This window comes from Lissotriton vulgaris, chromosome 3_1 (assembly GCF_964263255.1).
Source record: "Lissotriton vulgaris chromosome 3_1, aLisVul1.2, whole genome shotgun sequence".
NCBI lineage: Eukaryota > Metazoa > Chordata > Amphibia > Caudata > Salamandridae > Lissotriton > Lissotriton vulgaris.
The window spans coordinates 1,401,645,275-1,401,717,363 of NC_141689.1; the positions used below are offsets into that span (position 1 = coordinate 1,401,645,275).

Consider the following 72,089-nt stretch of genomic DNA (forward strand, 5'->3'; position numbering starts at 1 on the left):
CCCAAGCAGCCCCCTGCTGTTACCTACATGGAGTGCGGCTGTTGTAATCCTGGAAATAGCTTTCATCATTTAAGAATGCTTCTGTACAAGAATTATGTATCCATTGTCCCAGGGCTTTAAGTGGAAAAAAAACTGGAGGTGCTCTAAAAGAGGCCAGGCTAACCTCTTAAAGGGGTGTGGCCTATCCAAGTAAGGGTATGGTCTAAATCAAGATAACTAGCATTGTGTGCTTAAGAAAATCATAAAGTCGCATCCAGCAAAGGATAATAAAATAGGCAAAAATGTATATTTATTAAGTACTAGCTGTACCCGGTCACACGTTGCTGTGGCTCAGTCTGGTTAAATAGAGGAGAAAGAAAAGAGTAAGCGCACGTTTCTGATATTTTTAATTTCACAATGCTTGTGGGTGTACAGTATGTGTTTCTGACTATTGTCTGTATGCGTCCCTTGTAGTTGTAACGCAGTAGGCAAATCAATAGGGTCTGTTCGGCCTTTCGATTAAAAACACGAGTGTATTGTACACACTTGTATTCCAATCCAACGTTCTGTATATATATGCACGCGCTAATGTTGCAAAGTGAACCGACTCCTCCCCCTCCCTCCACACACTTCCCGGTCTGCCATCCTGACACCAACTGTCCATCCTAATATACGTAGACTATTGTCTCTATGCATCCTTTCTTAATGTTGCAAAGTGAACCAACTTCTCCCCCATCCCTCCACCCACTTCCTGGTCTGCCATCCTGACACCAACTGCCAATCCTAATATATGTAGACTAGTGTCTCCATGCGTCCCTTATATTTGTCACGCAGCAACCAAAACAATAGGGTCTGTTCAGCCTTTCGATTAAAAACACGCGCGTATTGGACACACGTGTATTGAATTTTTGAATTTTGATCTTTATTGTTTAGTTAATTAAAACCATAACAAACTTTCTTTACTATATCCTCACCAAGGATAAAATAACTTAAACAGAAAAATCAAAAGGACATTAATTAAAATAAAAGCAAATTCCAATAATAACTTTCCTAAAACCATTAAATAAAAACTTCCTTCAGGCTTAGTCCTCAGTCTTAAGAATTCTTAAATGTTACATAGTCAATGACGTGTTTGCTTTCAAACCTTTTTCAAAGGCCAACACAAACTTTACCATCGTACAGTTCATTTGATGAGCTGTTGAGTCCAGGCCTCCGATTACTGCTGTCCTGCATGTGCGTATTCTCTTAACCAGAAAGATTTTCTTCAAGAAAAGCGCACGCTCCCTACTCAGCTTTTTACAATGACATATTATATGAATTACATTTTCCTTAGTGTAACCGCAGAGGCGACAATCAGTAGATTCAAAGTGCTTCCATGTCGGACCATTAGCGAGAGTTGGAAATCTGCCGAAACGCAAAGCCATCAATCTATTTTTGATAAATATAGAATAAGTTGTATCCAAGTAGGCCGCTGGAGTAAGAGTTTTGTAACTAATGATCACAGTCCATGAATGGGATCGATGAGAACAAATTTCTTTGTCTGTGATCAACAAGTGAAATTTAGCGGCTTTATTTAATGCCTGTTTAAATGAGGTAAACGGTAAATATTTATCCCATAAGTTGATAGTGCAAGTTAGCTCCAATGAACGGGACAGAAATTTATTTGCATCTGAGTTTTTTTGTATTTCCAGCTCCTGCCATAGGAATTTATTGAGATTATTATTGTTGATGGCATTTTCCTTTATTCGGTACTAGACCTTGATGCAAGTGTACAGTCTACCCAGCGATTCATTCATTATTCCGAATTCTAGCAGCATTTGCGCTGGGGATGCAGACCTTGGAAGTTGGAAGACCTTTTTATAAATTTTAGTAATTAGATTGTTTAAAAATTCGGAATCCTTACCATGCATTGCAACACTTGCATAAGCTAAAGTGGGTAACGTTTTACTTGCAATCACAGTTAGGAGCAGTTTTAACGATGGGCCTTCCAATTTTTTTGACAATGTGCAAAATGCGAATAGTAAGGTCCCTGCTCTTTTCGTTAAATAATTTTTCCGCTTGTTTAAGGCAAGATTGTCATCAATGTAATAACCCAGGTATTTATTATAGGATACCCTTTCCAGATGTTTTCCTTCAAAGAGCATGTTATAATGTACTGATCGTCAGTTAGTGATTAACATTGTTTTGGTTTTGGATGAGTTAAGAGCCAGATTATTAGTAGTCAGGAAATGTGAGGTTACTGTTAGCAGCCTAGACAGTCCAATTTTTGTTAAACTCAGAAGCACAATATCATCTGCGTATGCCAGGTGAGTACATTGAAATTTGCCCAATTTCGGGGAGTTTGCATTACAATTATCTAACTTACCAGAAAGATCAGAAAATAAATAAATTGAATAAATGTGGAGCCAGGACGCAACCCTGTTTTAGTCCAATTGTGGTATACACTTTTCTAGATAAGCGGGATCCATCCCCTAGTTTTACTTGCTTCCATGTGTCTGAGTAAAATAACAATAGGCCCCTTAATATGCTCTCCGGAATCGGCCATGCTCTTAGCTTTGCCCACAACAGGTTCCGGTCCACACTGTGAAAGGCCGCTTGCAGATCAATAAAGCACAGGTGCAGGTCCTGTTTAGTGCGCTGGCATCTTTCTGCAACCATTGTGATTGATAAAATGTTTGAAATTTTTCTGATCCCCTCTCTGAACCCGGTTTGATTTATAGGAATCAGTTCTTTTTCACTTGACCAGTTTACCAGATCTTTTAGGACTAACGATGCGAAGTATTTCGCTTCCACATCCTGTAGTGCTATTAATCGGTAGTTGAGTGGATTAGATCTGTCTCCGCCTCTCGATATGGGCATAATTATGAATCCTTGCCAGCTATCCAGAACTTGGTTGTTAATCTGCACATCTGCAAATAGTTTCTCGAAGTGTAGGCTCCAATAGTCAGGTGCATGTTTGTAGGTAGCTTGCGGAATACCATTCGGTCCCGGTGCCCCATTACTTTTGCCCTTTTTGATTATTTTTTTAATCTCATCCACAGAATAAGTACCATATCTAACCTTAAGTAAAGATGTTTCGGTTGGAACTATTGTTAAGAGGAGACCACAGCCTTCTCTTCAGTTATAGATTTGTTAGGATTTTTCAAAGCGAGTTGTTTCCCTGGGAGTTATGATGAATTTTCTTTGAATTTTGACGAGAGAAAGGTAACCATTCTGATTCCTGCACGTTGGCAGTAATAATATTTTGGACTCTTGTTAATTAATTTATTATTTTCCAAAATGTGTTTGAATTTGGGACCTTGGTACTGTAAAGCAATTTAGACCAAAAACTCTTGTTTTTCCTTTTAGTAAATTCCCAGACTTCCTTTTTGTATCTTTTTTTTGTTGTAGAAATATATCCAATTGGCGTCCATCTTTGTCAAGCAACTGCAGCTTCTTATGGGTTTTACGCAAGTCCCTTCTTAAGTCTAGCAACTCCTTCGGCAATTTACTATTTGGGCCAAAGCTCTTTGCCTTTGTATCATTTTTGTCTTTAATTTCTCCAAAAAGAGGGACCATGCTTGTATCATATTCGTTGGAGCGTTCCCTAAATCATCCAGCATCTTCTCTCTTATCGAGAACCATTCATTTTTATTTGTATTTGTCCAGATTATACGTTTTTGATTAATTGTCCCTAGTTGGCCCCCTAGTATATACGATGGCTGGAATCTTTCCATGAAGAAGCTGAGTTTAATGTGTTACATCCCATGATCACTCAAGGGGGGGTATTCGATATAAAAACTCACTAGTAAGGGGATTAATGAAAGACTCACGATGGTAAAGTCCAATGTTGATTGGGCATGTTGGCCGTAGTAAGTTTTTTTTGGCGGACGATCTTCCTCGGTCCTACCATTCAGGACTCGCATGCCTAAATATTCAAGGTCTGAAACCAATTGTATGCCAATTCGGTCCTTGCGAATCCTCACCCCTCCTTGGAACTGTTGGGGAACACTCCAATACATGTTGTCTGCTGATAATATTTCGTCTTCCTCTAGGGAGAATATCAAATTTGAATTGAAATCGCCGGTTACTATTATGTTCCAGGATGGTTCTGTGCTGCGAAGGTCCAATATTACTTTACATAGTAAAGCATTTTTTTTTTTTAACTCGGAGTTTGGGTTGAGTATAATAATTGATTAAGATTGTCGTCTTATTATTGGGAACATTAAGTTCTGAAAATGTAATTAATTGGATACTTGAATCGGGTGACTTAAGCTGTTCCGAATTGATTTTTAAGGCTGCCGACACATAAACAGAAAGACCACCTTTGGCCCGGCTATAGTTTTTGCTTTTTTCTGCACCAACCGTGTAGTGAATGAAACCGGCTAACGGAATTTCTTCCTGCATCCATGTTTCTTGCAAGGCGATTATATCACAATTAGCCCACTCATCTAAGGCTAGTCCATCCTCTAACAACTTTTTGGCTCCTGCGATGTTCCATGATAGTACATGAATACCATCACTTGCTGCTTGATTTACCTTGTTTCTAATTGGTCAGATCTTTATCATTTAGCAGGCTAGGAAGCCATTTCTAATGATCCATTGTTAATTGTGACTCCCCAACTATTTCTACTTCCTCCTCCTGCACGCGTGTATTCGAATCCAATGTTGAGTATATATAACCACGCGCTAATGTTTCAAAACGAACCAACAATTTTGGAAAAGGTGATGGACAGAGTTTCTGAATGATGCAGAATACTCCTACCCAGTCAAGAGATCAGGGCTTGATCCATCACCGTTTTTTAGCTCACTGCACCATCCCAGCTCAGAACCTGGCTACATGCAAATTAGTCTGTTCCTGTCCCAGTGCATGATGGGAACAGGGCAAACCAAACTACCAAGCCAATTCTTATTCTGGGAAGGAGACAAGCTTCCGGGGACCGGTTTCTGGCATTTCAGCCGTCGTCGGCCCGGCTTGCTTGAATCCTGATGGTGCAATGAGCTAGGGACTCACGTCTGAGTATACCCTCCCACACTTAGTGTGGATAAAATCAATTTTGGAAAAGGTGATGGACAGAGTTTCTGAATGATGCAGAATACTCCTACCCAGTCAAGAGATCAGGGCTTGATCCATCACCGTTTTTTAGCTCACTGCACCATCCCAGCTCAGAACCTGGCTACATGCAAATTAGTCTGTTCCTGTCCCAGTGCATGATGGGAACAGGGCAAACCAAACTACCAAGCCAATTCTTATACTGGGAAGGAGACAAGCTTCCGGGGACCGGTTTCTGCCATTTCAGCCATCGTCGGCCCGGCTTGCTTGAATCCTGATGGTGCAATGAGCTAGGGACTCACGTCTGAGTATACCCTCCCACACTTAGTGTGGATAAAATCAATTTTGGAAAAGGTGATGGACAGAGTTTCTGAATGATGCAGAATACTCCTACCCAGTCAAGAGATCAGGGCTTGATCCATCACCGTTTTTTAGCTCACTGCACCATCCCAGCTCAGAACCTGGCTACATGCAAATTAGTCTGTTCCTGTCCCAGTGCATGATGGGAACAGGGCAAACCAAACTACCAAGCCAATTCTTATACTGGGAAGGAGACAAGCTTCCGGGGACCGGTTTCTGGCATTTCAGCCGTCGTCGGCCCGGCTTGCTTGAATCCTGAAAACGAACCAACTCCTCCTTCCACCCATTTCCCGGTCTGCCATCCTGACACCAACTGTCCATCCTAATATATGTAGACTATTGTTTGTATGCGTCCTTTCTTAATGTTGCAAAGTGAACCAACTCCCTCCCTCCCTCCACCCACTTCCTAGTCTGCCATCCAGACACCAACTGTCTATCCTAATATGTGTAGACTATTGTTTCTATGCGTCCCTTGTAGGTGTTGCACAGCTACCAAATCAATAGGGTCTGTTCGGCGTATGGACACGCACGGTTTTTAATCTAACGTTGTGTATATATAAACACGCGTTTAATCGAATCCAACGTTGTGTCAAAATTTCAAAGCAATCGGTGAAGAGCTTTCGGAGATTTCTGATTTAGAACGAACGAACATTGACATTTTTATGTGTCTGTTCGGGCTTTCGATTAGAAACACATGTGTATTCGACATGCGCGTATTCGAATCCAACGTTGTGTATATAAAAACACGTGCGTATTTGAATCCAACGTTGTGTCAAAATTTCAAAGCAATCGGTTAAGAACTTTCGGAGATTTACGATTTTGAACAAACGAACATTTACATTTTTATCTATTTGTTTTATATAGATAAGCCATAAAAATACCAAACACGATAAAAAAACATGTAAAAATGATTTACATTACTTAGAAATCTATTGCAGGATTTCCCAAAACCCTTGAAGATATTCACTGTGTCTAATTTGCTGGGGTTTCTCACAACAATTTTCTTCAGCAGACATTCTACCTTTTGCCAGCCAACTCTTTACATACAGCTTTGCGTCAAATGTTTCAAATGGAGGACCAATGAGTTTTACCCATAAGCATGAAGAAATGGTCTCTACAAGAAGATAGTCCCTTGTTGGACAAGCAATGAAGTTCATTGCGCTGAAACCTCTGTCGCAATCTGCATTACTTGCTGGCAGGGTTTCCATGCAAACTACTAACTTTTTTTATGCTTCAGGGGTTTCCATTAAAGTCTTTGAAAAGTCTAAAAGCTTGTATTGTATCTCTTGCTGGCAGCTGAAACTCTGAACACAGCTTCTGGAAGTCTGTTTCACCTTGAAGAATGCATTCATCAACAGCAGGCAAGTTGCCTGCATCTAGCACTCTGAAGCTGCCTATAAGTTCTTTCTCAGAATCAGGGGCACATCGTTTATTGATATTTACAGACAGATTTTGGTAAAACAGATTTTGATTAGGGCAACAGACCTACTTCTTCCATGGAAAAGAGGAATATTCTTGAATTTGCTCTCGTCAACTGCTCTCTTAACTGCAGAAGCAAACTACCCTGGTGAGTACTTCATTGCTCTAAATATGAGGACTTGACTGACCAAAAGTCTGTGGGCATTAACAATTGTAATGTCCCTCCTCTGTAAGGAGAGTGATAAGTCTTTGAGCTCTTGAAGTGCGTTACACATTACCCCCAAATCTCTGATAAAAGAATAGGATGTAAGCTTCTCAAAGAGACCTTAATACTTACTCCGGTCTCTTCTGGTTCTGGATGGGTCTTTAGAAGCATTCTCAAAATGTTTGCACAAGGCAGGGAAACAGTTCCAAAAAGCTTTCACAAATTTGTAACTGGATGCTACCCATCTAGTATCAAGCATCTTCTGAAGCTGTATACATAGCTCGCTGGTGGCCAGATTTTGCTCTCTCTGATTTTTGGGTGACATGCTGTATATGGCTTACAATGAGTCCATGAAAATCTTAAAGTGATTGAACCCTGCAACATCATCAACTGTATCTGCCACAGCACGTTCTAGTCTGTGAGCCAAACAGTGCCATGTCAGTAAAAGATTTGGAAATTCCGTTTTTAGCAATGCTGCTACTCCTCCTATTTTACCAAAAATTTCTGCTGCTCCATCTGAACAAACCGCAATCAAACTCTCATGTAGCAGACTTTTTGTGAGTCCAACTTTTTTGAAGTAGCTTAGGAGAGCTGTCTTTACCCCAAGGGTATTTGTTTCTGGCAGCTCCTGAAGGCCGAAATGGATGGTCACTGGCTTACTTTCATTTCCAAAAATGCCACAGAGGTAGATGATTAAGGTAGACAATGTATTGCTAATAGAAGTGCTCTCATAAATTAATACTGTGATCTTCTCAATTAATACTGTGATCTTTGGTTTGTGTTGTCTGATATAACAGGCCCATCTGTGTTGCATTTCTAGTGCAATGTGTTTGATTATTTCAATTGCAGTCACATTGCTGTGCAAAACACTGCCCATGGCACTGTCACTCTTTGTCTGAAGGAGAAATAGATCAGGGTGGTCCATGAAAGGGTGATCTTTTTTGCCAGGTAGTAGGCAATGTCAAATACCCTGCATGTGCTCTCCATATGTTTTGCATTACATTTGTGTACTGTCGCCACCAATGTATTTTTCTGCTGAGCTTTAAGAATGTCTTGAGCTGCCAAGTGAGTAGCGCTCGCCTTATGCTCCATAATCTTCTTCCTGAGCTGTTTCTGCCTGAAAGTTTTTCCATCACTGGAAGGACCAACCTTGCCATCTGCCTACCCTTTACTTATGCGTATGCCCTGGGTGTTATTGTGCACTGAAATACCTGTTAAGTTAGCCTGTTTATAGGAAGAACATCCAGTATTGCCTGACATAAGGTACAACCATTTATATTCCTCTTGAAAGTAATACCACTGTTTAGTGTTGCAGCAGTCAGGGAGTTTGACAGTTTCTTTCTCTGGCACACGTTGAAGTTTTTGTAAAGGTGGACTGTCCTTGGCAGACTTTTGCAGAGTTTTACAAGCCTCATCACTAGCTGGATGCACTGGACAAGACTCCCCTCTAACACACTGGTGCTTCAGTGATTGTAGGAAGTCAATTGTTGAAGACTGCAGAGACTTGCAGAGGAGAAACAGATAAGCCACTAGTAGCCATGTTATAATTTAGAGCTTCCTTCTAGAAGGCTGGACTGGTATATCTGAAAAAGAAAACAAAATCTTCCTCTGCGGATTTTGGTTTCCCCGTGATAAGCCTTGCGTCACACAACGAGAATATTTAGCCTCTTATCTGCAACAAAAATTGAATAGTTCACTCCAGTGATCAACACACTGCCCAGGGCACTGCCACTCTTTGCCTGAAGGAGAATTAGATCAGGGTGGTCCATGAAAGGGTGATCTTTTGTGCCAAGTAGTAGTCAATGTCAAATACCCTGCATGTGCTCTCCATATGTTTTGCATTACATTTGTGTACTGTCGCCACCAATGTATTTTTCTGCTGAGCTTTAAGAATGTCTTTAGCTGCCAAGTGAGTAGCGCTCGCCTTATGCTCCATAATCTTCTTCCTGAGCTATTTCTGCTTGAAAGTTTTTGATGTTTGGTGTGTGATGTTTATGTGAGTTAAACAGGGTTGGGATTACCAGCAACAATAACTTTAATTGTGTGGTCTCCTACCCTGATTAAAATAAAGACGAAAGGCACAATGTTAAGTTACTGTCTTAGGTGTGGCGCTCTTCCGTGTTCGCAATTCTACCAGTCTAGAGGTGATTCGTCAGGACCTAAAGTAAAAAAACTATTTACACTAAGGTGGACCGGAAAACAATAATGATTTAATGTTTGGGATTTAATCCACCATGACTTACTCTGTCTAATGGCTGGTAGTACTGTTTCTACCTATTATGGAGAGAAAACCACATATTAATGTATCATGTCAAACCAATATCACAAATATCAAACGCTACTGTCCTATTCCCTGTGTTTCTAAATCACAGCACACAGTGGTGAGGTATTACAGGCATATAAACACCAGGTGCCCAATATTGAAGTGGTCACATTATTGCTCTTGTGTGTAGTGACCACATCCGTGTATTAAAAACCAAAAACTGCAGAAAGAGCACAAGACTCACCCTAATTGGGATATACTACTGCTTCATCAATCCCTGGCAGGTCAAGATATGAGGAACTTCCCCATATACTACAGGGGTATGCAGATAAAAAGGAACAGTTAAAAGCTGCCAACTTACTATGTTAATAGTGTTTTAATTGAATAGACTAGAGGATTGGATATGTGGGCCTCCTTAGAACATATAGTGACATGCTCCTACATCACGCTATCTGGCACATAGAGAAGTGCACATCAATTAAGGGTAGCTCATTAACATTGCCCACATCATTAAAAAGTAATACCAGTTATGGTGGAACAACACAAGCTTCATATTTGTTACTGAAGTTTGGATAAAGAAACCAAAAAAGCGAGAGGAGGTAAGGAAAGTGCATCTGCCTAGTTGAATGTTTTAAACTGGCTGGGAAGCCCTTTAACAGGGGTTGGCAGTGCGGAACATCCACAGAACATAAAGGTCAACAAAGTACTCACGTTTGTGTAGTACAAAATGTGTCCAAGGACCTACCCACTTGCCGGGACCGTGAGGTATGTTGTAGTGAAAAAGCCTGGTTTAAATACCTCTGCTCCTCCTCGTTAACTCCTGATTGCTACCGGATGTTGCTGGACCGCTCACGTGAGGAAGGACAGTCATTGTGCTGTTCTCTATACTGCAGGCGCCATCTTGGAGTGGGTACCCTAATTTGAGCAGCTCATCAGTTTTTACATTTGGAGGCTATGGAAACTACCCTGATCCGGTACATGGTTTTGGAGGTTGTGGAATTAATAAAGCACTCAACCACCCGGGTATCCTTCTTATTTTAAATAAAAGGTATATAAATGGTGAGCGGACGTTAGGCTACTTAAGATATATATTGCTCTGCCCCACACTGTGTGAAATGCAGATAGGAGAATAACCTAATAAGTTCTGTGTCGAGTTTAAGTGCAATCTTGGTTGGCAACCATCGTGAGATTGGCGGGTTCTCCGTTCATGGTAAATAGAAGAAAAGGAGGAGGGGGCCATTTTGTAATCTTTGGAAAGATTGGGGGCCATTTTGGAGTGGAGTAAAGTTCACAATAAGGCTACATTATCATCTCCTGAAAAGTATCCCCAATATGTAATACCACATAAATGTGAATCTTAGTGTACTGGGTCTAATGAAGGGCAATAGGTGTCAGTGATGAAGTGATAAGATGTTATTCCAAGGGAGTTTTTGAGTGGGTAAATCGCTCCAAGGAATGTCCTCATTCAGTCCTTGTCTGCCAGAAGACAGACGATACACCCATCTTTGTTCTTTGTAAAACAAAGCTTCTTTGCTGATTTTAGTGAATGTTTCAAGAATCACTCAATGAAAAGAGTCTGGTGAATTTTGGGTGTTAAAGAAGTGTGTACACATTTTGGTATTCACTTTATGACACCGGAAATTACTGCAATATTTGGTGATTCTCACTTTGATGCAGCTCCGTGGTGCTTACTGGAGGTACCTGGTGATCTTCACTATTCTGAGTCCAGATCATCCTCAACCCAGTCCTGATTTCTTCCTTATTCCCTTTTTACTTTCTCATAAGACATGCTTCAGAACTACAAGAAGTGATGAAAGTAGAGAGAGGAATTATGGAAATGTCGAAGAAGAAAAACTAAAGCTATTGTTTGGGACAGAGATCCTTATTTTAAAGTATCAAGAGAATTGTAAGGGTGCCTATTTATAGGAAGTTGGCTCCAGAAAGTAAGGACTTGGAGAAGAACTTCCTGGACTTGAATTAATGAGATTTCTGCTGAGTAATCAACCAATAGTAATGATTTAATAGGCTCCTTAGTACAGTGATGTGTAATTGGAAGAACCCTGATTATCCTCAGTTTATTTATGACCAGAGGCAACCATACATGATCATCAGGTCCTTGTGGATCATTGTATTTTCTGGATATGACATGTCCTCTGAATATAACGTATCTCACTAGTTGATATTCCAAAAGAAACTACTATACTGATGAATTGCCAAAGGTTTCACATCCAAAATGAACATACATAGATTGGCTGTCCGCATCCTGAAATGTTTAAACCTCAAAAAAAGAGTGAGATTGAAGGGTTTTGGACAGAGATCCTATTTGAATCAATGGACATAAAAAATATCATGGAGATAAATGAACACTTTTAAGATGGGTGATCAGATTCAATCAGTGATATACACTTTACTTGTTTGAAGGTTGTGGACTTGCCATGGAAGGGAGAAGCCCTGGAAATAATAAAGAGTTGGAGGTATGCACTCTTAATTAGCACCACCACCTAACGTAAAGATGTACAATCTCACAATGTTAGTTATAACAACTGCCTTTGCTTTCCTATAAAATGCCCGAAATGCATTGCCAAAACCAGAAGTAATGCGAGATTTACCCGAAATATTTTCCATAAATAAAATCCACATGATCAAACATTTTTCAACATCTTTGCTTGTAGTAGTCACTGGCTTCTCTCAATTCACATTCAAACAAGTCACTTCAAATGACTGCAGAGCCCTTTCATAACAGCATTTAATTTCTACCTGAAACAGTGACATGAGCCTGTAATTTATGAAATTACTTAAATTGTTTCTTTGTTTTGCAGTAAATGTGTAAAGTCACTTACAAACCACCAGTGTGATGCACTCCTCACAATATAAGGGAATAGACAGCACAAAATTAGATGAAACCCATCCAAAAACTGCTTATATATATATATATTTGTGGGAAACATATTAAAACCTGTTGTTTTCTGCAATATCATATCTCCAACAACATCCTGAACTTTGAGCAGAGTTACTGGAGCATGACAGTGTTTCGTCTTCTAAGGTATGGGTAGAAATGGATAATTGCCTAGAAAAGTATTAAAGACATCCAATGGTGATGATTCAGCATTTTGTAGGCCCACTTTCCTCACTAAATATCTTCCTCCGACTGACCTTTCTCATGCGCACTGAGGGTTGGGAGACTCAGCATTTCACCAGTTCCTTGCTAGGTTTTAGGATTAGCTCGCCACACAATCAAGGAAACAGTTCAGTGTGGGAGAAATCAGCTGTTTTATTTATTTATTTTGATATTTTGATTGGAGCCTCCCTGTTGCTGGAGCCCGTCTAAAAGCAAAGAGTTATGGGCTAATGCTCACATTATCGCCCTTTTAAATGTTATTTCTAAATATGGTTTTATTGTTGTCTTTTATCTTCTGTCCTTTTATGGCTTAAGGCAGCAATAAAGTGATTGATTAATTGATTGATTGATTGATTGAAGGGCATGTCACCAGTCAGTATCAATTAAAAGTCTAACCTATTTGGCTACACAATAGGAAATAGGAATCAGTAACTATAGTTAAGAATGTTTATTGCAAATTGATAATCAAGTTCAGATACAAAACTCTTAACACCATGCTATAAAGGTACAGAATAACAATGGGTAAACCCAACCTCCGACAGAAATGAAGGCAGACAAATATTAGGCAGAAAACAGTTCAGTTAGAGCAGATATAAAAACGAGAAATACAGGGATGCGATGCCCAGAGAAAAGTCTAAAATTCTCTCATCTATACATTGAATAATCTAAATCTCTTAAATCAGAGTCCAAGCTAAGATGATGGTTCAGTACCCTAAAAAATCTCTTAAATCAGGGAAGTTCCATAAAGGAAATTAGATCAACGAAAGCAAAATTTCAGTAGGAAGGTGTCAGCATTTCAGAAGCTCATTAAAGAGTTTTCTATGGATCAGAGAACAAGTGTTAGTCTAATTCACAATCAGGGCTGGACTAGGAACGCAAACCAGCCCTGGCAATTGAGTCGCACTGGCGTGCACGTTGAAAACACTGCTGCTGCTTCTGTTACAGGGGGCCGATAAAACCGCCCCGGTAACAAAATCGGCCCCTGCTCCAAAGCCCGTACCCGCTACGGCCAGTCCAGCCCTGGCCGGCCACAATTAGGAAAAAGGTAAGCATAAGGGCCTGATCCTCGCAAAATCATTAGGAAGGGTAAAATCAGAGGAGATGTCTGCAAGAAGTCCACAAGAGAGAGTCTGCAAATGGTATCTGAAAGAAACCGGGAAAGGTTTTTAATTCAATGGTATGGACACTCAGGGGCCTATTAGGATGGCTGGCGGACTTTCATCCGCACGCCACCCTAGCGGTGCTGAGACTGGCCGCCAGTGGTGCGGCAGTCCTGCACCTGCAATTAGGATGCAACAATTGCAGTGGCATCACCCATGCATAACATTGTGGCGGGCGGTGCACACAGCACTGCGCAGTGCCTGCCACGTTGTGCATTCAAATGCAAGGGGGTTCCATGCAATCAGTGGCAATCCACCCGACATGCTAATAGACCTTTAAGTTATAACACACAAGGGTCCTCTGGGTAACAACCCTTTGAACGCATTATCAGGGGTCCATTGTTTTCATCCATTTCTCATGTTGCAAACTGCAACATCAGGGAAAAATCTCACACTGGCCATGGGGTTGACATCTTCTCATGCAAAGGTTAGATCATAACATTTCTGAATAGGCCTTTCAGTTGACACTCTGGCTCCGTGTGTTATTTTATAAAGGTCTTCTTCTCAGTCTCTCTCCTCTATAACTAGAACAGTGTTATATCTATTCTCAAACTAACAATGCATGTGAATATCTGCAAGAAATATCACATTAGCAGAAAATGGAAACAGTATTAATGTAGCATGGTGAAATACAGGCCTAGTCAGAGCAAGTTAAAGCATTAACTCAATGGTGCACATTTAATGTGGGTGCAAATGTTTGCACAAATACATCAAAAATTTACATTGCATGTAACATACAGTAAATCTTTAAAATGATCCTGTGTAAGTATGGTTAGGAACTACATTTAAATTAAATATACAAGTAACTTTAATGCGCACTTTACATAAGCTCTTCATCGTTTCAAGTGAAATCACATTCTGCATATATGAGGATGGTTTCTATTAAGTATGCTAATCAATAAATGTTATTTAAATTATTAAAACACATATTATGAAAGTCGAATTTCATCTTTATAGTAAGCACATTGTCTACTAAGTAGGGATAGTTTATTTCATCAAGACTTCAAATAATATATCTATCAGTTATGCTAAAAAGCATAAAATAAGAGTATCCTCTAATCCTACAATGAATGCTGTCTTTAATACTGACGTCAAGTGCGATGCCTAAATAATTGTTAAATCACACAAGAAGCATGGGCTAAGTCCACGTTCACGTCCTGGATCTATTAAATTTTTGTGACATATAAAGTGGGGACAATTTTGCTCTGCACCAGTGGTCCTTCCCTATCTTTTCACAGCTGCCACAATAATGTGCAAAAACATTGTAAATATTTTTATTTAGAATTAAAACTTTATTTCAAACGAAAACAACTTATTTGCTTAACATTTTACTTATTCATTGCTAATTGTCAAAAATATATGAAAGTCCTCCCTAATTTTGGCTAGGGAATTTCTAAGACTTATTATGATTGTTTTATGCCCTTGTGCTATTGTTTATTTATTGAGGTGCCTTCAGGCTCCGGTGTATCTAATTTTGTGTTATAATGTACATTTAATTAACCATCTAAGTGATTTTTAAAAGCGTTATTTTATGCATTGAAAAAACTTCTGGTTTTTGCTTTTTCCATGTGTGCTGCCTTGCGAACTCACTACCTTGTGATATTGCGCGGTGCAAAAATTAGGTAAGGCACAATTTGAGCCAGTTTACCAGTTGGGAATTCCTGAATGGGGACTAATACGGTTTATCATGTGTTATACTACTTCTGAGATGTGCAAACTCTCGGAAATGAAACCTGCTGCTACCACCATTGGCAGCAGGTTTCACCTCCCACAAACTATAGGAACATCTGCAGTTTGCTCTCAAATTGTATTCCTATTTCGTGTGCGAAGGGGGTCCAAATCTGGATTGTCACTCCCATCCTAATAATGGATCTAGAGTTTCTCCTAAGTCTTGTATGCGTCTTTTTCCAGACTGTTTGATTAAAAAGAGAGGCCATACAAGGTAGGAAGAAAGCAGACCGTCTTATTTGACGATACGTTTCATGAAGTGCTGCTTAGACTTAGAAATGGGCTGAGAATGTTTATTGGTTCGTTCAGCGTGCGTGAGTTATCTAGATGGTAAGGTCTATGTAAAGGATACTATTTTCCACCTCAGCATGCTGCTGGACTCGTTTCTTCCCTCTCTCAAGTTCCAACTTCCTACACAGAATTTCTTCATACTATAATTTTCTCGTCACTCCTACACAATCCATTCCACTTCCTTTTGGTCTCTGCATTTCTCTTTTTTGTAGACCTAAAATTAAAATAGGTATCCAAGGCGTGCAAAGCTCGCCAATCCCATCCATGGTCTCTCCTCCATTTCTCTATGCATTCTTTGGCAGGTCCTTAGTAATAAATTAGGGAGTCTTCACTGGTAACATCATTTTTAGGTTTGGGCAAGAGAGACTTGGTAAACTCATGTAATACAAAGCATTTATATATAAATCAATACGCATGGGTCGGCCCTCTTCATCAATTGATCTGTTCAACTGCCATGCACTTTTTGCTCCTGCCATCATGACACACAAGTGGGTTATTGGGTCAGCTGACCTCAGTTCTTTGCTCTCTGCCACTGTGAGAATTGCATTTTCTCCTGAGCATAAGTGCACAATTACCTAAAAAGAAGTGCACTTCAATGCAAGGCCAAGGCAGGTAGGCCATTACTTTAGGTTGCCCATACTTTTTTTCCCATCCTTTATCCCGTTTATTTTTTATTCATCCTTGTGTGTTTAAAATATAGTTTACATTTACTAAAGTTTGCGCGAGGGCTCATGTGGCACATTTTTTCCTTCCCCCAAAGGCAAAATGTAATGTTTTGGATCTTGTTCCACCATGCTGACACCTGCGCTCAGACTTGGGGCCAGGCTCAGAGTTTGGTAGATGGGTACTCTATCACAAGGGTGAAGGATATCCCATCCAGCTCATTTCAAGTGCATTATATGTTAATGCACTTGTAACAAGGCAGACAGGCTATCTTACTGTAATATTGATTACAATAAGTCTTAGAAAGTACCGGTTCACCAAACTTTAAATGAGTCCAATAGTAAATAACCCCTCTTGCCTTCAGGATACAGTAATGCAAGGTAATATTATCTTCCGTTCCATTAATAAGGATGATACTTACCTGTCATATGCATTCAACATAAAAAGGGTTTGTATACCTGCTATAAGTAAACCTGCTTGCTAAAATTAAAATCTGGACTGCAATTAAATGGCAGACCTTTTAGGTGGCACCTTGTTTTCAGTTTTTTTCTTTTTGTGTCATATTTTTGCAATAAAATAAGAAATAAAAATCGCACCAGCTTGTGAAAGCAAGACCTCGTGGTTTTGCCAGTGCATGCTATTGCATTTATTTCACCCACAGATGGTTCCGCATTGATGGGAGTTCATCCGCTCTTCATGATATAGTCATGCCATAACTTTTGTAACTTTCTGGTGATGTAAAAGAATTTAAAGGCAACTTAGCAAGATATAAGAGAAACATTCACTACTGAACTGCGGTCAAGGGATGAACAAAGTGAACGTCACAAGAATGAACATCTGCTATTCCTTCCAGTGAGTGGACCAGATTGGTGCATTGAGTAAAAGCTTCCATCTTCCAAAACGTGACTTTTATTAGGATACATAGCCCTTAAATTGCATTGAAATTATTTCTTGGGGAATATTTGAAAAAAAAACACACTCTATAGTTTTTATTCAGGGGCATCGTTTTCTTCTTTCACGTTTTACTATTATTTCTGAGAAACCCATATAGAACTCTATTAATTAAAACTCAGCCAGACACTTTGGCTCTGTAAGATTTAAGAATGAGCACGGCTTTATCTCATCGGTGCATTTATAGCAGCACTCGTCCTTTTAATTAAGCATTAAGCCTCTCCAAGGTGAGCTTTATCATCCCATAATGCATTTGGTCTTCTGCAAATCGTCCAAATGCACATTATATGATGACAAGCACTTTAGAGGGACCTTAATTGTGATTTTTGTGGTTTGATCCTTTTCTTTAATAGATACTTCATTTTTAAAATTTTAGCAAATTTTCGAAAGTTAATTCTTAATGGCATTGCTTTAAACGAAGTTAAATCAACCTTTGCTGGATTTGTAGCATGCCACACAATGAACAAAGTGCACTGCAATGATTTTGGCACTGTGTTTTACAATGGTTAATATTCAAGGTGACCTTTTACCCAAAGAACACGAAAGTCTTGTAAACCTGAATGTAACTAATGACACTGTTTTACAACTAGACCGGTGTACCAGCATAAAAATTGGATCAATTTAAATGAAAATGCCACTGCCGTGCAGCCTCAAGATGAGCTTCGGTACAATGCCTACCCTACATAGTACTGCACTAAAGAACGATGTCTCCTGTAATAAAAACAAATACAACAAAGCCAGCTCCAGAATGTGTCACTATACAATTGTAACATACAACATGTAGTATTCAGATTGTGCATTTAAACGTACAAATAGACTGTGATTATAAGTGGTTGTGTGAAACTATATTGCACTCAAAATATAGACCTACAAAAGTATTGCATTCACTGCATAACCTGCTCTACATAGCCATATCTATCTATCTATCTATCTATCTATCTATCTATCTATCTATCTATCTATCTATCTATCTATCTATCTATCTATCTATCTATCTATCTATCTATCTATCTATCTATCTATCTATCTATCTACCACCTTCTATATTTAGCTATGAATATAAATATATATCTATATATGGATATCTATTGATTGATCAATAGATAGACAGACAAATAGATAGATAGATAGATAGATAGATAGATAGATAGATAGATAGATAGATAGACAGATAGATAGATAGATAGATAGATAGCCACTCTGTAGTTATAGTTAGGGTTTCCATTAGATATGAGTTTCTCAGATTTTTGCTTGCTAATAACTTTGTCATCGCTTGATGAATTTCCAGAAACCTTTGCATACCTATTCTTTTTTCTACATTGGGTGATGATGCAAAGCTTTGTGGATTCAGTTAAGGGCAAGCAAAGAACAAAGGGGGCGTCCCAAAACACATTTTTCCATCAATGTATTTTTCATAGACCTTTTAAAGAGACGTACCATGGTACTTTCTCGAAAGTATCTAGAAAGTGCCATGGTAGTTATTGAAATCTAAAAAACAATGCCACCGAAAACCAAAATGAAGCAAGAAAATGAACTAGTGTGAAGCAATGACTTTTGATAGTATTAGAAAGGCATGAGAAACACCCATTTATAGTCACATGACATAGCAAATAGAATCCTGGCTTAGAAATCAAATTAGGAAGTAAAGCATTATGGGATCGGTTAATACTACAAGTGGGCTATAAACACAGCCCAATACTACTAAATACTGCTACAAAGCATAGTGACTCTGCTGACTGTTAGCAATAGAGCTCACATTCTATAAGGATCTATATGGCTGTTCCAGGAAATGGTACTTATGAGTTGAAGTTAGATAATTTAGGAGATATGTAATTAGGTGGCCTGGCATAAGTGATGTCATTTGTAAAAATATGCTATTCGCATTGTTGTGTCCCATGCATTGCTTTCCACATGTCAAATTATTTTGTTAGATATATTAACAGTTGGGCATGCACAACATCTATGGGCTTTTTAACAATCCAATTGATTTGGTTTTGGCTAGTGGTTCTTGATGTCTACTACCATAAGATATTCTTAAACTGTAAATGTTCTAAATGATGACATAGTAGTGTAACAGATAGGGGAGTCGTGTATGAAAAGACATGAAAAGGAAAATAATGATGGATTGACTTTGTGTTATGTTTAATAAATACAATCAGATTTCACTGTAATAGTCTATTATTAAATTACCATCTACGATGATGCCATCATAAGGGACAATACTGCCATATTGCTCTATTATATTGCAATTTTGTCTGAAAAATGTGAGGAGGTGCTGTGAAGGGACAGATGGACCAGGTGCAGCGGCATAGCTTGGGTGGGGCCGGAGGGCGGTCTGCCCCAGGCCGCACTATTTTGAGGGCGGCGGCCGCGCTGCACTGGCCTGTTGTGGCAGCCTTTATCATTTATGTGGGTACACTGACCCACAGTCAGTGTACCCAAATAAATTATAAAGGCTGCCACAACAGGCCAGTGCAGCGTGGCCACCGTTTGAAGTGGAAGCACTACTTCAAAGGGTCTCTGCAGTGATGCACTCAGTGCTTGCTGAGTGAGAAAGAAGTTGTGGAAGGTTCCAGGTTCCTGCGCCTAAGTAACACCTTGGCGCAGGAATCAGCGGAGGAGAGAAATAATTCCTGGAGCCTCAGGGATGCTGCGCCACACAAGAGTTCAAAAGGGCTGAGATAGGGGGCGGGTGGGTCATGTGACGTCCCCTGCCTCTGCCCTTTTGAACTCTTGTGTGGAGCAGCACCCCTGAGGCTCCGGGAATTATTTCTCACCTCCGCTGCCTACAGTGGCAGTGCACTGATTAATTTTTCTGCTGACTGACCTCGACCTTGCCCCGTGTCTGCTGCCAACTTGAAGACAGAAGGGCTGGGCAGCAGCAGCATGTTCCTGTGATGTGTGGTCCGAGGTCCCTCATGCGCGATGAGTGCCCATAAAGTGAGGTGAGGTCAGTGGTAGAAAGGGGCGGGATTGGCAGGGCACGGCGTGCCCCTACTTCTATAATTTAATGGATTCGTTTCCCCTACTTTTTGTTTTAAACTCGCATCTCAGGAAGGCAGAAAAGGCCAATAGATAAGGCTAGGTGTTCCTGGCCGTTCGGGAATGAAGGAAAAGGCTTGTCTCTTGCTTCTTGCTCAGAGAAGACAAGTGTGGTGTCCATTTCTACTGCTCTGCCGTGGGGTGCTGGCCTCCCCTCCCTCTTTCTTACTCTACCTCCCTCTGTTTTTATCTTGTTCCTCCTCACTTACTAAAAACCGTGACTTCAAGAATCGGTTATTGCACCCTCTTTCCTCTCTTTCCGTTTATTTGTTTCCCTCTGAAATGGATACAAAAAAGTAAAAAACACTTTTACTGGACATGTCGTCTTTTTCGGACATGTTTCTATTCGAAAGTGCAGCCTGGGGATGGAGAGAAATAAAAAGTTCAAAATGTGAAAAATAGCAATATAGAGCAAGATAGAGTGGTTGCAAAGTGGCCAGATTGATGTTATTCACACCCAAACACATTAGCTACTTTTGTTTTCTTGTCTTTCTTTGAACATTGTTTTCCCTGGGTGGGGAAGTGCACCATTGCTGGAGGTACTGTGCAACATATTCTTGATGGGTGGATTGCAAAACAAATTGTGTACCCCGGCTATGTGTTCAAGGATGTGGTCTTGTTAAACTATACCGCTTACGTTTTGTGAGGATATAAGCAATGGACATTGAAACAGGTTCCTTCCAGGCCCTGTAGATATGTCCTTAACCTTTTAAGGCAAAAACACATTAATTGCTGAATAATGAATGTGAAACCAATAAGGTAGTCATGTTTCTGCTTACATTTCACATGCTTTACTTAAACTTGACTTCCCTATGAGTGCTTGCTTTTTCCAGGATGCTATTGCTTTTTTTTTTCAGGCAGCATTTTACTTGTGTGCGCAATTTGAATTGTGTCCAAGTGTTTATAGCAGTGCGAGTTTCTCTTAGTGGGGCAGTTTAGTGTTCAGTGGGGGAAAGAATGTGGCACAATGGCCAGAGCTACCAAATTTGGAACTGGGGAGCCTGGTTCAGCCTTCATGACCAGACCCGCAGACCACTCTCCTAAGGGAGCACATTCCCAAGCGAGACCTTAGAAGGCCCCACAAGACCTTAGAAGCCCTGGTGTCATTGGAACCAGCTGGTGGATCCTAGCGGTGGCCAGGGTGGGTTAACCTTGAAAGGTTGACAACCGCAATTAATGCTGAAGTTCAGCTCCATTCTTGCCGACAGGCCAATGACGCATCACACCCTAGAGCAACAGTGTCTCTGTCACTGAGGTCACAGGACCCTTGAGTAGGGTGGCTCTAGAGTGGTGCGATTAGTGCGATCCGTTGCTGACTTCAGGTGGGGGCGTCATTTTTGCAAGTATATTATGTTTCTAAAAGCACTTTCTGCCTCCTTCCTGGCCTTCAGCAATTTTCAGCAAACATAAAAATGTCATGATAACTGGTGATTAATGTTCTTCCTAAAGGGAGATGGAGTTTTGTCAAGTGGAAGTTTTGACTTGTGGAAAGGTAGTGCAGAGAGTTTAATGTTCCTGCTGCAAAGAACATGTACCATGCAGATCACAAAGTGCACATAAAGTAAATTGGTCAGTAGGCCACTGATTTTATCAGTGAGATCCTTTTATTACTTGCAGCTTATAAGTCAAAAACTTAACATAGAACTAAGCATGGGCGAATTTTGCAAATCTCGCGTTCGCGAATTTTGCGGATTTGCGAACTCGCAATCCGCAAAATCCGCGAATTCTCGCAAATTTGCGGATTTTTTTTGTGTTCGCGCGGGTTTCTGCCAGTTCGCGAGGGTTTTGTACAATTTCGCAAACGCGAACTTACCTGTCGGGTCGCAAGTTTTGCGAACTTGTTGTTTCTACGTGTCCAGCCTGTTTGGGACACTCTTCTTCATCACTGCCACTCTCTGTCACCACTGCCACTCTCTGACTACTCATGCCACCCTCTGGCCCACCCATGCCACCCTCTGTTTCATCACCGCACCCTCTGGTTGTTCAGTGTACATTATTTTCGGCAAAGCAAAGCACACCTTCCCTGCCTCAAGTGACCTGAATTAATTTGGGGCTGATTAATGTGTCACAGAATATTTTTTTAGCTGGCACCTGCTTCCTTAGTGCTTCCTGATTAGTGATCTTTTGCACTTGCTAAGTGCTTTCATTGTTGCAAAATTAGTTACAACACCTGCCCTGCCCCAACTGACAATAATGAATTAGGGGCTGATTAATGTGTCACTGGATTTGAACTTCCAGCCTGGCTCCTGCTTGTCTGCCTTAGCTGTAATTCAGGACCTTTGTGTAACTATTCTGAGGGTCAGAGCAGGGTCACATAATAGTTGCAAGTAGGCAACTGAACTCTGGAGGGGCCCCTCAGGAAGCACTACAGGAAATGGCTACTAATGATGAGCTTGAACTTTTGAACCTGGTAAGTAGTTTCAGTTTTGCTAAGATCGTATTTCTGCAATTTAGCGCTTATTCGCGGGGCGCGAAGTTGAACTGGGAAGCCGCGAACTCACGCGAACAGTGCGAGCAAGCCATAAAATCTGCTGCTCGCGGATTTGCGGATTTTGCGGGAAATTCGCGAATCTCGCGGATTGCGAATTTACTGAAAATCCACAAAATCCGCGAGCGTAACGGATTTTCCGCCCATGCTTACATAGAACAGTGAGCTATTAACTGTCATCTAAAAGCTGCATGCAAACTGCAAGGTATAATTTAGAGCGTTGTGGTTTTCCCCAGTCTTTGATTATCCTAATATTCCAAAAAGGTTTCATTTGAATAGCAATCAATTCTGGTTATTAAAGAGAACCCCCAACCATGGTATTACATTCTAAATTCAGAGTTTGTGTTTCTCCAGACCAATCACTATTAAACTATACTGACTACTAGTATGGTTGTTATGTGGCTCCTACACCTTGTAGTCCTTTGTCTTATGTAACATTTCCTATACAGTGATTTACACACATACGATTGATTGTCTCTGTGTAAAGTGTGTTTTATTATAAATTGCTCCGACACCCTACACTGGTATCAGTGGTGCTGTAAATCAAATTAAATGCATCAGAGCCAGAGTTTGGTTACGGAGACTTGAGGGGCACTGTTAAAGCGTGGTAGTGAGGGAATATGTGGTGGAGGGAGCTGCTGGGGGCACAGGGATCCACCAGCGATAAAGCCGGCCTTGCCCTTGAGACCAGTCCACCTCACCCATTGGTTACTCCATTTGGCTTGTTTCAGCAGTAGTAGCTGCAACTTACCAGGGGTCTGCAATGCCGGATTTGCATGCACGCCAAACTAAGCAGATAGGGGACAGGGAACAAGGACCCTACACAATCGATGATGTTATGAGTGAGATGTCACAAACAGGGTAGGTAGAACTGATGTAAGTTTTGGGTTTCCTTCCGCTGCTTTTCCTTTAGCGGCGTAGCTAGGTGGGGTATGGTCTAGCCCTGGACCGTGTCATGTATGTGCATGTAACTTGCATGATCGAGGTAACTATTAACGGCGATACTACATATCTCTCAGGACCTCTTTCAGGTGCTCGCCGTCCTTTTTCTCCAGAACCTCCCCAGGGGGGTGGCAATCTGAATGATAGCCCTGGGCGCCACAAGCTCTAGCTACGCCTCTGACCAGGTGTCTGTGGAGATGCTAATGGAAAAGAATAATTAGAAGGTGTACTGGAGTGATAGATGCAGTGGGAGGTGGTGAAGAAGCTGGCAAACCAGAAAAAGCCAAAGGCATTGCATTTACCAAAGAAGTGTCCCCTGCCAATCTTGTTGCTTCAGCCTCTTCTATCTCCTTCTTACGCCTTCTTTCCACATGTGCAAACCTGGTGAAATACATTGTCTGCAGGTGTTTTCCCTTTCCTGTGGTCTTGAAGGAGTATTGTTTAATGTGCCCATGGGAAATAATTTTGTATGTAGTAAGTTTGGAATTAACTTTTTTACCTCCAGGTGGCAAAGAAAAACAACCCAACACAATAAAGTCCTTGAATTATTCCCTCGGGCCATCTCTTCTTAGAAACAAATTGAAAAATAAATACAAATTAAATGAAAAAAAACAAAGGTTTAAGGTAAGTTAGTGTCAGAAAAAACAAATGTATTGTTTCTATACAAAACCAATTTAAATTACACAAACAAACATGCAAAAGTTATGGTTATAACTTTATAGTTATAATTTGAAGTTATAATTTACACCCTGCCCAAAACTTACTATATATTGCTCAGCTCTGTACAGAAAGTTGTTAACTTGCTAACCAGATTAAATTAACTCCAACTCGGCCCTCTACCATGCACCCTCTTTTCATAAATGATATAATTTGAACTGTCATGAATTTTGTTATAACTACTCTGATTTAATGTGCTATAAGTGATCTAATATGAAAGGGTATAAGCAGTGTATGGGGAAGGCATGAGTTATAGTTAATTTAGTCTGGCAAGCGAGTTGATAACACTCTGTACAGAGGTGAGCAGGTTATATAGTAAGTGTTGGTCAGGGCATGAATTAGAACTATTAAACTCAGTTAGGGCGAAAGCACCCCTTCCACTTAGATTTTAGCCTCTGGTTTGGGGTACCTAGGGCCCTAAAAATGTCCAGGAGGGAAACTGGGTGGCTCCTTTCCTTTTTTTTTTTAGCCTTTTAAGGTTTGGGGACAGTGACCATGCAGCCCCCTGTCCTTTTTATTGAATTGATTCTGGGAAATGGGGTCTCTGGGGTCAATCAAGGCTCAGGAAGGGAGCTGCAAGCCAAGCCACCCTCCCCTTAATATATATGTTTTGGCCTCAGGGGATACGGTCTTTAGCTAAAGGCTGTTTGCAGCATGGGTTTGGCAGCCTGCCGGGGGTTTGGCCAAACAATCATTCAATCAGGGAATTGTGAAGCACACTACTCACCTGTGAAGGTCTCAAGGCGCTGGCCAATGGACAACCCCTCACTGCATACAGTGGAATAGCATACAAATAATTGGCCTTGAGTGTAGTTGCATACTGTGGAACAGCGTATAGTAGAGAGGCGTAGAATGGTGTGGGGTACAAGGGAGTGGAATAGAGTGGAATGGCAAAGAGTGGCGTGGCATAGCGTTGAATAGTATAGAGTGGAGTGTTGTAGAGAGGAGTGGCATACAGTAGAATAGTGTAAAGTGGAGTGGTGAAGAGTGGAGTGGCATAGAGTGTAGTGTGGTACAGTGTGATAGCGTTTGGTAGAGTAGCATAGACTACAGAGGCATAGAGTGAAGTGCCATAGAGTGGAGTGAGGTACAGTGTAGTGGCATACAGCAAAATAGCATAGAGTGGAGTATCTTTGAGTGGATTGGCACAGAGTGGAATGGCGTATAATGGAGTTTTGAACAGTGGAGAGTCGTAGAGTGTATTGGCATAGAGTGGAATAGCTTATTTGGAGTGGTGTATAGTACATTGGCTTAGAAAAGAGTTGCATAGAGTGGAATAGCTAGGAGTATGGTGGCGAGAGTGAAGTTAAATACAGTGGAATAGTGTGGAGAGGAGTAGCATAGAGTGGACTAGTGTAGAGTGCAGTGGTGTAGACTGAAGTGGCATAGAGTGGAGCAATATAGAGTGGAGTGGCATAGAGCAGAGTGAGGTATTTATAGTGGTGTAGAGTGGAGTGGCGATCACTGTGTCTTTTTCAACAGTGTAAAATACATATATACACACGTTCTACAGTATGTTTGACAATAGAAGCATACTATTTTAACGTTTAACCTTGCTTTTTGAACTTATTTTATCTGAAAACCAACATTTGCAGTGTATTTTCTGTGTTTGCAGTGACACCGGATGCTGTAATGACATTGGTAATAGCAATGAACGTGTTTTTTTAGACAGATTTAAAACACAGATATGCACACATTGTACAGTATTTTGAACAATCGAGGTTTACTAGTAAAATATTTAAACTTCTGTGTTTGTTCTTAGAGTCAATAACTTTTATTATGCGGGAAAGCATCTTGGTACACAGCCCAGCTGCCACATCAACTTGCCGGCAGGGCGTACTCTCACAGCAATGACACAGCGTCTGGGGCTGCACCCCGGAGGGCGACCCCGCGTAGATGAATAAGCTCTAAGAGTAGCCCCGTCTGAGCTATTACCACCGCTTTTGTAGGAAAACAAACAGGAAAAGCAAAGACCCCCCTCCCCCCTGACATCCCCCCTTCCCACTCCGCTCTGCATCAGCTTCTACCTACAACCTTCACTCTCAAGGATCCACCAGATCTACCAAGCAGCACTCAAACAGAAGACCTAACCCCCTTAGGCTCTAAAGGAAAGAGTTGCAGGATTTGTAGATACTTCGGGCATGTCACTTCTCGAAGGTCTTTAGAAAGGAGAAGTAAGAACGGAGCCCAGAGATTTGCATATTCAGAGCCCTTCCCATCCATGCCCAGCGAGAGCCGTTCCATGGCTAGAATTTGCTAAAGCCTTTGAATCCTATCTCGGGGGTCGGGTAAGGCCAGGGAGCCCCATTGCGCCAATAGAACCTGCCTCGCAGCCAGCAAAGCCAAGGCAACCTGTCTACCCCTCAGCCAGCGCATGGGAAAGAACTTAGGGTGGGGATGCCCCAACAGCACATGCTCCGGCATCCGGGGGAAAGTAATCTGAAATGCATCATCTAACTCATCCAATACCCTTTTCTAATACCGCCTCAACTTCGGGCAATGCCACAGCAAGTGCACCAGTGTCCCTGAAAGGCCACACCCCGCCAGCAGAGGCCTGACTTCGTAATATCCCATGCCTTGACGCGCACTGGGGTATAATACCAATAGGCCGCCACTTTGTAGGCCGACTCGGTACCGCCAGTGTTGGAAGCTGTGTGATGTGCGCGATAAAACGTGCTCCCACTCCTTTCTCGTCAAGGGACGCCACAGCTCCATTTACCAGCGGACTTGCGCTTTCATACGCTGCTTCTTAGGATGACGCAGAATCATCACATACAGCTTCAAATGCTGTCAAGGGCCAAGACACAGAGGCTACATTGGATGGTTGGGTCACCCAATGCGCCACCTGCGAATAGTGGAAACCGTCAGCCTACGGCAGCTGGAAGTATTCTGTACATAACCGGGCAAACGGAATCAGGCCATCCAGGTCAAAGAGGGAGCCCACCCTCTTATAGCCTTCCTCTCGCCATCGATGGAAGACTGGAGACGCGCATCCTGGTGGAAAGTCCAAGTTATCAACGATAGGTGTCATTGGGAGGGGAAAATATTCCACCCCTTGCGCTACGCCAATTGGTCCCATGTCTTTAGGGTCGGGGAAGTCACCGGGGAAGAATAAAGACCCCAAGCCCTACGCTTACGTGGCAACCACAACTTCCGCCATATGTTACAACCCGCCACCGTTTGGTCCATAAAGTTCCAATGCTTGCTAGACAGGGGCCTGTTCCATTCTACAATATAACGAAGACAGGACGCTTGAAAGTACACCGTCAACAAGGGAAATCCAGCCCACCTGCCACCTTCGGGGTAGTAGCTATAGACAATGCCAGCCGCAGCCGCCTATTGTTCCATAAAAACCTATTGAGGAGCCCCTGTAGCTTCCGCAGAATGCCCGGTGGGGGACTCAAAGGTAGCATTTGGAAGAGATACAGTATACGTGGAAGTACAGTCATTTTTACCACAGCCAGCCTCCCATACCAGGCCAAATTGAGACTGGACCAGTCTGAAAGGGCTTTGGCGACATGGTCATCAAACAAGCTATATTTAAGGGACACCGTTTTAGCAATAGATAGGGACAGTCAGATGCCCAGGTATGGAATATCGGAATGCACCCACTGAAAGGCAAAGTCTTGCCGAAGATCCTGTACTTCTGCGACAGGGACGGAGATGTTAAGAATTTGTGATTTTGAGAAGTTAACTTTAAAGCCCGCTACCTTCTGAAATTCGAGGAGTTCCACCGACAGACACCGCAGGGAGGAGTGAGGTAGGGTTAATGACAGGATGACGTCTTACGCATACAGGCTGATCTTATGAGCATCAGCACCAAACTTAATCCCGGAGAAACAGATGTTGGACCGAAAGCGCTGAGCGAAGGGCTCCATAGAGAGTGCAAAGAGCAAAGGGGAAAGGGGACATCCCTGTCGCGTGTTCCTAGAAATGGGGAAAAGGGCTGATTTACAGCCATTCACTCACACTGCTGCCTTAGGGGCCCCATAGAGGCACTGGGCCCACCGTAGGAAATTGTCCCCACCCCGAATGCCCTTAGAACAGCGAACAGATAGTCTCATTTTACACGGTCAAAGGCCTTCTCCGTATCGATAGAGAGCAAGAAGGCCTGAGTCCGAGAGCGATGAACCAAATCCATGAGGTGGAGCAACTGCTTGGTCTTATCCCCCCCTTGCCGAGTTGGGATAAATCCCGCTTGATCCGGCTCAATAACTCCATCCATTAAGGGGCTAAGTCTCACAGCCAGCACGTCCGTGAACAATTTGGCGTCAATATTGAGCAGCGAGATCGACCTATAAGACCACAATCTTTAGGGTCCTTCCCAGATTTAAGAATTACCGTGAGTGCCGCCTCAGCCATGGACGGAGTCACCGCACCCATATCAAGAAAGGAATTAAAAAGGCGGGTTAAAAGAGGAGCCAGCTCCATGCAGTAAGTTTTATAAAATATGGCAGAGAAGCCATCTGGTTATGGAGATTTAGCTACCTTCAACCGCGCGATTGCAGATATGATCGCCTCGATGAGGATCGCTGAGTCTAAAGCTTCCACCACCTGTGAGACAACTTTGCAATGTGCACGCACACTAAAAAGAATGGCCACCGCGTGCTTTTTAGTCAGACCTGAGGATCAAAGTTGTAGCGGAAAGCACTTGTCTGCCATGCGCCTAGCATCTTTAGAGAGGAGGTGAGTCTCCTGCAACAGGCACACGCCACCTTCCGCATTCTCCAGGAGGGAGAGGATAGCAGCGCGCCTAACTGGGCTATTTAGACCCCTAACATTAAGGCGCACTACCTTTAGGTCCCTACCCACCATATCAATAAGAGGGATAGATAGCCGATGCACGTCCCATCTCCAAAGCCCCTACTGTACCACATTGACTCAACTGCTCCCCGGATCCTCGCCCAGGTCCCCCAAAAGCGGATGCGGAGCCCCCAAAACAACCCCAAACCCTCAACCAAACCCCCCAGCCCAGCCCCAATCACATGAAAACCCCATTGGACAGCAGACTCAAAGTTCGCAAAAGAGAAGAAAAAACAACAGTCCGTTAAACAGGCCCCAATAGCAGGGAACATGACGTCTTCATCTCACACTCCCAGTTCCTGATACAGGACACACCACCGCCCAAGGACATAGGAGTGCCACCACACTTCATTGGAGAAAAGTCCGCCTCCGTCGCCAGCTGCAGACCCAGCTAGTGCCGAGCTGTTGGGCCTCAAGAAACACCAAATGTGTCGGTGACCAAGGCCACAGAGGGAACCACAGCCCCCCTCTCCAGTAGACTCGCGGATAAGTCTGATTTTGCAGTGGAAGAGGTCTTCCCAACATGTTGCCAGTCCGTGGAGCGCCTGCGCTGCCTAGTAGGCAACCTGCCTTTTCCAGGCGTGGAAGCGGCCTGTTCCAGTCCCAAAATGCCAAAGGCCGAGTCCAATGAGCGGACCTGGACCAGCTTGCCATTGAGCTTGAAGATTAGCCGAAACGGGTGCCCATACGAGTAAGGAATGCCCTGCTCCCTCAAGTGATTAGTGATTTTTTTTTTTTTTTGGCCAACGGTCCCATATTTTATTTAATTTCACAAGTAATAAGCCAATAGATCATACAATGTCATATAAACTTCAAGCATTACCCAGTCAGTAACATTTTCGACATGTCGGTCACATGTATGTGAAAATAAACAGTAGCCAGAGAATATGCATTAGTCCGCAATTATCAGTACCAGAAGAAATCATGGGTTGCGGTGCCTGCAGCGTTTATCACTGCAGAAGGACCAGGGTGGTCATGATAGCCAACAATGTTCATCCTAGACTGCGTTCTCTGGTCGGCACGGGTAAGTCAAATATAGGAATCACATCCCATTTCGCCATATAATGCACTGGGCTATAGTCTTGTGATCGTGGCAATATTCAATAAACATTGTAGGAAGAGCAAACGGGGCGGGGAAGAGTAACATCCTCGTGAGCACAGCAGAAACAAGCTAACCGCCCATCATGAGAAACAATAGGGAATTAAAGAAAATAGGAGAGAAAACACTTCAACAACGATCGGACTAGTGCTAGCATGTACAGTAGTGTATCAGTGACCCTAACGGCGTATGTGACGCCATATGTGGACTGTGCGGGGGGCGGGAGTGGTCGTGTATTGAGAGTTGTTGCGGCCAGAAGGCGGTGGGGGGAATGATAGCCAATGGAGTTTGCTGGGCGTTACCCCAATGGCTGGGGGGAGGGGGTCGGGGGGGAAGTGGCATGCTGGGGCGGAGGATGACTGGTCTATCACTGCTCCATGACAAGGCGGTCATGTAATGCCAGCCTGGGTACAAGCCCGATGGTATGCAGTCAGGGTAGTGTCCCATTCTTGGGCAATTGGGTACATACGAAGGCCCGCTGTCTCCTCCCTGTGCAAAGACACACTCTCTGCGCTAGCCCAGTTGGCAAATGAGCGACGCCTCAAGTGATTAGTGATGGGCTTAAATTCCCTATGCTTGACGAGAGTGGAGGCCGCCAGGTCCTGGAAAAGCGCAGAGTGGTGGTCGCGGAAGTGTATGGGATTAATATCACGGGCTTTCCGGAGGATCTTCTCCTTAAGCTGAAAATCAATGACACACACCAGAATGTCCGGTGGAGGGGCCTTGGCCCCACGTGGCAGACCGACACGATGGACACGATCCAATTGAATGTCCTGGACCTCCTCCTTACCAAGGGTCTGGTGAAAAAAGTGCCCCCACATACTCGTGTAGGTCATCCCCCTCTCCTTTCCACGGAACCATCCTAATTCTAATATTGTTCCTCCAAGATCTATTCTCCAAGTCCTCGGCGTGTGCCTGGAGGTCCAGATTCTGCTCCGTGAGGCGGAGCGCATCTTGTTGGAATTGATGGATGTCCTCTGCCGTTCCCAGGTCATGTTCCTCTAGGGTCGCTCCCCCACAGCGTCCACACACGTCTCATCTTGTGCAGATCTGACGTAAGTTGTAAGCGGAGCTCTAAAAGGTCCTCCCTAATGGCAGAGAACAACTCTAATATGAAGGCCTTGGTCACCGGCACCTCAGTATCTTCAGAGCATGGGGATTGGTCAGCGGGTGGAGAGGTAGACGGCCCGCCACCTTCTGGGGTAGATCCTTGAGGGGTTTATCCTTCCAATTTATGGCCACCGCCATCTCGCCCTTTGAGGGGGACCGCTCCCCAATGCATGGATCTAGGGCAGAGGCGCATCCAACGTTCAGGTGGCCCGGCCGAGGGCCCACGTGCTCACCCCCAACAGCAGGCTCAGCACTGCAAAGGACCTCCAAGGCCTCTCATCCCGGGGGGGGTGGGAGCAGGACCACCACTCGCCCAGGGCCTCGATCAGCTTCTCAGAGGCCCAGTTGTCGTCCCAGGCCACAGCAGCCGATCGCCAGAGGGAGAGGGGCAGCACTGGAAAGGCAGGTTCAAAAGCCCTCCCCGATTGCCCGGTCACAATCCATGGGTGGGCCCCCTGAACCCCGTCGCACAAATCTCACAGGCCCCAACCCACAAGCAAGGGTCAAGAGGCACACAACTGTAGGGGTCTTTCCAAGGATAGGCTCTAATCACACTCCCAGACTCCGCCGAACAGGGGGGGGGGGGCGTCGCCACAGACCACAACTATTGTGCAAGTCAACAAGGTGCTAGGTTCTGCCGTCTGCCCCCACCAGCGCTCCACTGCTGCACCCGGGCTCCGGGGGTAAGTCGGCTACTAGACCACCAGGCTTCGACCAGGCCCACGCACAGAAGCGACCGCACCCAAAGCTGCCCGAATAGAGGGCCCCCCGCCGATCTGCAGGTCGATATCAGCCCAGCCCCCCCCGTAAGGCCGCCTCCAGTCGTTCAAGCAGAGCCGTGGTCTGTGGGCCTCTATGGGGGGATGCCGCCCGCTGATGTCCGGGCCCACTCCCAGCGCTGCGTGAATCCCAGGACAGCCGGCCTTGTCCAGCCAACAAAGTCCCCAGCCACCGAGACCAAAGGGCAGCCAGGATTAGGAGAGAATGGCCGGACACGCCCCCAGTATCAGATCCACCTGCGCGTTCCCCGCTCCGCCCCGTCCGCAGGTCTGTGGACCGAGTCCCAGGTCTTCCAAGAGCTGCCACCTTGCTCCTCACCTCTCTCCAATGCGGGACAGGTCGTGAAGTGCAGGCGGCCTCTACCCGGGTCCTCGCGGCGCAGGAGCACAAGCCCGCCCCGTGGGGGTCTCAACCACTGCTCCCTCGGTGGGCATCAGAGGAGCCCCGGACATACCAACTCTTCCTGGTCAGGTCGCAGCGCTGCACAGCAACCAGCGCGGCTACGGGCTCAACAGCGGCTGCCCGTCCCTTCCGTCGCACCAGCTACAGCACCATACTCTGCTCCGCATTCACAGGGCCAGTCGCGCTCAGCCTGTAGGGTACAGGCCTCCGCTCTCCTGGCCACGAGGCTCGCCGGGCCCGGAGTCAATCAGGGCCGCAGAGCACAAATCTGCTCGGTTGCTGCACAGATCACAAAAATAGGGCCCCTGTTGGCCTCAGGACAGCTTGGGGACACAGGGCCGCCCAGTTTCCAGGGTGGATGGGCACTAGACAGGGCGATACACAAAGGTAAGTGTCAGGCAGCGCCGGAGGGACATGGAAGCACCTCCTACTCCCCGCCATCTTGGCCACACCCCCTGTGTTTGTAATTATCTTGTATAAAACTACTTTTGCATTCTATTTTCCAATTTTGCGGCAATGCCAGTCGTCGTATTGACATTAATAATGTGCGACAACTGTGTCTTTTTGTGTAAACAATATATATACAGATATTCTATAGTATGTTTGACATTCGGTGCTTATTAACATTATGTTTAAACTTATCTTTGTGTATTTACTTTAGCGAAAACTACTTTTAAATTCCATTTCTGGTGTTCATGATGACATTCATGTTCGCGAAGATCACATGGTCTAGAAAGTAACAGATATGATTGGATAAGACACTTTTCAAGTGTCTCAACAGGAAGACCCCACCCAATTCTTTTTTTCTAAATGTTTCCTTCATTGTGGGATCATTCTGACCAGGTTTGTCTGCAGTACTCGGATTAGAGCTTGGGTGTTTCTGATTTTTTGGAAAAAAATCGAAACAGGTGGTGCACAGGAGTATCAGGTGCAACAGGAGGTAGAGCAGGGTAGTCAGGAGGTGGAGAAGGAAGATGCTGCCAGTATTGCATTGGAGTTCTTCAGCATACCATCTGGGGAGACAAAGACAGTTGCGAAATTTGTTAAGTGCTCTCTTTGTGGGAAAACTCCATCAAGAGGGTCTAACAAAAAACACTCCTGCTGTACAACTTCTATGTAGTACCATCTCAAAACATATAGCTCCAATGACTTGAAAAGAGCAAAGAAGGACAGAGAAGCTGAATGACTATCATCATGATCAGCTGCAGCACCTGTACCAGGGCATAAAGTCCTCTCTCAGGTTAAGAGCCGTCATGTGGAGCTTGCCCCTAAATTGCGTCGGATGGCGAAGTTCTGCATGGAGTGCACAACTACAGCCATGGCTGGAGAGCAGTTAATGGCAGCTATCTGAGATGCACCAAAGCAGCACACATGTTAATTTTGTTTTTTAAACTTAGTTTTTGCAGCTTGTCTGTGCTGTTTGTTTTAATTTTCCCTTCCCTTTTTGCAGTTTCTTTCTAAAAAAAACAAGAAAATGTAAAATCTTCAAAAATTGATTGAGTGCATGAGTGCTGCATAGAAGTTATAATTTGCGAATTAGTAGTACATGCATGCTTGAATGAGTGGTGAGTGATGAATTGACAATTTTGTGCATGAGAGATGCATGGATGTCTGAATGAGTGCATCTGTAGTGTATGGATGATTGAATGAGTGCATTAGAGGTGCATGGATAATTCAATGACTGCATGAGTGATATATGGGTTATTGAATGAGTGCATGAGTAGTGCATGAATGATTGAATGAGTGCATGAGCGGTGCATGGATGTTAGAATAAGTGCATTGATTGCACTTTACTATACTATGCTGCTATTTGTCCACATCGGTTTGCACCTTATAATATTATGCTGCTTTTTGTCAAACTTCTGATTACACTTTATTATATTATGCTGCTACCTGTTAAGGGTCATTTTGCCACTGCTTTTTATAAAGTTGCTGCTTTGTATATTATGCCCTCTCTTTTAATGTATTTTCATTGTCGTCTTTTGATACATACTACAAACCCATATTTTCCTATTGCTTTTTATACCGTTCATTGTTTACAAATGTATGCATTTCTGCTGGTATTTTGTCCTGTGCTTTCATGGATATTTTATATCCGAATAAAGATTTATTGAATTTAATTGAATTGAGTGCATGAATAGCACATGGATATTTAATTCAGTGAATAAGAGATGCATGGATGGTTGAATTAGTGTGTTAGCGGTGTATGGATGATTGAATGACTAGATTAGTGGTACAAAGATCATCTAATGTGTGCATGAGAGGTGCATGAATGTGAGAATGAGTACATGAGTGGCAGAACAAAATTAAAATGAGTGCATGAGCAGTGCATGGGTGACTGAATGAGTGATGGCACAAATGAGAGGTGCATGAATAATTGAATGAGTGCAAGAGAGTTGTATGTATGTTAGAATGAGTGCATGCGTGGTACATAGATGATTGACCTAGTGCATGAGAGGTGCATGGATGTTAGAATGAGTGCATGAGTGCCAGATCAATATTAAAATGAGTGCATGAGCAGTTCATGGATGAGTGAATGAGAGGTAAATGAAAGATTGAACGAGTGCATGAGAGTTGCACGTATGTTAGAATGAGTTCATAAGTGGTGCATAGAATATTTACTGAGTACATGAGAGATGCATGGATGTTAGAATGAGTGCATGAGTATTGTATGGATGTTAGAATGACTGCATGAGTAGTGTATGGATGATTGAATGAGTGATGAGTGGTGCATGGAAGGTTGAATGAGTACATGAGATGTACATGCAAGTTAGATTGAGTGCATGAGTCATGCACAAATTATTGGGTTCATGAGAGGTGCATGGATGTTTGAATGAGTGCATCAGTAGTGTATGGATGACTGAATGAGTGTATTAATGGTGCATGGATATTTGAATGAGTGCATGACAGGTGCATGGATGTTAGATTGAGTACATGAGTGGTGCATAGATGCTTGATTGTTTGCATGAGAGATGCATTGGTGCTACAATGAGTACATGAGTGGTGAATTGATGTTAGAATAAGTGCATGAGCAGTGCATGGATGATAGAATGATTGTTTGAGTGCATGCATGGTACATGGAATTTAGAATGAGTGCATGAGCAGTGCATGCACTAAAGCAATCATCCATGCACCACTCGTATTCTCATTCTAACATCTATACACCTCTCATTCTTCATTGTAACATCCATGTATCTCTCAAGCACTAAATCAATCCTCAATGTACCACTCTTACTCTCTTCACAGTATCAATGACCCACTGAAGCACTCATGAATCAGTCATACACCACTCATGCGCTCAATCATCCATGCACCACTTATGAACTATTTGAAAAATGCATGAAACTCTCATGCACTCATTCAAACATCTGTGCATCACTCATCCAGTCATTCAATCATCCATACACCACTGAAAAACCCATTCAAACACACATGCACCTCTCATGCACTTATTCATCCATGCAGATGATTGAATGAGTGCATGAGCGGTGCAGAGATGATTGAATGAGTGCATGCAACGTGCTTGGGTATTTAAATAGGTACCTCAGTGATGTATGGATGATTGAATGACTGGATTAGTGGTGGATAGCTGATTGAATAAGTACATGAGAGGAGCATGGATGTTAGAATGAGTGCACAAGTGGTGCATGGATGATTGATTCAGTGCATGAGAGGTGCATAAATGTTAGAATGAGTGCATGGCTGGTGAATTGATATTAAAAATAGAGCATGAGCAGTGTATGGATGACTAAATGAGTGAATGAGTGAATGGTGGTGTATGAATGAGTGAGTGAGTGGTGCATGGATGATTCACCAAGTACTTCAATCAATCAATCAATCAATCAATCATTTCTAGAGCGCACTACATACCCGTAGGGTCTCAAGGCGCTGGGGGTAGGGGGGGTGCCGCTACTGCTCGAACAGCCAGGTCTTCAGCTTCTTCCTGAAGGAGAGGTGGTCTTGGGTCAGGCGCAGGTCGGTCGGGAGGGAGTTCCAGGTCTTGGCGGCCAGGTAGGAGAAGGACCTTCCTCCTGTAGTCGCTCTTCGGATGCGGGGGACCGCGGCGAGGGCGTGGTTGGCTGAACGGAGGTGGCGTTTGGGAGCGTAGAAGTTGATTCGGCTGTTGAGGTAGCTCGGGCCTTGGTCGTGTAGGGCTTTGTGTGCGTGGGTGAGGAGGCGGAAGGTGATTCTTTTGTTGACGGGGAGCCAGTGTAGGTCTCTCAGATGTCCGGAGATGTGGCTGGTTCGTGGGATGTCGAGGATGAGTCTGGCTGAGGCGTTCTGGATCCGCTGGAGTCTCTTCTGGAGCTTGGCGGTGGTACCGGCGTAGAGGGCGTTGCCGTAGTCCAGTCGGCTAGTGACGAGGGCCTGGGTGACGGTCTTCCTGGTCTCGGTGGGGATCCACCAGAAGATCTTCCGTAGCATGCGTAGGATGTTGAAGCACGCCGAGGAGACGTTGTTGACTTGTCTGGTCATGGAGAGGGAGGAGTCCAGGATGAAGCCCAGGTTGCGTGCATGGTCTGTCGGTTTGGGTGCGGAGCCCAGGGCGGGAGGCCAACAGGAGTCGTCCCAGGCGGAGGGTGAAGAGCCCAGGATGAGGACCTCCGTCTTGTCTGAGTTCAGTTTCAGGCGGCTGGTCGTCATCCACTCGGCTACCTCTTTCATCCCTTCGTGCAGGTTGGCTCTTGCGGCGGCGGGGTCGTTGGTCAGGGAGAGGATCAGCTGGGTGTCGTCGGCGTAGGAGATTATGCTGAGGTTGTGTTGGCGTGCGATGGCCGCGAGGGGGCTCATGTAGACGTTGAAGAGGGTGGGGCTCAGCGAGGATCCTTGGGGGACGCCGCAGATGACTTCGGTGGCCTCTGACTTGTACGGTGGTAGGCGGACTCTCTGTGTTCTTCCGTCGAGGAAGGAGATGATCCATTCCAGAGCCTTGTCCTGGATTCCGACGTTGCTGAGGCGCTGTACTAGGGTGCGGTGGCAGACAGTGTCGAATGCCGCGGAGAGGTCTAGGAGGATGAGGGCCGCTGTTTCTCCGTTGTCCATCAGGGCTCGGATGTCATCGGTGGCGGCGATGAGGGCGGTCTCGGTGCTGTGGTTGGCTCGGAAGCCAGACTGTGAGGGGTCGAGGGATCCATTAGTCTCGAGGAAGGCGGCCAGCTGCTTGTTGACGGTCTTCTCGATGACTTTGGCTGGAAACGGGAGGAGCGAGATGGGGCGGTAGTTCTTGAGTTCGGTGGGGTCCGCTGTGGGTTTCTTGAGTAGAGCGCTGAGTTCGGCGTGCTTCCAGCTCTCGGGGAAGGTGGCGGTGTCGAAGGATGTGTTGATGATGTCTCGCAGGTGGGGTGCGATGACAGCGTCGGCCTTGTTGAAGACGTGGTGAGGGCAGGGGTCGGTCGGCGATCCGGAGTGGATGGAGTTCATCGTGCGGATGGTGTCTTCGGTGCTGATCGGGGTCCAGGCGTGGAGGGTGGTGGTGGGGGGTGGTTGTTCGGTCGTGGTGTGCGTTGGTTGGTTGTTGAAGCTGTTGTGTATGTCCGCGATCTTGTTGTGGAAGTATGAGGCAAGGGAGTTGCAGAGGTCTTGCGATGGGGTGATGTCGTTGTTTCCTGCGCTGGGGTTGGATAGCTCTTTCACGATGTTGAAGAGTTCCTTGCAGTTGTGTGCGTTGTTGTCCAGCCGGTCCTTGAATGCAGTTTTCTTGGCGGCGCGGATCAGCTGGTGGTGCTTCCGGGTGGCAAGCTTGAAGGAGGTCCTGTTGTCCGGTGTAGGTTCCCTTCTCCAGACTTTCTCGAGGGCTCGGCAGTTCTTCTTGGAGCTCTTGAGTTCGTCGGTGAACCACGGGGCTTTCTTGCTGCCGGGTCTGCTGGGCGGGGTCCTCAGCGGGGCGAGCTCGTCCGCGCAGTTGCTGATCCACTTCGTGAGGTTGTTGGCGGCCTGGCTGGGGTTCGCTGAGCTGGCAGGAGGGTGCTGGCTCAGGGAGGTGGCGAGCTGGTCGGCTGTGATCTTGTTCCAGCTTCTGCGGGCAGCCTGTTGCTGGTGGTGGTGGGTCGTCGTTCTTTTGAAGGTACGTGGATGTTAGAATGATTGCATAAGTAGTGCATGGATGATTGAATGAGTGCATTAATGGTGCATACATATTAGAATGCTCTATTACTTACTGGTAATCTTCATTACTCCGGGTCCCTTTGTCCTCATCCCATTTATTACAAAGTGGAGATAAACCTCTCCCGACAGAAAAAAGAGAACTGGAGAATGCTGGGACCCTAATACTGTCCCTCCCACCGGGAGTACAGAAGCAGTACTTACCCAGCATCCCGCCTGTACAACCAAGACCAGACACTAGGACCTTCCGCCCGGGAGGAAGGGAGGGGCGTATAAATGGGATGAGGACAATGGGACCCGGAGTAATGAAGATTACCGGTAAGTAATAGAGCATTACCTCATGCCTCTTATGTCCTCGTCCCATTCATTACAAAGTGGAGAATACCAAAGCAGAAAACTGGCCTGCTGAACCCACAAGAGCACCCAGGAAACCACACCAAACGCAGCAACCCAAGGGAGCACCAAGAAAGGGGTAAGGGGGACCGCATCAACACTCTGAGGAGCAGGACTGTGCAGTAACAGCAAAAAAAGCAGGCAGACCTGTGAGTAACTGGTCATGTTGATCGGCTTTGTGGTTGTGTGAGTGGGTGTATTAGTGGATGTATGGTTGAATAAGTGGGTGTGTGTGCAGCTGTATGGGTGAGTGTGTTGCTGTGTAAGTGGCTGCATGGGTGAGTGACTGGTTGTATGAGTAGCTGTATGGGTGAGAGAATGCTTGTATGAAAGCCTGTATATGTGAGTGGGTATGTGAGTGCCTCTATATATTAGTGAGTACATTGGCATGAGTATTTGTATGGGTATGTGATTGGGTTTGTGAGTGATTGTGTGCCTATATGACAAGTGTATGAGACTGATATCATCAGTGATGTCATTGGCCATGTCATGAGTGATCAAATCCCTCCATGGAGGTTGACGCGGTACACATGCCGAAAGAATTGGGTTACAAAATATAACGACTTGCTAAACCTACGGAGAGCCTACCTGCAGGAGCAGGACATCGTGCCTCGCAACATTTGCCCTGAGGAGACCACCACCGCCATCAGATGCCGACAACAATCGTGCGGCGCGCATCAGTGACACTCCAGCAGCGCCAGGAGGTGCATAAAGAAGCGCACATCCCCGCATCGCGGGATGTGTGCGGGAGGTGCCGGGCGAAGCCCCGGCTAAGGGTGGGCCGTCTGTGGCCTTCAGAGGCAGGAAGAGACTGGACTGGGCCACCCTATTTTCATTTATCTCACAGTAAGACTTTATTTTCGTGTGTAATTGTAATTTTAATCTGTCCATATTACTGATATAAATCAGTGATTGCTCTAATCTTAAATCTAGGTATACTGACCGTCTCCTGTGGAAGACAATGTCTTCAAAAAATACGATTGGGAAAAATCTGGGAAATAGAGGAGGTAATAGTAGTGTATCTGGCACTTTAGATGCATTTATCAAAAGGGCTGCTTCCGCTGTGGAGAGGGAGATAGCCTTAACTGAACGTCGCTTATCACTTGATCCCATGTTTTTGAGAAGATCCTCCCTCGGGGGGATTGCCTCAATACCCTCCCCAGAGCAACAACCGGTTATCATTAGTTCTCAGCTTGATGCTACTCCTCAACAGCAACAGGATCTACGATCATACTAGACTCCAGTGAGGTTGATGCTAATCTTGATTCCTTCATGGTTTTTCCTAGAGCCCATCCTGCCCCCAGTAAACCCTCGCAGTTGGCTGATAATCCACTCATTGAACCTAATATATCTGATCACACATCAGATATTGTCCACAAATTAAAGCGTAAGCGAGGAGATAACCAGCAGAAAGGGGGGCGTACTAAAAAGCCTAAAATTGCCCCTTTTAACTTTACGGCCAAGCCTTCTGAGGTCAGGAAAAACAGACTTACACACTCCGAGAAAATCGGATCTAACTTTAATAACCCCCAGGATGATATAGTTGATCTTTCAACCAAGGATGCTAGAAGCAAAAGTTGTACGCTAGAAAATATCGAACATCTGGTCAAATCCTTAATTTTACCCTTACTGGAACGAACCAGAAGAATTAGCATGCAGTTAGGGATACTCGAAAAAACCACCCAGGACAACTCTGTATTGTTAAGTAAGATTGTTGAAACTAAAACTACCCAAATTAGACCCACCACTTCGTCTAGAGATAAACAACTGAGTACATCTAATGAGATGCCAGGGCAAGCGAGTATAGCATTACCTAAGCCAGTTTGTGGTAAAAAACATGGTAAGGCCGTACAGGAAGCGACATCTGTAGCAACCAGAGGAATAGCAGAGGGCAACAAAAATAATTTCGGAAAAATAACGGAGAAAGCAGGAAGGATTAATGAACCTAATAAAGTTGTGCCTATAAGTACGAAAGGTATTAGAAAAAGAATAGATCTTCCCCCTGACTCATATCCGCATGTCATAGTGTTAGCTGGTGTTCCTGAGTGGAAGCATGATAGGGTTGAAACCTTTTATGAGTTAAAAAATAAAGTAATGTTTTGGCTAGGAAAGAATAGAACACTCAGACCAGACCTGCAGGGGGAAATTCTAAATGTGCGAAGAGAAAGTTGGGTGGGCCATAAAATAAAGGACATAGAAGGAGACTGCATCATAGTGAACTTTAGAGATCTGCGAGTGGTACCGGTTATCGGTGGTTTCCAGAACAATGGTATCTCTGGAGAAATATTCACCTTAGATTTAACCTATTGTTACCCACCGACCAGCGCAGTTTATAGTGGTCCAAGGCCCTACAATTCAATTGGTGGAAGTTTTAACCACCTATCAGGTACTCATCATAATATGCCAGTGAATTTTCCCGTGTATGGAAGTCCCATGCTCCACAAATTCCATCATGGTGGTAGTTACTTTCCTAAATGAGATTATTTTTATGTTCCAATAAGTAACCGTTTCAAATCTTTGTCTGGATTGACCAAAAATGAAGAATGCAATTGATAATAGTATTGAAAATCTGTTCTGTAATTCAGGTTTGGACAATCAGGTAAAAATTGTTTGCCCAGAACTATCTCCTATAAAATCTGCAAATACAGAGATAATAGATATTTTGGCATTTAGTGAAACAATCCCGGGGGACAGTATCTTGAATGATGGGATTGTCGATTGTACTGTGGAAAATCCTACGATTACCCAAGATGCTGTCATATGTACGAATAAGTGCCAATGGTCATTTATCTCTTGGAATATTGCCGGACTTAGAACCAAATTAGATAATCCACACTGGGTTACACTAATTGATGAATATGATATTATATGCCTTCGGGAAACATGGGCGACAGAAGTATTTCATTTGAACGGTTTTAATACTATATTTACACCAGCAATAGGCTCAATACACGGCAGAGCCAAAGGAGGGGTTTGTACATACGTTTCGAATAATTTTAAATGTAAGAGTATGGAGATTTTAATCAACAATTGTTTTTATCATATAGTTGGTTTACACATGAGCAAAAGATTCTGTTGGCTGATCATAAACCTCTATAATAATGTCCCATCTGCAGATACGCTAGCAGTCTTTAAAACCCTGAGATCCGAACTTAACAGCTTAACATGTATTGAAAGTAAGGAGTATGCTGTTATATGGGGGGCGATTTCAATTGTGCTATATGTAATCAAGGAGAAATGGGGAATTGTGGCCTAATGATGGACAAGGAGTCCATATTGACACATTTTGAACATACAACAACAGGTGATGCCCTGAATGATATTTTGTTCATGAACAATTTAGGTTTTGCCAACAAAATGTGCCATCCGTCGGCATCCTTTTCTCCCTCTTTTTCAGGAAGAGGGGCATCTTCGACCATAGATTACATCTTGATCTCCACATGCTATGGCGATAGTGTTGCCAAGTTTAGCACGCTGGAAATACCCTTAAGTGATCACTTTCCCATTAGGGTTGAAATCGTAGACCCATGTAATGTCCCCATCGCTGACAATATATCCAGCTCTGCTGTAAGAGACATTGCCATCTCGAGACAGAATGGATACGCCCTAAAATGGACTAAAGTAATACCAGAGGAGTTTCTATGCAAATTAATTAAGGCCTGTAAAACATGTTTGAGTGTTTGCCTGGATATGGAAGCGGACAACACTGAGACGATTAATAACTTTAGGCAAATAACAAAGCACATAAAGAAGATCCTACGGGTAGAACTGAAGAACCCAAAATACAAAAGTACGAGCTGGTTTGACACAGCTTCTACTAAGGCGTACACTAAACTTAAACGGGCTTTGAGCAGTTGTGTTAGGGACAAGACACAGATTCGGGACTTACGCAAAGTGTATAAGACTGCGCAAAAAAATAGGAGGGATATGCTGAAGTGGGAAGCTTGGCACAAGTTAATGGATGCTTCCCAATTGCGAGACATGACAGCCTTCTGGAAGGCAGTAAATGCGCCTTTTTTTAAGGATGGAGATTGCCATCACCAAAGATGAGTGGGTGAGCCATTTTGAGAATCTTTATAGTAGTCTGCTGTCTATGTTGGAAAGACAGAGGGAGCCGCCTGGGGAGGACATGACCACCTCACCAGAGGGTAAGATAGGCCTCAACTCTACCTTTCCCAGTGGACGTCTTTAAAAGTAATATGATCCTCTGGGCCCCATTACTTACAAGAATCTTGAACGCTGCCAGCTCTGTGGGTTTGGTCCAAACTTGGTATGAGTCAATTATAGTTCCCATTTTTAAAAAGGGTGATAGGACCAGTTGTGTGTGCTACCGGCCCATTTCCCTGCTCGACTCGACTGTTAAAATTATTGGCAGGGTTATTCTAAATAGGCTACATAAATGGGCAGAGGAACACAAGATTATTCGCGACCTGCAATATGGCTTCAGAGAAAGAGTCGGGACAATAGATCAATGTCTCAATTTACACATCCTCCTAGAAAAACATACTAAGACCAAGAAAGGCAGGATGTTTTTAACCTTTGTTGATCTGACATCCGCCTTCGACTGTGTTACCCACAGTAAATTGTGGGTAATTTTAGCACGTTTGGGTGTTGAGGACAATATTATTTTATTCCTTAGAGATTTGTATAATGGTGAGGGGTCCACGATTAGATTTGGTAAAAATGGCAATGCACTAGAATGTTTAACATTGCGAGGGGTGTAAGGCAAGGATGTGTCATTGCCCCCTTTTTATTCACTATTAACATTAATGATTTGGAGAAAACCTTGCTGCAAGACGGCCTAGATATGCCAACGGCATCTAATCGCCAAATTCCAGCTCTAATTTATTCAGACGATGCCGTCCTGATGGCAAGGACTCCTGTAGAAATGCAAACTAATATTTTATCATTCACCACCTTCATGACCAATTTGGACTTGAGGGTTAATTGTGCAAAGACCTTCTGTATGAATTGTGGTAAGGGAGCAAATTATAAAAAGAGAACAATGTATATTCACTCTAAACCATTAGATCACACTCATACGTTCCCATACCTGGGTGTACTGTTTGTTCATACTGGTCAGTGGGGGAACGCAGTTAAAAGTAGACAATTGTTATTTACTAAATCAATCATGGCCTTAAAATTATTCAGTAAAAAGATGGGGAAGAAACCAGTCAAGGAACTTTTATGCATTTACAAAGCAAGTTGCGTGGGGGTTGCCACTTATGGTGCTGGAATCTGGGGGGGATGCGAATGTTACAATCGTACAGACAACTGAAAACAGCTTTCTGAGGTATCTTTTATCTTTACCTGAGAGTATGTCCACCCATAACTGCCACACTGAGCTGGGCCTTCCCTATTTGGCACAGCCGGTTCTTTTATGACATAGGGTGTGGACAACTGATGAATGTCATTTTAATCGTCTTATCCTGCGGGATGTTCTGAAATTGGAATGTGCCCATAGGGTGAAGTGGCTGTGTTATATTACGACATTTCTTGTTAACATTGATCATCTTGACTATTTTGAGGACCCCCTATCGATGTCCTAGATTCCAAGAAAAGCGTTACAAAAGTTATGCATTACATATCTAGAAAATCGCAGGGAAAAAAATGAGTTGACAAAAAAAACAGTGATCTCTCATCAGTTAATATTAACTTCGCAGGTTATCCAACCTTATTCAACCCTGCAGATGAAAGACCAAGAGAGATTCTTACTGACTCGTTTTAGATTTGGAATTTTACTTAAGTTATTGAGTTTCCCTGTTATTAATGACTGGTCAAGTGGCATTAAAAAATGTCCTTGCGATCACTTGTCTACCCAATCTGACATCCATATTTTATTTTTCTGTACATTTTATTCAACTCAAAGAAAAAGGTGGATTATGCCCATATTAAGATATTTGAATTTAAGACAATGTTGACCTGCCTTTTTAGCAATCCAGAAGCTTGATGATATATTCTCTGTGGCATCTGTCTCTGCTTTTCTTATAAATGTTTTTTATTCACGAAAATCTATAATTATGTAATTCCTCATGATGTATTGTGCCTATATTTATCTAAATGTCTTTTTAACACTCATTGATTGTATAAGTTTGTATCTGTACTTTTATGGTTATTTATGTGATATAACCGAATAAAGTCTTTTGAATTTGAATTTGAGTGATGTGAGGTCATAAGCAGTACATTGTGGGGCATAAGTTATGGTTAGCTTAGGTAACTATAACTGCAGAATTCTCTGGCTTAGTAGGAGTGAATTGTCAGCCTAAATATAACATCCCAGTAACCATTGGGTTTTTTTCAGTGAATTTCTCAGTTAAAAAAAAATTCTATTTCCTAACTCTAATGTCTCTGTAATCTTTGTTTTTTTTCAATGAATTTCATGGATTTTTAAAATCTATTTGGAACTATAACGTCCCAGTAACCTTTGGTTTTCTCAGTGAATTTCCAAGTTTTTTAAAATTCTGTTTCTTAACCTTTGTTTTTTCTGTGAAATTTTAAATATTTTGTTTATAATTTTTCATGAATATAATGTGCTTTTAAATTTTATGTTTTTTAAAGAGTATGTAAGGATTTGTGATATTATGATGGAAGTATAATGAATTTGTAAAAAATTTTTCAGTAATTTTTAGAGGTTTTTATTCTTTAATAGTTTTTGTGAGTTTAATAACGTGAAATTCTGCCTGGTCCTTTAGCAAAAAAGTGCACATTTTACCTGTGGAGAGTGTTTTTGAAAGGTGACCTATCTCAGTGAAACATGTATTAATGTGAGGTGTATACAAAAAAAATGCAGATTGAAGCCGTTTTTTGGACTTACCAGTCACGGTTTGTCACGGTGGGTATGCAAACCCGATATACGTTTAGTACTGTAAAATACATATATAAATAATTTTAATGCACCGTTAAAGGGAAAAGATTTACCAATAAAGTCTAAAAAGTAATATTATTATAGATGTAAAACATTTTTTAAAGGTTTTCTTAATTTTGTACATCAGTGTGGAGTCGCGATGAGGACACCCTCCTGGCATAGTTTTAATAGTGTAGAATACATATTGAAAGGTTTTTAATGTTGAATTTAAGGGAAGTGCTTATCCAACAAAAATACTGAAACAAGTATAAATATATATTATAGTTATTTTAAAGGTCTTTTTAGTAGTTTTTACAAAGCAGCGAAGCTGTCACACAGCCTGGTGGCTTGCATTTTCGGGAGCGTGCTGGGGATGCAACTCCAGGATGAAATTTAGGAGTATTAAATATGTATTTGAATGTCTTTATAGATTAAGAGGTTTATTTAAAAACTGTAAAAAATAATTTAATAAAAATTTATACTTTTTAAGTTGGATTTAATACATTTTTGCTGATGCGCAATGGGAGCGCGATGGGAATGCGACACTGTTGTGACGTTATGTGAAATGAAAAGAAAGCATTTGATTGCTTAAAAAGCTTTCAGTCCTTAAAGAACCAGAATACAACACATTTTCTATCTCTTTTGTGAGTGTCTTATGAGCTTGACCCCTTTTGTATAGTGTCTAGTCAATTTTGAGTTTTTGGGAGTATTTTCTTCAGATTTTTTGGAACTGAAGACGGCATCTGGAGGTGTTGAGAATGAAGAAGAGATAACTGATGTAGAATGATAGGAATAGCCGGTAAAGAAAAGAAAACAGAGTATAGTTGGGGCCTTACAAGGCAGGATGTTTTAAAGCTTTTTTTTCCTCTAAGTTTTAAAAAAAACACACAAACGAAACACAAAATTGTTGGGAAAAGAAAACAAATTTCAAAACAGTAAAAAAAAACTTCTTCTTCTCGAAACACATATGCTGGTTTAAGTAAAACATGTTTTTGTTATATGTATGTTTGTAATAGTGTGAATACATTTTGTTTTATGTTTTGGTGTATAAGAAAGTGTGTATGTAATTGAAAATGTATGTTAGTAACTGCATTTCTGATTGAGTATTTGAGTGGCTGTATGGATGTTTGGAAGAGTATAGCACTTATTGAACACATGAGTGACTAACTATAAGAGTAAGTATATAAAAGATTCACAGGGTGCATGAGTATGTGTGCGGGAAGTAAATGGATATTGAATTCCTGGATGAGCAAACGATTGGGTGGGTTACTTGTTGTGTGACTAAGTGGCATGTGGCAAGCACCTAGGAGAGTACATAATAGTGCATCAGTGGTTGTATTTGTGAATACCAGAGTGTGTATGACTTTAAAACTGTAAAACCTGTTGCCTCAAGATCTTTTCACTTTCATCTTTTGGGATAGCACATGTGACATACTGTTCAATGAAAGACAGGACCGTCTCATCACTATCTGTTCAAAATGTTGATGCATCCTTTATCCATAATAGCATGTGTATATGTGGAGCACCTCTGGCTTGGTACACTTTTTGCCAAAAGAAATGTTACCTCTCCAAGAGGAGGGTTTCTTTTGTTGCAGATGAAAGACATCACAGCTTCAAATCTGTGGTTAAAATACCTGCAAACAATGGTGCGATCCAAGGAATAAAGTTCACCAGCTGTCTTTACTTCAATATTATTTATTTTTGAATTTTCTACAAACAAATATTCAAGCAGGTCATTCCATGCATAATCAGCACAACTAAGTGTTAGAAACCAAGTAGGTGGTCCTAGGTTTCCCCACATGTATTTGAGTTCACTGTGAGGATGAAACCATAACTTGCTTATGCCATTGTGGCACGCCATCAAATTAATTAAGTTATATTCCAAATTTTCATGTCTTCCATGAACTTTGTCAGTGAATTCTCTTGCAGAGCGATTTTGTGGATAAAGTCCTATCTTTAATATATGGTTAACAGCATATAAAAGTCTAGATAAATCCCTCTCAAACAGAATATTGAATATATTGGGAATACACTGTTGAAACCTTGACTCTTCTGAGTATAATCTTGTTGACCGGCATTCACATTGTGGTATCTGTACATGGCAGTTATCAAATCATCCACCTTCTCCATTGGGGAAGAGTTCAGGAAAACAGCAAGCATCTAAATTCTTCTCCCATACACTCATGGGAGCTCCTTTTGCTTGCTTAATTTGAAATAATTCAATAGAATCACCGATTTCAATTTGTGAATTTTGTGGATGGATGCTATAGTGCGCATCAATCTCCTCTGCTCTGGATCGATCCACTTTTTCAATTTGTCCAATTGATGGCAATTCTTCATCCTGTATGTATGTCGTATGTTCAACAACATTAATATTTTTCTATCAAACATTATTTTGTACCACGTATAATGTTGAATTTTTAACTTTACTAATATCTACTAACGCTTGCCAGATTTATTTATTCTTTGTAGGCACACCATTTACTAGAACGACAAGTGGTTCTTCATTGTCTACACCAAAAGTTTTAATATTCTGTTTAAATCTAATGTTAAGTATACAACTCATCCTTTAAGTCCTTTTTATAGGACAGTTGTTGGCAGCTTCCCTGTCTTTGGCTCTATATGAACTATGACCTGGAATGAGTGTTCACATTGGATTAGAATAGACTCATAAATATGTATTTCTGGAGTTCTTGAGGAATACATAGCAACTCTAACTTGTTAAGTACTGCTCTAGCTGCCATTTTCTTCCTTCAAACATTTGTAACAGTACTTACATATACATTGCCGAGTGGACAAGTGAAACTGCTCCAAATAAACTGCAAACTGTTGCCACTTATCATAGTTCTGTTTTTCACTATTTAAATACAAATCAACATTTATTGTTTGAGTTTTGTAGTGAGTGCCTCTTCAACAAATACAAACATAGTTTGGTTTTTCAGATGAAAATGACTTAAATTTTGCAATTTCTTCTACAACCTTGTCAATATTAATGCCTGTCTTATGTTCTGCTACATCTGCAGATCACAGTTTCTCATTTTTCTCACTCCCCTTTTTAGGACCAAAGAAACAAAATTGAACATCATCACAAACTTTTTCTACCTCTGCTACTATATCATGCAAAAGAATTCTTTTCATTTCTCCCAAGTAAAAAGGGCTGGAGTTTTCACATTATAGAGTGGTAAACTTTCTCATTATAGAGCGATGAACAGCTAATAATTTGAAGTGATGAAAGGTGCTTTTGCCCACTTTCTTTGATAGGCATGCTAATGAATGTCCTAGGAAATTTGCATTTATTCTAACTTTACATGGATCCAATCCTTGCAAAATCCTTATCTTCTGTTTCACAGTTTTGCATGGAAAGATACGTAGGATACTTCTCAATATGTCAATTGATTCCTGTTGAACACTGCAAATACTACTACAGTTCCATTTGTACACAGGAGCCTCTCTACATCTTTTCGGTATTGTCTTTAGCTATTACTTCCTCAACATTTCTAAGAGCTAACTCCTCTTTTGCATTAGGAATACCACCCTTCCCTCATAACATCGATCAGTTGTTTCAACTGCATGCACTAATGTTTTCTTTTGGAAGTAGCTTTCTTCATTAAAAAAAGGTTCAGTACTAGATGTGTGCTTCTATTCTCCTCTAAATATTTTACAAGAGTTGCTTTTATTTATAATTGTTTTTCTGGCTTTTTCTCGTCATGCTCAACGCTTTTTTCCAGTGTTTTTATTCTGTTTTGTATTAATATATATAGTTTTCACTTCAAAGCAAATGCTTTATCTACTGTAGTTTCTATGTGTTGTTTCTGCCTATAAGCTGCTGATATCTTGTACAGCTTTATAGTCTTACCAATTTTGTATTACCCTAATTCTAAACATTCTCCCTCTTATCTCTTTGTACTGTTTTTGCCTTGCTGTAAGATGACTTTTTTATAACGGTTCCACTTTCAACATATCGTTTTCCTTTTTGTATCTGAGTTGTTAGTAAAGGTTTCTTTTTTTTAACTCTTTTTCATTTTTTAAACTAGAGTTCTAAAAAGCTGCTTAGTTCTGTTACAAGCTGATTCTTTTTCCTGGAGTATATTCTGTCCACCATATCCTTTTATATTCTGACTTTTTTCCAAACAGTACTGTTTATTTTGTGTTCCTTTTCTCTCTTCCGTTTTTGAAATCTTAAATCTTCTCTTTGAACCCAAGTAGATATCGGCAAATAAAATTGAGTACACATTTAGATTATATACTTTAAAGATTTAAAATTGTACATATCTGATTATCTTACTATTTCATACCATTATAGAGATAAAAAACTCATAATTACATTCACCATGAAATTATATGTATTACTTACAAGTACACAGTACCCTCTCCTATAGGTTAGCTATAGCCTACATAAATCGTGAGTTATATACATACAAACGGTTATAAGTTGTAAGTGACTCTACTACTAAATTTGAACATAGACGTGTACATAAACAATAAGGGACTATATTGTATATTAGTAGTTCCCTTGCTCACTCTATACCTATATAAATGTGCATTGAAGAAGCTGCATAAATTGGATATATGGTGTTTTACAGATCATTAGGGTATGTAACTCTGTCTGCAACTATCTCTATTAGATCTACTTACATAACAGCTCTGTGTGTCTGCAAATCAATGTAGAAGTTCATCTGTGCAGGTGTGACGGCTATATCTTTCTGGTGATAGATATTTTAGTTGTAGTACACATTTGAGACTACATGAATAACTATATATATCAATGTGTACCTGGAGATGTGAGTCAATTAGATGCTTTTAACATAGTCTGAAGTGATGTTTAGTATATTTCCAGCTCTGTGACTGTATGTCTCTGGATATCTAAATGTAATGGTTGGCATGGACTGTCTGGTGAGTATGTCAGTCATGAGCTCTCTAGAACTTCTAATTTCATGTGTTAGGTTTAAAGCACATAGGAGCGTGGCCTAGCTAGAGCCTACCTTAGAAGTGAGTTATATGTGTTGGAAGAACAGCTTAACACTTGTAACAGAGTTTTAAATAACACGTCGACCTACCAGTAGAAGTGAATGCACAGTCTGAACTGTACCAGACCTGAGGGCTGTTTAGAGAACTCCTTCTCCGGGTGGGTCTTTACTAGATATCTCAATAGGTGTCTCAGTCTATATGTGGGGGGGGGGTCTTTCTATATGTTAGACTGTTTCTTAATACATTGCTAGCTCTGTTAGTGACTTTATAGCTCTGACAATCTATATGTAAGGGTTGGCAGGAATTGTCTGTAGGGTGTGTTATTCATGAATGGGTTATTTAAGTGAGTGTATCTTTGCCTCCATTAGTGATAGATACATAAATGTTATGTATTTGCATCTAGTGAATGTTTAGATGCTTGTAACACTGTCTGAGAGGATGTATTAGCAGCCCTCCACTTTTTGAATGTACTAACATCAAATTCAACTCAATGTGCAACACTGAAAGTATAACTCAGCATAGGGGCCTATAAGTGTGCAGATAGCTTGCTGGAACTTCTAAATACATGTGTTTATGAAGGAGTTTTACATGGAAAATCTGCCTAGCAGTAGAAGTGGTATTGCACCGTTACAACATAACTTTTACAACGCACTACCATTCCATCGCAACTTTTACAACGCAAATACCATTACAATGCATGCCATTACAACGCATGTCATTACATAGCAGATACTATTACAACGCATGCCATTACATCGTAAGTATAGGTAAGTATATTATTTTTATTTAATTTTATTTTACATTATTTTACTAATTTAATTAATATTAAAAATAAAATATAATATTAATATATTAATTTAATTAATTTTGGGGTATTTTTAGGTTTTAGGGCTGGGTTTGGTTTTTGGGGTACAGGGGTATTTTTAGGTTTTAGGGCTGTGTTTGGTTTTTGGGGTACAGGGGTATTTTTAGGTTTTAGGGCTGGGTTTGGTTTTTGGGCTACAGGGGTATTTTTAAGTTTTAGGGCTGGGTTTGGTTTTTGGGGTACAGGGGTATTTTTAGGTTTTAGGGCTGGGTTTGGTTTTTGGGGTACAGGGGTATTTTTAGGTTGGGGTACAGGGGTATTTTTAGGTTTTAGGGCTAGGTTTGGTTTTTGGGGTACAGGGGTATTTTTAGGTTTTAGGGCTGGGTTTGGTTTTTGGGGTACAGGGGTATTTTTAGGTTTTAGGGCTAGGTTTGGTTTTTGGGGTACAGGGGTATTTTTAGGTTTTAGGGCTGGGTTTGGTTTTTGGGGTACAGGGGTATTTTTAGGTTTTAGGGCTAGGTTTGGTTTTTGGGGTACAGGGGAATATTTAGGTTTTAGGGCTGGGTTTGGTTTTTGGGGTACAGGGGTATTTTTAGGTTTTAGGGCTGGGTTTGGTTTTTGGGGTACAGGGGTATTTTTAGGTTTTAGGGCTAGGTTTGGTTTTTGGGGTACAGGGGTATTACGACTTAAAATAAATTAAATTAATTAAATTAATTTAATTTAATTAAATTAATTACAATATTTACAATTAAAAAATTAATTGAATTACATTACTTAAATTAAATTAAATTAATTACTTTTTTTATTTATTTTATTTATTATAATTAAATAATATTATTTACAATTTTTAAATTAATTAAATTTCTTTAATTATATTAAATTAAATTATATTAAGTATTATTTTAATTTTATTTAAATTATTTTTATTGTAATAAATTACATTATATTATTTACTATTTATAAATTTATTATATTTCATTGATTATATTATATTAAATATATTAAATTGATTACAATTTCAATATTAATTAAATTACTATAATTAAATTAAATTAAATTAATGAATGTATTTAAAATTTTTAAATTATATTTATTAATTTAAATTAATTAAATTAACTTTATTACATTTTTTTTAAAAAGATATACTTACCTATACTTACGATGTAATGGCATGCGTTGTAATAGTATCTGCTATGCAATGACATGCGTTGTAATGGCATGCATTGTAATGGTACCTGCGTTGTAAAAACTGCATTGTAACGGTCTGCGTTGTAAAATAACGCGTTGTAACGTCATAGATCCAGTAGAAGTGCATGCGTAGTCTGAACTGCACCAGGCCTCAGAGAGATTTAAAAGGCTACTTCTATGGATGGTTCACTAGATAATGTCAGTTCTTAACTAAATATCTGAATGAGTGTCTCAGTCCCTATGTGGAGGACTCTTTATATATGTAGAAAAAGTGTGTTAGTGTATTGCTAGCCCTTTTGTGATTGTATGGCTCTGCAAATCTATATATAAGGGTTGGCATGGATTGTCTGTTGGGTGTGTCAGTCATGAATGAGTTATTTAAGTGAGTGTCTTACTGCCTTCACAAGTGTTAGATACAAAAGAGTTGTTTTTGTGCATCTAAGCAACAGTTTAGATGCTTATAACACTGATTAAGAAGATGTATTAACATCTCTCCTCTTTTGCATGTGCTTACACAAGTTTGAATTCAATCTGGAATAGCGGAAGTGTAACTCTATATATCGGTCTATAAGTGGGCACATAGCTCACTGGACCTTCTAAATACATGTGTTAGCTTTAAAGCAGATAGCGGTGTACACTATGGCCTAGCTACAGTCTACCTTAGGAGTGAGTTATATGTGCTGGAGGACCAGTTAACACTTGTAAAGGTGTTTTAAATGGCCAGTCAGCCTACCAGTAGAAATGGATGCATAGACTGAACTATACCAGGCCTGAGAGACAGTTATAAGGCTACTTGTCTGGATGGTTCACTTTGTAGTGTCAGTTTTTCACAAGATATCTGAATGATGGGGAAACTGCCTTTCCAATGCTAGCAGAGTCATGTGTGCCGTTTCTCCGCAAGCTTAATCAGGCATGCCTTAACCACTTATGCATGGTTAAGGCAGTGCACAGTCTAGATTCTGGGATGGGCGGTCCCAGAAACAGGAAGGATCAGGAAAGGACGTTGTGGAGTAAGGTGGGATGGGGCTGGGTTTTGGGTGGTGGGATGTAAGTTTTAAGCGTTGGGGTCCATTTTAGGGCTGGGGTCAGGTCATTTTTTGGGCTCTGGGGGAGTTGGGGTAGTTTTTAAGGCTCAGGGGGATCGGATAATTTTCAGGGCTCAGGAGGGGGGTCTGGGTAATGTTTAGGGGTTGGGTATTGTTTAGGGTGAGGCGGCTGGGGTTGTTTTTGCTCTGGGGTCAGGGTAGTTTTTAGGGCTCTGGGGGCCAGGGTTGTGTTTAGGGTTTAGGGGGGGTTAGGGGAGTGTTAGGGCTCAGGGTAGTGTTTAGGGCTCCGGGCGGGGTAGTGTTTGGGGCTCAGGGGGGTCAGAGTAGTGTTTAGAGCTCTGAGGGGGGTCGGGTAGTGTTTAGGACTCAGCATTCGGGATAGTGTTTAGAGGACAGAGGGGAGATGGGTAATGTTTGAGGCTCGGGGTAGATCAGTTTTTAGGACTCAGGGGGTTCAGGGTAGTGTTTAGGGCTCGGGGGGTTGGAGTGTGATATTTACCACGCATTACTTTACCAGTCATGCCTTTACCAGGAAATTGTGTGGTAAAGTCATGCATGGTAAAGACCTGCGTGATAAATGAATGTGTTGTTCAGATGCATTTGTTGTTTGGGGCACATCGTAGAGGCAACGTGGTTTAACCATGCATGTCTCTGTCAAACAACCATATGTAAGGACTGGCAAGGATTGTCTCTAGGGTGTGTCAGTCACAAATGGGTTACTTAAGTGAGTGTCTCACTGCCTCCATTAGTGCTAGATATATAAAAGAACTGTTTGTGTATCTGAGCTAACGTTTAGCTGCTTGTAACACTATATGAGAGGATGTATTGGCAGCTCTCCTCTTTTGTATGTGCTTACATGAGATGGAACTCCATCGGGAACCCTAAAAGTATGTCTACATATGGCTCTGTGAGTGGGCACATAGCTCTCTGAAACTCTTAACTACATATATTAGCTTTTAAGTACAAGGCAGCATCCCCTATGACCCAGGTATAGCCTTTCTTAGGGGTGAGGTATATGTTAGAGAAGAGCAGGTTGATGCTTGTGAAGGAGTTTAAAATGGAAAGTCCGCCTAAAAGAAGAACTGCATGCGCATTCTCAAGTATACCAGGCCTGAGACATATATATTAGTAGCTCCCCCTTTGTATGTGCTCACATACTTTTCAAGTCAATCTGTATCCTTGAAAGTATAAGTCAGCATATGGTCTGCTAATGTGCATATAGCTTACTGAAGCTTCAAACTAGATGTGTTACCTTTTAACCACATAGGAGCGTGTCCTGTTACCTACCTACAGCCTACTTTAGGGGTGAGTTCTTTGTGATAGAAGAGCATGTCCCTCTGAGGGGGTATCTTTCTATATGTAAATACGTTTGTTGGTATATCCTGCTGACTGTTTCATTATCCAAATACCTATCTATGATATTCTTTACATATATAAAGCAATTACTATTCAAATAGTTGACTAGTTTCATATCTACTACACTTCACCTATAAAAACATTTTAAATCCTTTACATGTATCTCATACATTATATATATAATTGCTTAAATTTAGCACATTAAACTATCACTTCTAACACTCTCTCTCTCTGTATATATAGATATATAGATATATAGATAATTAATGTCATTATTATTAACATACCTGTTAATTTGGAATTTGGTTTGGTGATGCGCAACTATTACCACTCTTTCAATTAAAATGTCTTCTCACAAAAAATAGTTAGTACCAATCTCTGTAAGAATGAATCAGTAATGGCATGTGTTCACTCGCATTTTGCAATGATACTGATATGGTTAATGAATCAGAATGGTCCTTTTATTTTTTCCTCTTCTTATCCTAATTTTCATTGGTAATATTTTTAATCCTTTATTAGTATACTGATAAGAATCCGAATCTGATAGTGCCTGTGGATGGAGTCGCAATCCGTTGCAGCATACAGCATGGCCCCCTTGTAACTCCCCAATGGAGTTGTTACTCCAAATAAGAGTCCTTTACAGCATTTATAATAATAATAATAGTATATGTTTTTTTACATATTAGATGTAATGAGAGCAGTGAATCAGAAGATTTATTTGTTTAAGCCTATAGTAGCTCTAAACTACTGCAGTATCAAAAGTCAAAGCACAACCTATATGGGACCCTCCCCAACACACAAGTTTGCCCCAGTTCCCATTGCAACCTGTTTTCAAATACTCTACTTCAACAGTACGTCAAAGGCTCACACACTTTCCAACCAAAGCATGCCAGCTTCCAATTGCACTGCAGCAGGTGTGGTTGAGCGCTTGTCAATGTAAGCTTATCCATAATAGTGTAACTTTTAGAACATTTAAATGCATCCAATCACAGATGTACTCAAATTAGTAATTAAATCACAACCTATTTTTAATTATCATATGATTTAACCCACCCAATCTAATACGTCATTTTCTGAGACCAACTGCACTGCTCCATTCTAACTGACTTTCATTCTACAAACTGTCACATTCAGCTGCAGCCTTCTTGTGTATGCTGCTACTCTCTCCGTCAAAATGGTTAGACTGTGGATTCTAGGTCACAGCTATGTTTTCTGGGCGAAAGAGTGAGTAAGAAAGAGTGGCATAGACAGGGACTTGGGTTTTCTAATGTGGACATTACATGGATTGATCAGAGAGGTTTAAAGCGTCACTAATTATGGCCTTTGGTAGAGAGTATTGCAAATTGCCAACATCCAGACATCTTAATAGTGCACTGTGATGGCAATGACCTAAGCACACATACTGGGTTTGGTTAAGAAATTGCAATGAAGGAGAGCTTTGGCCAATTAATGGCACTTTTGCTTCAAACTGTCTTAGTTTACGCCAATATATGCCAAAGGCAGAAATGGAAGTGGTCAAATCAATTCTGTCCTCAGATTGACAAAGCCAGGATACATGTTAATAAATTTTCAAGGTCCGTATTTTCTGTGGCTCCTTTCAGTTGTGTTCAACAGTATAGCTTAATAAGTTAATAGAAACCAATGGAAAGTTCCATATTCTTTATTTCCAAAATCCAACAGCTGACACGTGTTTCGTCGTAAAAACAACTTTTTCAAGGCTTGGAGCAACAGTTGTTGAGGAATTGTTCACAGCATAGTGTAGCGGTATATTCCTCTATAGCGGAAAACAAGCTCAGTCCAGTAGGCTAAAATATGTACAGATCTCAGTTCAATAACCAATGTCTTTAATCCATGGGGAATTGTAAAAACATGGAGCTCATTTATGCTTTGGGACGGATGTGTCGGATTTTCCTCTACTCGTTGAATCGAGGGCTAGGGACTTATCAAGGTCCTGGCTCCATGTTTTTACATTTCCACATGGATTAAAGACATTGGTTATCGAACTGAGATCTGTACATATTTTGGCCTGCTGGACTGAGCTTGTTTTCCGCTATAGAGAAATATACTGCTACACTTTGCTGTGAACAATACCACCAAGCCTTGAAAAAGTCGTTTCACGACAAAACACATGCCGGCTGTTGTTCAAGTTGGATTTTGGAAATATAGAAATGGAATTTTCTACTGGCTTCTATTAAACTGTACTGTTGAACACAACTGAAAGGACCCACAGAAAATATGGACCTTTATACTTTTCTCTTGTGATGGAGCTCTGAACAGCTTTTTGAAATGTATGTGTATTGCCTGTCCCTACATGTGACACTATTTGGATGACATAGTGTCTTTTGTTTCAATGAGCATGCCAACCTGACATATGTCTACTTAAATTTCTTTAATTCTGTATGTTCTAACAATTTAACTCCCATTGTCATCTATGTAGTGTTTGTTAAATATTAATAAATCTGTTTCTGCATTCCTCAGAGACGAAAACATGGGCTCTATCTACAACAACATCCTGCGTTTTAACATGCATGGAATTTATAGAAGTGAAGGAGTTCACTTTACAGATGAAGGCAACAGGGTGTTTCTTATCAACCTAAAACTCTGCATCCGGTCTTATTTGTAGATCACACATACTCACTATGAACACAAAGGCTCTCTTCAGAGCCACCCTATTGCCCAAAACGAAGTAATATTCATTTTAAAACTTTTATATAAAAAAAATATTTTCTGGACTCCTGACTTTGTCGCGGCTCCACAAAGCAAATGCACAAATTCCTTGCACAACAACACATTTAAGATTTGTAAGTATTATTTTCATTCTGTACATATTACAAACACTGTCTGAGTACTTATGCAAGTGTCTATGTGTGTGAATAAGTCGATGCATGAGACTGAGTAGGTCTGAGAGTATATATGTCAGTTCCTGAGTCAATATGTTAGTGAATGCAAGAGGATCTAAGTGTATCAGAGTGACCCCACCAGTGTATGAATAGGTCTGTGGGTAAGACCATGCATGTCTGAGTCTGTGAGACAGTGCATACGTGTCTGAAAAGATGTGTGAGTCGTTGCATGGCTGTCAGAGTGGGTTTGAGAGTGTGGCCATAAGTCTCTGAGTGGGTCTGAGAGGGTCTGAGAGTGAGTGCATATGTGCCTGAGTAGATCTATGAGTAGGTCAGTGAGTCTCTGAATGGGTCTATGAGTACGTGCATAACTGTCTTAGTGTGTCAGTGACTGGGTGCATGCATGTCTGAGTAGGTTTGAGACTGGCTGTGTGAGTCTCTGAGTGGGTCTGTGAAAATGGATATGTGAGCCTCTGAGTGGGTGAGTGACTGGGTGCATGAGTGTCTGAGTGGGTCTCTGGGTGGGTGCTTGAGTTTCTGAGTGGTTCTCTGAGTGGTTATATGAGTCTCTGAGAAGGTGTGTGGATGGAAGAATGAGTATCCGAGTGGATCAGTGAGTGGGTGGTTGAGTATATGAGTGGGCCTGCGAGTGGGTGCATCAGTGTGTGAGAGGGTCTGTGAGTCTCTGAATGAGCTTGCATGTGTGTGTGTGTGGGAGTCTCTCAGTGGGTTTGTGAGTGGTAGAATGAGTTAATGTATTTATTTTTATTTGTTTTTTCGAGGATCACAACTCCACTGTAATGTTACACGAGGAGGGCCATGATGAGCACCGAGATGGATTCACAACTCCTCACACAGGTAAAAAATAAAAATAGCAATTTTGACAAACTCAAAACAGATCTCCAACAGATCACTATAACACACCCAAGGGTTCAGGCTGCTCCTTCGCTGACTCCTTCTGTTGTTTTTTTATGTGTTTGTCCATCCCTGGGACCATCTCCCACTTCATAAAATGGTGGGCACTATTTGATTTTTTTGATGAACTTTGCACCTCCCACTTGACATTACATGGGGGCACGCTAAGTACTAAATTGGGGTTGTAACTCCATCCACATGTGAAAATAGGGTATTAATAAATAATGTTGAAGCGATCCATGGACCCCCCGCAGCCCCAGGGACCGCCACCTCCCTTTGACTTTAGACAAACAAATGGAGGGGCTGCACAGACCACACCAGCCCTGGGAACGACCCACCTCCCCAGGGCTACATGTACAGAAATGGTGGGACCTCTCAGACCCTTTGTGCCCAAGGGACCGCCACCTCCCTAAGCTAAATTAAAAGCCATGACAGGTCCTGTTGGACCCCTGTGTCCTGGGGACCACTGCCTCAATGGGGCATAACTTTAAAAAGAGGAAGTGGGCCACAGAGACCACCTCCTGCAACATTTACGGCCCCAGGGACTGCCCTTCCCTGGGGCAGGCCAAAAACAAAAAAATTGATGGGAGCCATGCAGCCCCTCTCCTGCAGCATAGATGGCCCTCGGGTTCGCCACCCCCTGGGCCAGCTCCTGCTATGTCCTGAGGTGCCCATCCCCAGACATAGCTGTTTGCTATGGCTTCGCTGGAGCTTTACCACTACCGATAAGCCATAGCACATGCTCCACTTCCAGCAAACGAGAGTATTAAAAATTCTCTCACTTGCTGGAAGCAGAAAAGAATTGCTTTCACAGAGAAGAATTTGCATGTTCATCAGCTTCATCTCTGTATAAGCAATGCCGGCTCACATTGGAGGCAGGGATCAGTCAGGAACTCTGGGGGCCTTTAGGCTTCCCTGTGGTCTTAAACAGTTATGGGTGAGTGCCCCGGGTAGGGCCAGGGCACCAACAAGAGAGGACAGGCCCCAAGGGAATGTGACCCAGGACCAAAATCAGCATGCAAAGCTGCCCCTTCCCCTTATATATGTTTTTTACTTTTAATAAGGAAGCTTGGCCTTGGGGGATGGGGTCCTCAGGGCTGAAATCAGCCCGGGAAGCCCCCCTCCCTTTAATTTTTATAAATCTTTTTTTTAAAGGCCTTGTCCTAGGGTCCCCACAGCTGAAATTGGCCCAGGGAAGGGCGACCACATGGCCCCCTTCCCAAATACATACATTTTTTTTATAAAGAGATGGCCTGTCAAGGCACCAGTCACATCACCCCCTTTTCCCACAGTCCACAAATGTCCCTCCTGGCGCACTACTAGTTGGGGTGGGAAGTCCTCTTGGGGGATGCTGAGGGTCATTGAGGGCCAACTACCCCTCCTGTTACCTCCAGTAAGTCCCACTCAGTGGTATTGCTGAGAGGTCTTTGAAGGCCACACCCCCTTTCTCCACCACCCTGCAAACATGCCTTCTAGCACACTACTAGCTCGGGGATGACGTCCCCTTGGCTCCTGAGGGTCCTTGGGGAACACCTACCTCTCCTGTACCTCCAGTAAGTTCCAAACAGTGGGATTGCTGAGAGTTGTCAGAGGCCATATCCCCTTTCTCCACCACTCTGCAAACACACCTCCTGGTGCACTACTGGTTGGGGGATTTATTTCCCGTTGCTGCTAAGTGTCCTTGGGGGTCAACAAGCCCTCCTGTTACCTACAGTAGTCCCACACAGTGGAATTCCTGAGAGCTCTTCAGGGGCCACACCACCTTTCTCTGCTACTCTGCAAACGTGCCTCCTGGCACACAAGTGGTTGGGGAATGAAGTCCCCTTAGATGCTGAGGGTCACTGGGGACCAAGAACCCTCCTGTCACCTCCAGTAAGTCCAACACAGCTTGATTGCAGGCCCACCCCCTTTGCCCACTACTCTGCAAATGTACCTCATGGCACACTACTGGTTAGCGGATGAAGCCCTTTTGGATGCTGAGGGCCCTTGGGGACCAAGAAGCCCTGCTGTTACATCAAGTAAATTTACCACAGTGGGATTTCCGAGAGCTGGTTGGAGGTGCTACCCCCGTTCTCCACCACACTCCAAACGCGAATACTAACTAAAAAACCATAGAAATTCACTGAAACAACAAAGGATACAGGGACGTTACAGTTTGGAAATAGAATTTGGAAACCATAGAAATTCACTAAAAAAACCAAAGGCTACAGGGACGTTATAGTTACGAAATTGATTTTTTTAACAAGAAATCCAACATTTACACTTACTTGAGCTAACTATAACTTTCACCCCCACAATGCACTTCTTGTGAGCACACCTATTACATCACTCATGACATGCTCAGTCACATTTCAAATTACATCACTGACGACATCACTGATGAAATCATTTGCAGACCCACAACACATCCACTCACACCCCCATATAACTACATGTGCGCCCACTCATACACTCACAAAACCACTCACACACCCTTTTACAGACCCATACCAGCACTCATACATCCACTTACTCCTACATAAACCAACACAAACACCCACTTAGTCATACATACAGCCACTAATACAACCAATCACTCACCCATACATCTATTTTGACACCCTCTCACTCACCAATACAGCCACTAACACAGCCAGCTCACTCACCCACACAGTAACGCACACACCCATTTATACACCCATACAGCCACTCAGACATCCACTGACACACATGTCTAGCCACTCAGACACTCACGCAAACATGGATACACACATCCACTCACATATTTAATATTAAAAGTAGTATCACTCATTAGTAGTACACCTAGTATACTGATTAAACTTCAGTGAGGTCATCATTGATGTCATTTGAGATATCATTACTGATGTCATTTGAGATATCATTACTGTTGTCATTTGAGATGTCATCAGTAATGTCACTGACAATCTCATGAGTGATGTCACATGTTAGGTCAATTAATCAATCAATCATCATCTTTATTCGGTCATATTAAAAAATAACCATAAAAGCACATACAAATGGATCTATAAAAAGATGTTATTACAAAATATGATCATTTAAAATTCTGAATATTTCTTCACAATCCTAAGCTGAGATGAGAGTGTATAAAAGATAAAAAAGAGATATAAACATATAAAACACATTTCATATCATAGGTCTAGTTACGTTGAGAGTGCTAATCAAACTCAATTTACTGTATGTCATCCCCTTCCTTTTTGTCATGCAAGCCCATAGGAAAGTTGCTACAGAGAAGCAAACCAAAGGACCTGGGAGTGATTTTAAAAAGGATAGTGCTACCATACACTGCTTAAAGCTCATTTTCTATATAATTAGCTTCAAGTAGGCCTTCGTTGAGCCTGCATTACAAAACTAAAATGCAGTTTGGTCTAAAGGGATACAACGGGCACAAATTTAGATTGGAGTGGTTATACGTTTTTTCAGGGTAGCCAAGTATATGGGGAATCAAGTTGGTACGGAATCATAACAGTTAGAATCTATGTTGAACTGTTTATGTTGACCAGGTAAGAGAAATCTCCCTCCATTAATGGTGGGTTAAGGTAATAAACATGTGCTACATGTTTCTCTTTATGGTATTCCCTACGCTTATATTCAGCCATCAGCATAAACATAGCAATAACTTTCTGCTTGGACACACTCTTACAGACCAGAGGATCTTTAAAAAGTCTGTGAAGACCTATCTCTTTTAAAACTGCCGCCACATAGCTTAGCCACTTAGATCTTTTCCATTTCTCCGTCTCTATGCAACTCTTATTCATCATTTGAGTCAGAGGTAATTTGTCTCTCCTCCAAAAGGAATGCCATAAGAGGAATGGGGCTAGTTTTATGTAATCTGATATGTAAGGGAGGGTTAGTTCTGTGTGTAAGATCACATTCATAAAGGAGAGAGGAAGGCCCACTACAGATTTGAAGACATTATTTTCAATGATTTGTAGGGGTGTGGCTGCAACCGTTCCCCAAACCCCATCTCCAAAAGTCACGGCCGCTTTTACTCTAGCCTGATATATGTTTTTTATTGGCAGTAGGGGTTTGGCGCCAATTTCTTTGCAAACGATTTTACGGCAGTAATGTCCCTCTCCATCACCATCCTCCTTCCTTTCATCAATTTTGCCCATGACATGTCTTTATCAAAAAGAATACCTCGATAGGGGAAAGAGTCTTCAACCTCAATTTTTCCTGCATCTGCGCTAAATTACGGGACTTTGGGCCAGATGTAGGTGGCCCATTACCGGTCGGTAACGGCTGAAATTAACGAATTTTGGCCGTTAGCGACCGGTAATTGGCTTTTCTTATGTAGGGGGCCAAAATTAAGGATTCAGTAATTTACTGAATCGGTAATTTAAGGAATTGGTAAATTACTGATTTCTTAAATACCGATTCGGTAAATTACCAAATTCATAATGTAGGGAGCACTTAAATGAGTGCTTATCCCATGTTAGGATTTGTTATTTACCACCAACTACAAGTTGGTGGTAAATAACGGAAAAAAAAGCAAGTTAATGTAAATTGCTTCAGTGCCATGTTGCAGACATACATGCCCTTAGGGCATGTATGTCTGCAACATGTGCACCCATAAACAATTGAGGGGTGCAACAGGATGTCAAAGTGACACCCTGCCACCCTTCACTGTTTTCCCCCATTTACCGAATTGGTATTTACCGATTCGATAATTGACATTCATTCCTATGGGCCTCCAGGCCCATAGGAATGAATGTCAATTACCGAATCGGTAAATACCGATTCGGTAATTAACTAATCTTAACGATTCAGTAATTTTTACCAAAACATTAGGTACATAGCATTTACCGATTCGTAAATCGGTAAAATTCGGTATTTACGAATTGGTAAATACTATTTACCTACATCTAGCCCTTTATCTCTTTTAGTGCCCCCAGCTATGATTATAAAGGACTTAGATTGATTTACTTTTAGCTGTAGTGATTCCATAAAAGAGACATACGCTGTTATAAGCCTTTGTAGTCTTATCCCCGTTTTTGCAATTAAAACTGCATCATCTGCATAGGACAATATCGGTAGCATTTGATTTTCATAAAGGGGAACATCCCTAGTAGCCACTGTTAGCGCCTGCTCTACTCCGTTTGTATATAGGGAGAAGAGAAAAGGGGCCAGTACGCAGCCCTGTCTGACACCTTTGGAAATTTTACAGAGACGTGTTCAATTTCCCGATTTAGAATAGCGCACTGAAGCCGTGGTGTATACATACGATTGCCTAATGTAATTTAAGATAGCTGGTTCAACCCCCATCCTCTCCATTATATCCAATAATTTATCATGGACCACACAGTTGAAAGCCGCGCTCAGGTCCATGAACGCCATGTATAGTTTACCATCGTACATACTGGTGTATTTTTCAGTAGTCAGTGCTAAGTTCAAGCATTGGTCCACAGTACCCCTCCCCTGCTGGAAGCCATACTGTGCCTGGATCAAGATCTTATTTGCAGAAGCCCAACTCTCTAACCAAGAGAGGAGGAGCCGGCCCATAAGCTTTGATGTTGTGTCAAGCAGGGATCTGTAATTTTTAGGGACAGTCCTATCCCCTTTTTTATAAATAGGTACAATGAACCCTGAGGACCATGAGGGGGCGGGCCAATCAAAGCTATGCTATTTAAAATATTGGTTAAGAATGGGATCCACAGATTTGAATAAGTTTCCAGGGTAATCGCATGATGGTCTTTAGTATCAAAAGTTGAGGAAAAGAGGTTCTCATAATGATGGACCCATGACTCCTCATCAACATTTACGTCTGTAGTAGGGTCCATAGGGGTTTTAAAATATGGTGCATTAACAATTTTCCAGAATTTTCAGCTGTTTCCAGAACAGGCTGCTTTTTCCAGGTCAGCCCATAGGTCATCCCTAATTTCTTTTTCTCTTATTTTCCTTACCGTTTTGTATGAAGCCCGGAGTGTTCTTATGTGATCATGGTTCCTAGGTTTAGTATTTAAGGCAACCAGCAGTGCCTCTCTTGCTTTTGTGCAAGGGGAATTAAACCAACCCCTGCCCTTCATCCTTTTCGGGGTTTTATCTTTAGTTAGGGCAGAATTTATTTTGTTAGGATATTACAAAAGGCTGGGACAACTTTCCCTGCCTCAGCTTCTGAGTCTAGACATAATTGAATGTCAGCTTGTGTATTGGATATAAGTTATGGGGTGAACTTAGTTGCATCAATATGGGCCCAATTGAGCTGTATCCCGTTTTTCCTGGACACAAATTGGTGTTTCAACATTTCTATGAAGTTGTCCCTCAGATGTTAATACCCAGAGCACCATCAAAACCATAGAATGGTCACTGTATGTCATGAAGTAATTACATAACCCTACAGCCCCCTCAGCTAATGAGGGAGTCATAAGTTTATAATCTTTCATAGATTCTATTCCATTACGTAAAAAGTAACTTGGGAGGCTATCTGTTTTAAGATCTAGATCTGAGATTATTTCTAGGTTTAATGAGCCCATTAGTTAATTTAAACCATTACCATATTCGCTGTGTAAGAAGTGATATATTAGATTTCCCCTCATATCCTCTACCCCACATACTGGGGAATTTTTGTGATTGTGATTACAGAGGTGGAGTCAAAGTTACCTAACCATATGATGTAAACTTTAGAGATGCCCATTTTTTGGCCAAAATGTGTTAAGGCTGCCTCTATGCACATAGGTTTTCTGTGGATTGATGTTCATATGCAGTTACTTCTTACTCAATCTGAGTTAATTTCAATAAAATAGGTTTTAACATAGTGCAGACATGTGTTTCAAATCTATGCCACATTATTTCAGGCATCGCGGGGCAGGGAGCCAGATCCGCTATTTTTATGCCCATTATGTCTTGCTGAGTCACTTCCGAGGATGCCACCCCCTCATGTTTGTTTGTCCTCAGTGCTTTTGCTGATTTCGGTCTCTGAGACCCCCCATCCTTCTTTCTCTTTTGTACAACATCCGTATTAGGCTTTAAAGGTTTTTTCGTGGCTGCCAATCTTGAGGAAACGCTTTTTTGGGTACCACCCACAGCCGCTTCATGGGGTATTAGTCCCATGCCTACAGTATCTTCTTGACCCCTTTCTAGTGGTGGGGTGTTGCATAGGGTAATATTTGGCTCTGACACACCCAGTCATAATCTTTTGTAGTTTGGGGGTTCCAGTGATAATCGACGCTCGGTTAATTCGATTTCATGTCCCAGAACTGATGTGGCCAGAGTCAGAAAAGAGTCCAAAGTTTCCACTATGCTTTTTTCACCTTGTTTACTCATCCCTGCTTGCTTCAATTAACTATAGTATGGTCCAACTGTGCACAGTCAATGACGTAAGGACAAGCATGCTTTAAAAAAATATTCTTGGCTGTAAATGTCAAATGAACACAGGGTAAATCTTAGGTGAGCGCTTTACCTTACCTGTTTTCCTAGGTGTCAGAGGGGGGGCCAGCCCAGCCTTCTCCGGGCTTCAATGGGCATGGCCGGATCCACCATTGGCCCGGGCTTCGCCCCCAGTAAGCTGGGACTGCTGTGGCTGTAGCTGTAGCTGTAGCAGTTGTTGGGAGTCAGAGGGCGTTAAAAACAAAACGTCACCCACCGTGCTCTGTTGGTGATTAATGGTATTGGTGACTGATGATTGATGTTGCCGGACCCCTGCTGTGGAACTCCTCGGGCCGGGAGGGGGGCCAACGACTGTGGGCTGAGAGCTGGCAGCGTGGAACCTGGGGTCGCGGAAAGAGTCAAACCCCTGCCGTGGAAATCCTCCGGGCCTGCTGGGGCCCCGGACTGCGGGCTGAGAGCAAACAGCAGGGAACCTGGAGTCGCGGGAGGAATCAGACCCCCTCTGAGGTCATAAGTAGTACATTGCAGTGGCATAAGTTATAGTTATATTTATCTCATGTAAGTATAACTTCTGAATTTCTATTGTTTTATATTAGTGAAATCTGAGCTTATCTATAACGTCCCTGAAACCTTTGTTTTTTTCTGTGAATTTCTAAGGTTATTTGAAATTCTATTTCTTAACTATAACATCCCTGTAATCTTAGTATTTTTTTGTGAATATCTAAGGTTTTCTTTTCATTCTATTTCATAACTACAACATCCCTGTAACCTTTGGATTTTTAAATGAATATATATACACTACACACTCAAAGTTTCCATCCCCGGAAACTAAAGAACAGCATCCCCAATGCTGAACACCTCAGAATAAAAATAAATTGTAGTGAGGCGTCAACTTTGACGGAAGCCCACATTGATCTTACCAAAAGATTTACCCAGAGAGGTTACAGTACACATGTATTAGATCAAGCTTTGAACAAAGTGAACAAGATCAAGAGGGAAACAGTACTTCATTCCTAATGAGTTAATAGGAGTAGACAATAGGAGTAGCGAGAATGAAATACGTATGATCACTGAGTACAGTGCCTACCATGCCAGGGTGAGAGACTGCTTGAGTAGACACTGGTACCTAGTGAAAAGGGACCCTATACTAAACACCACAATCCCTCGTAGATCTCTAATCACTTTTAAGAAAGCAAGGTCCATGAGACAGGATTTAGTGAACAGTAGTCCGGATATTGGGCACGCTGAGGGATGGCTAAAAGCCGGTTCAGGTTTCATAAATCTTTAAAATGCAAGGCCTGTAAATTTGGTCGTAACGAGAAGCAAGTCATATCACTTTTAACCCCTTCGCAGCTGGGCAAATTCCGATGCTGTGCTGGGGGGCAGGGGGCGCGCACAGCGCCCCTGTGCTCATGACGAGGTCAGCTCGTCGTGAGCCACGGTGGTCGTGTGCTCAGGACGAGCTGAGCTTATCATGACCACACCCGTTTCTTTAGAACGTTCGCACAGCAGGGGAATTAGCCCATTGGTAATGTATTCATTTATTTTAATTTTTAACTTAACAGACCAGGAATGACAAAGAAATATGAAGTATTGGAGTAAGTGTAACTTGTACTTAAGGGGTGTTGTTATATGTCTGTTCTTCTCACACGGGTATGAGAGAACTAGGCTGGTTGTTTATTAATTGTGATTAAGTGTGCTAATTGTTTATAACTTGATTAGATGGTGAATTATACTTGTGAGCAACATAGTGGAAGTTAGAAAACAATGTTATGTCTGAGGGAATGGTTACATTTTAAATACCAGCATTTTCACTTATCCCCCTACAACCCTAATCATAATGGTATAACCATCATGGGTTTGTGGTAAACTTAGAGCACTTGCACTTTATAGAGGTCACATTTCATAAGCCACTAGGCTTGTGGCATCTTGTTCCATACTGGATGATGACCTACAAATTATAAATATTGCACTTGCACTTTATTAAGAAGCTCGTTGCGGGGCAACTAAGTTAAGGGATAAGCCTTTGTGGATGGTTGTGAGGATCTCAGCAGAGCCTTGGAACCATTACAGTATTTGCACATCACACTATGGCACTTTGGTAAATCCTATCATACCTATCATAGGGGAATTCTGAATCTGTAAGAATTTCCCCGGGTCACATTACTAATATTATTTTAATTTCAATTTTAATTTGATTAATTTTATCAAATGATGATATTCATGATTATGAGGTATATTGCACACGTACTACAATCCGAAAACAGAGGCACTGAAAAAGTGATTGTAACTTTGAGTCCCCTTTTGAAGATGGTACAGAAATTGTCAAACTCATCATTATGCTATCATGTTCAAATGCTAAATAATGAAAAATGCACACCCGAAGACTGTATATTTGAATGTTAATGTTTACTTTTTCAACACAAATGTTCTTCATCAATATCTGGGGGAGATTCACTGATTGTAAAGATTTCCTGATGCCACGGATGGGTGTTCAGTCTGTTTTCTGTGGCTGTTAAAGCAGAAAGCCATGTGACCTGTAGTTCCAGTATTTTAATGTAACAATGCAATAACACTCGTTGTGTGAGCAAGGCAGTAATAGTTTTACTAACTGTAACACGCGCAACCACAAAACACTGCTGATGATGTCACATATTACATAATTCATGACATGGTCAGTGACATCACTGATGACATCACTAATGATATCTCAAATGACATCACTGATGACATCATCCAGTGAATGTTGTTTGGTTCGATATTTAAATAAGTATTATATACATAACAATGTGCATTGAAGAATGAGTGGATGAATAAGTGACTCGATGGTGGATTTAGTAGCACTGTGATTGACTGTCTAAGTGAGTAATTTAAAGTGTCTCACTTAATATATGGGATAGTGATTCAATTGTGTCGCTCTGTGTTTTACTTCATCTGTTGTTGTGTAAACTACTACATAAGTTGATTACTAGGTGTTTGTATGTTTATTTTAGTAATAATTAGTTAATTAAGTATTTGTATGGCATAATGAATGTGTGTGTGTGGTTGAGTGGGAGGTGTGTGACTATCTAAAGATGTGTAAAGAGTTGATTTAGTAGGTATATGAGGTTAAGACTGCACGTGAAAAACACTTGTTTGGGTGACTGAATTTCTTTATGGGTCTGTTGATGAGTAAATATATTTCTGAATGATAAATATTCAACAAAGTAGAAATATAAAAGGTACTGTATGTGACAGTTGTTTATAAATAAGTATATATAGGACTCAGTGATTGCATCAGTGACTGTATTAAAAGCTGTATACTTGTAATAGTGATTTTATAACACACTAAGTATGAGTTACTAGTTATGTTAATAAATAAAGTGGTGTTTGTATAAGTGTATAGCTGAGTAAATGTAAGTATGATCAATTGTTTGCATAAGTGAGTAGGATGACTGCATAAGAGAATAGGATGTGTGCTGCTGTGTAATAACGATGTAGGTGTATAAGTATATTTAATATTTTTATATTGATCTTTGTTAGCATGAATGAGTGAATCTACAGGTAAGAGTTTAGATGTGTATATAGATGCACGAATCACTGAGAATGTTTTTAGAGTCTTGTGTTGGTTTGCCAATGATTTGAAATATTACATATCTTATAATTAGTGCTGACAGGTTATATTAGTGTATGATGAGCTGTATCAGATTGTTACATGGATGATGTCATCAGTGATGTCATTTGGGATGTCATCAGTGATGTCATCAGTGATGTCACTGACCATGTCATGAATGATGTAATATGTGACATCATCAGCAGTGGATTGCGGGCGCGCGAGTTACAGTTAGTACAACTAACTATAACAGAGGAATTACAATGGTTTTGTATGAGTGAAATGACCAGCTAACTATAACACTCCTAAGACCTATGGTTTTTTCAGTAAATTTTAAAAGTTTTTTAAATGCTAATTCCGAACTATAACATGTGTGAAATCTATGTTTTTTTCAGTGAATTTCTATGTTTTTTTAAATGCTAATCCCTAACTATAACATGTGTGAAACCTATGGTTTTTTTCAGTGAATTTCGAAAGTTTTTATAATGATAATTTATTAATTATTTTTTATATTGTTATAATACATTTTCTTAGTCTATTTTTTAGATATCTTATTTGTTCAATTACATTAAACATATTTAATAATTTTTAAAAAAATATTAAAAATATATACATTTTATAATTTTTTGTTTATTTAAATATATTTATATTATTTTCTATATATTTCTATATATTTTTTTACTATTCTTGTTGGAGTCGCGCACCCAATGCGCACCCTTCTTGTTCACTGCGCGGAACGTGTCCGCCATTTTAGGATTGCTATGTAGGATCCACGTAGGATGTGCGACGAGGACTCTATGCAATTGGTACGCGACTTATAGCGCATATGCAATATGTACGTATTACGAGACACTACAGTCACGCGGTTGCGCGTCACGTCATACGTGCATCAGATGCGGTGGGTGCGCGACCCCCGCAAAAAAAATTAATATTCAAAAACGTATATATATATACTTAATATAAATATTAGGACAAGACATTATCTTAACTAATTATAAAAATAATATGCTTCACCTTTCAAAAAAGTTACATTACTTTTAAATGTACTTTCGCGAAGTCGCTCTAGGTGCGAGCTGGGTGCACCCTACGCGGACCCCATGTGACCAGAAAAAAAGAGATTTGATTGGTTCATTCCAATTCTTATTGTAAGTATTGAAGGACCCCACCCATTTCAATCACTTGTGTTAGACCTTCCTTGGGAGAAGACCTCAGCTACCAAAAAGTGTTGTTTTTGTTGATTACAGGCCTGTTTCATCTTAACATTGAAAAAATTACTTCAAATCAGCCTTCTTCTGATTCAGAGCAGTCCAATGAAGAGGGGTTTGTTCCTGAACCACCACGCCCCAAGAGTTTTGAATCAATTGCCTGGAGAGTTTTTACATTCCCAGAAGGATTGAAAAAAACAAATGCCACAAAGGTAACCTGCAAAATTTGCAAGGCAGTTTTATTAAGAGGAGACCCCAACAAAATATATTCTTGTGGAACTGCCAGCATGTTTAAACATCTGCACAGTTTGCATCCTGTCAATCTGGCAAGAGAGTAGTGCAAGAGGCTGCAACAGACTGGACCACCACCACCTCAAGTTGCAAGCACTTCTGGGGCGTCCACTTCGACATCTACTTTGGACATCCGGCCCCAACGGGCAAATGCAAAAATGAATTGCACAAAATGCAACAGTTTGCTTTGCTATGGAGAAAAATCAGTTGATTTGGTTTGAGGGGCTCTGGGGAACCATCATTGTTAGACTGTTTTTTTTACCCTAAAGTTCATTGTTCTGTTCGTCCCGTTCAGATTTCTTTTATTTTAAAAAAACCCCAAAAAATCGTTCAAAAAAACAAAACAAAATACAAAACAGAAAAAAAAGTTATTTTCAGAACTACCTACTCTGGTTAAAAAAAAGAGCTAAACTTGTATGCTAGTCTGTAAAGTTTAGATGAATGTGTGCAGTGCATAATTGAGTAAAAGAATGCATTTGTGATGGGTGGTGAATGCATAAGTGCAGAATTATAAGGAAGTGCTGCAGCATGACACTGTAAACTGTTTAACTACAGCATGCTGTGGTACTTCCGAAGCACATGGATGCAACATATGTTTATACATATGTTGCAGGTCTGTGCTTCCCTCTGCACAGCTGCTTAAACTGC

At 41.7% G+C, this 72,089-nt stretch overlaps 1 pseudogene; it reads right to left on the minus strand.

The window, feature by feature from the left end:
• Window positions 1–6,300: 6,300 nt before the first annotated feature.
• LOC147727969 (E3 SUMO-protein ligase KIAA1586-like) lies at window positions 6,301–60,606 on the minus strand (annotated as a pseudogene).
• Between the last annotated feature and the right edge of the window lie 11,483 nt (window positions 60,607–72,089).